The sequence below is a fragment of the Parasteatoda tepidariorum genome, chromosome 6, assembly GCF_982258835.1.
Source record: "Parasteatoda tepidariorum strain Cologne lab strain chromosome 6, Ptep-v5.0, whole genome shotgun sequence".
NCBI classification, from domain to species: Eukaryota; Metazoa; Arthropoda; class Arachnida; order Araneae; family Theridiidae; genus Parasteatoda; species Parasteatoda tepidariorum.
In genome coordinates this window covers 18,351,891-18,423,979 of record NC_141760.1, presented here as the reverse complement: position 1 = coordinate 18,423,979, position 72,089 = coordinate 18,351,891, and the positions used below count along the sequence as shown (strand labels likewise).

The window sequence follows — 72,089 nt, the reverse complement described above, 5'->3', positions numbered from 1 at the left end:
ACTTTCCTCAGTACTTAAGATTCCCCCTTCGCCATAGGAACCCTCCGTGGAAATAGAACCAGTTTCCGTACGACCTTACACTTTCAGTACTTAACATTCCCCTCCGCCCTAGGAACCATCCGTGGAAATAGAACCAGTTTCCCTACAACCTTACACTTTCCGTACTTAGCATTCTCCCTCTTCCCTAGGAACCATCCGTGGAAGTAGAACCAGTTTCCTTACGACCTTACAGTTTCCGTACTTAACATTCCCCCTCCGTCCAAGCAACCATCGCAGATAAAACTCATATTCAAAAGTAAATCCTTTGCCGTAATACGAACAAGACCATAAAATAACACTTTTCATAAGTAACATATACCTCCCTCGTCCGAGGTAACATCCGTGGAAAAAGACCAATTTATAAGTAACATTACCCGTTTGTCCGAGGAAACATCCGAGAAAACAGTCCAATTCATTAGTAACATTACCCATCTGTTCGAGGAATGATCCGTGGAATAAGACCAATTTATAAATAACAATACCTAAGAAACAATTCGAGAAAATAGTCTAATTCATAAATAACATTACCCATCTATCCGAGGAACCCTTCGAGAAAATCGAAAAATTGATAAGTAACATTACCCATCCGAGAAAGTATACAATAATATATAAGTAAATAAGATGGAAATGAAAAATTTTCAGTCAATATGAAAAAGTTTCACATTTTTTTAGAAATAAAAGTACAAAAAGATAAAATAATAATACACTACAAGTCTTAATAACTTTCATTTTAGTGCAAGTCTCATCTTACATATTACAAAACAATTCTTACATATTTTGCAAAACATTAATGTATTTCTCTAAACTCTACATTCGTATAGTTTATTAATTCTATAAATATCTGATGCAGACATAGCATCCTTTCTGTGGACTGGGACTAATACTCCACCACTTTTGTCTGTCATACTGTATTTGCCTCTCTCTTTCGCAAATGAATTGCTTCCATACAACATGATGGACTTGAAGTCAAAGGAAGATAGGAGCCTATTTTGTTGTGGAGCCAACTTCTCGAAAGCGTAATACCATTCTGTATGGTAAAAAAAAGTTCTTATATTTTTCAAAATAAATCAGTAGTTTCAATAAATGAGCGTAATTTGATTTAATAAACATGTATGTCTTGTTCTAATACAATGCATTTTTGTAATAGAAGCATTTTTTAGCAAAGGTTTTACTGAAATAAAAGTTACATATTTATTTATCAAGTATGGAAAAAATAAGAGTCATTTAAATGCAAACAATTTGCCATAATTAAATATAATTTTCCGGATATTAGTTATCCCATACGTTTTTTTTAAACCGTTGAACCACCGACCCGATTTTTTGGGCTTATGACTACTAATGTTCAACTCCGTATTTTTAAATCCTATCCAGAAGACAAGGGCACACATGGATTAAGTATTGGGAAACATTTGCTTTCGTGGAGACCTTTTTGATGGAACTACACCACATTTGCATTACACTGAAAGGAAAACAATGAAAACACTCCATGGTTATTCAAACGGCAGAGGGACTCGACTAAATACGCCCATGATCCGTCAATCACTGAAGATATTTCACGTCAGCACTTTGGTCAGTGCATGCCGAATTCGGTACGGCCAGCAATCGTTGGGATTCGAACCCGGTTCACCTCATTGAATAGCGAACGCACTATCCCTTCAACCATCACGACTCTAGTTATCTCATATAATGTATCTTATATGTTCGCAAATTTTAGTCGTGAAAATTGTTCTTTTTAAAATTTTAACCTTCATTTAAAATATTAAAAATCATGCTCGATCTTGATTTGGCATCAAAATTTCCATCAATCTCTTGATCGGATCGGGATTTAAAGCTAAACGTATTTAAATTTGTGTGGTGAGGGTGCTTAGAACAGGTGCTGTCTGAACGAGATCTATACTTGAACTGTTACCAGTCTCGCACATTAGTCAATTGATATCAGTCACACTTAAAGCGATGCAAAATCAGATCATCCAATACATATTAGTTTAAAAATCACTACCGTAATAGTTCTTCCGGCAGATGTTAAAAAAAAAACAATTTCTCTGAAGGAGATATTTGAAACAGTCAGCATTTGCATATTATCAGCTGGAACATGCTGCAGTATTTATATATAATTAAGCCTAGTTCTTCTAATTTTAGGTCTCAGCTGAAGTTCAATCTATACAAAAATCACACTATGTATATGATGTTTACACAGCAAAGTACAATACTTACGATTTTCGATATTTTGCCAGTTAATAATCAAATATTCATCCCTATCAGATCTATTGTGCTCATGTTCGAAACCGATAGCGTGCAAGAGTTCGTGCACAATTGTTCCAAACGGGTCGCAACCATATCCCAAAGATAAAAGTTGTTGCCTTCCTATTCTTCCCCAATGTGAGTAACATCTGCAATTGGAAAAAGAATTGAGTCGATGAATTTGACACATTTGAAGACCTAAGGAGACAGCAGAGACAATTTTCAGATCTATATTACATTTTGAACAAATGACGATTGGATCGTCATCTGCTGTATTTTGTGGATTACTAAGTTTTGACGAATCAATAGCCTGAAAAATTATATTTTTCCGAGAGTTATTAGATTATGAAGATGGGTCATACTGTAGAAAAACCCTTCCTTTCAGCTTGCAAAATCATTTTTTATTCAAATCAGCTTTTAAGAGCATAAACCGTTCTTTTCCCATGTTCTTCATTTGAGATATTACATTCTATTCTAATCATTCTTCGTTGAACATTTCTCATTTTGCTATTTCTCATTTCCCTAAACTTACGATGGATTAGAGTACAGTTCAGTTGCCTTGAAAAGTGATGCATGCAAATAGAAACAATTTCAATATATATATATATATATATATATATATATATATATATATATATATATATATATATATATATATATATATATATATATATATATATATATATATATATATCAGATTATAGTGTTAGTCTTGATCTAAATAATCTATTAAAACTTTTTTTAAGATTAGTTTAAATAATTTTTAATTCCGAGTGAATATTCTGCGTACAACAAAATAGCTTTACTTTTAAAATATGTCTAATAAGGATTAAATTAATAAAAAAAACTAAATTAAGAAATATCTATTTAATTGAATCAATTTTTTTTACAGTTTTAATCCTTTCCTTTATTTTGTGCTGTATTCCAACAGTAAGTAATAATTCGAAGCACCAATTACTTTTTCAGTTAACATTCTAGAAACATTGTTTTCATAATAAGCACCATCATTGTGCGCTATTCATTTTTAAAAATTCTCAGTTAGTATTCAAAAAAATTTTTTACCCACTGTCCCTAAAAATTTTGATGTGATCTTCTTGGTTGGTTCTTTCAACAAAACGTATACATGTGCTGTCTTCAATATGTTTCATGGCTCTTCGGATTTCTGATGTTAATCTAGCTGAAATACAAAATTTAAATATTTTGAATTGCAAAACAAAAATAATAAATAATTCCAAAATCAACAATTATTGAAATTTATGTAAACATTCAGTGGCTCATGAAACGTAATCATGAAACTAAATAACTCGACAGACAGATGCTTATTACTCGTAAACGTAAAATTAGCTAATTTCAAAAGTGGAATGATCATTTTACATGAGTTTTTATATGAAAGACAGTGTTATATTATTCGGGTAACCGGCCAGGTGGCCGAGCGGTTAGCGCGCCTGACCGCGAAGCCATTGGCCGCGGATTCGAATCCCGCTCTGGGCATGGCTGTTTCTCTCTCTTTGTGCTGTCCTCTGTTGTGTGTGTGTGATAGATGGATGTGGCCCACCCTATAAACGGGTTTCTGGCAGTGTTCCGTGGGCAACGTTACTCGCTTCTATGACTTTGGTTCTCAGGTGCCTGCTGGGTAACGCAAAATGAGTAACAATTCCGGTATCTTGATATGTAAAGAGTCAAATTCAATGCCTGCCATTGGAGAAAAAAAATATTATTCGGGGAAAAATTTTGGTAAAAAATAGAAATTTCGATTAATTGTTTCGTTTAAATAGCCCATAGAAAGTTTTGAGAACACAAAAAAAATAATAATAAAAAATATACAGGTGAGAATAAATATTTTACAAACTTAGTCGGAGACTGTTTTAAAAATTATTTGATGCAATTATTTTTTATTGAAAAAATTAATTATGTGATATTAATGTACTATTTTATCCTCTTTCATATAAGTGATTCATTTTATTGTATAAAATGTGCAAATAAATTTTTATAAACTATTATAAGGTCTATCCCGATTGGCTCATTTACTCCATTTGCAATCACTTTTTAATGAACGAGGGGAAAAAAAATTGATCCTCAAAACGATTAATTTACTTAACAAAACCATACCAACGTTTGTCATTGTGTTACTATTTATTACTGTACCACATTAGCCGCATGCCTCTTATTAGTAAGCAATACCTGATATTGCTTCCTAATTTAAAATACCCATTTTGTATTTAATAATTTAATTTTATACCACGACAAGGTAAAACTTGTTGAAAAATTTACTCTAAAATAACACAAAATAAATTTGTCGTTCAATCGCTTAAAATACTCAAATAAATATTTGGTACTGTGTTACTATTTATTACTGCACCACATTAGACTAATATAATTAGTCTCATTAGTAAGAAATGCTCGATATTGCTTTGTAGTTTTTAATACTCGTTTTGCATCGATTAATTTAATTTAATACAATCACGGGATAAAGCTAGCCTTAAAAATTCATTTTTTGAAACTAATTTATTTCTGGTGCTTTGGCAGTAATTGGTAAAATAATAATGGAAATGTCGATTGTCAAATTTGCAAGTCTCTTACATAATTCAGGTGATATGAAATAAGGAATAACTCCGTCCGGCCATCTCTGCGAATCACGGGGTATAGCATTTCGATCCTTAAAGAAATAAAAAAATAAGCAGGAATGGTAAAAAAATAGCAAATTATTATACAAATATTTCACTTCGTTTTAATTATAATATTGGAGTAAAACAAAATACAACCAATTGTATAATATGATATAAAGAAAAATAAAGTACTAGTTTAAAAATTCTTACTGTAATCATAATTTCATTTATGATTTTAAAGCTCATATTTTTTATAATATTGTTTGACTTCCTGTTTACACTTTTTACCTTTTAAATATTAATTCATAAATTAATCATTTATTAAATCAAATTCAAAATATGTATACATCACATGTAAAATACTAGTTAAAGCAATAATACAACACTTCAAGAAATACCGGATCAAATTACAGTAAAAAATACTGGCACCCTGAGTGACGCATCCGAAAAATTCATTCTTACTGCAAAATCTTATGCCTACTTTTAAGGGTAATATTTATTTAATTACAGTGAATAAGTGACTTTGCAATAAATACTACAACACACAAAAATTACTGTCTATCAGAATTTTTGTACTGGACGGTAAAAATGGATTTTACGTTAAAAAGTACCGGCCCCCTGAGTTCCAATACCTATGACAGTAATTTGGTCTAGAGCATTTTCACAGTGTAGTTCTTCAAAAAATTTTTTTTTGTTTATAATGGCTTACATAGCGTGTTTTATAATTTCGCACTTCATGTCCTAAATACAGGGTCTTCCGCAATTACTGCTCTTAATACATATTTTCGCAAACTAAAGGCGTGTTATTCAACGTACTTTTGCAGACAAAATTAAAATAGTCAAAGCTTGAGTGCCTTAAAGCAAGGCCTTGATTTTAAACCAATGACAGAAACTATATCACAGAAAAAATAACTAACAACAAACAGCTTATATGTAAAAGTGCTAAATTATTTCAATAAAAAAAAACAGTATTTTTAGGTTTTTATAACTAGATAAAAATCAATAAAATTTAGCAAATAATTCTCGATATTTGCTACTTTTTTTAACCTAAAAATGCAGCGGTAGTGGTGCTTTTCAAAAAATAAAAAGTTTTGTCACAAAAGCTTTTTATTTTTTTATTTTTACGAAATTTTGGTTTTTCTAGATTTGTTATTTTTTGCCATTTTCGTAATGAGATTAGAAGCCAATGGCTAAAGAAGGACAAGACAGAATAATCATGAATAATTGTTCGAAACTTAGAACAACTAAAAAAAAATGGCATATTATTTGCTAGAAATGGTTATATTTTAATTTCGTTAGTATTTCGAAGAACTACCGTAAGTAAAGAGTTGAAAGGGGGAGATTAGACATATTTTTAAAAATTTTTAAGTTGGTAACAACGTCACAATCAAAAATTAATTTAATTAATTTAATTAATTTAATTAATTATAAAAAGTAAAGGCACATTTTTAAAAATAATCTTCTAATATCATCACTAATGCATTATAATAAAAAATAGGGTAATTATGATAAGTTCAACACTTATCAAAAGTATGCTTACCTCATCAACTTCTACTCCCAACATATCTCCCTCAAACATCCCCTCATTGATCATAGGGTCATGATGGACTAAATAAAAATGAAACGTTAGAATTTTGGAAACATTTAAGTTTTAATACACATGGTTGTCTATAAGCGCCACCTCTACAAAAGTATACATTTAGACTCTTTGTAATAAGTCAAGTAAAAATTATTCACAATGAAGGTCAAGCATTATTATCTTTTAATCATTTAAGTGCAAAAGCAATCAATGGCGCAATTAGAGAGAAAGCAGAGCACTTAAAAAAATGTGAGGTCAAATACCATAATATGAATAATTTATTTTTCAATTTTGTATTTTTCATAAATGCACGGTAATAAGAACTATAATACTGAAAACCAGATTTTTCGGTAAACCGTTACCATATGAACGATAAATCTAATGAATGGTTTAAATACCGGGCATTTTGGTTTTATTAACCAGAATAATGGGGTTTTTTTTACCAGAAATGTCATCATCATGTAGTAAGGTAATTTCACCAGAATTTTTTTCACCGGGTAAGAAATAAAATTGCATTAATTGAATGTATAAATGTTTGTAATGCAAATCTTCTTTCAATTGTAAAATTCTATTTTTTTTATTTTTGCCTTTCATTTTTCTCTATAGTAAAGAATTTTTTTTATTTAAGTACATTTTTAAGCAAACCTTCATTAATTGAATGCGTATCTCTTGAATAAATAGAAAAATATGCTGATATTTACATTTAAAATCATATTATTGAATTGAAGAAAGAGCGAGTGTTTTTTAATGATTATTATGAGGCATTATTGTTTTTCCTACTTCTTATTTTAAATATTTTTACACGCCTTTATATTTAAGATAACAAAAATAAAATATAAGTATGAAATAAGAGCGTTATAAATTTTGAAGATGATAATAAACAGTGAAGATTTCCTGATAAATTTACGGTAAAAAGTACCATTATTTAAGGTGCTGGTACTTATTACCTTAAAATCCATATTTATCGGATCATATTACGGAACAAGAAATTTGACATACTGTAATTTTCACAGCAATAATTTCCATATAATAAATGATTTATTCGAATTATAATAACTATTACTGTTAAAATTACGATACAAAATTTTAAGAAAAAAAGGATATTACGGATGCTGCACGCGGTTTGCCAGTTTTTTTATCGTAACTTGACTCGGAATTTGTTACAGTGTAAAACAAAAAAACCTCTAGAATTACAAATATATTCTATTAAAATCTTTAAAATAGGGCACAAGTTTCGATGCGAAACATGAGTTCACCTCCAGTGCACAATACAGTACAGAAAAGATACCGACGATGGCCTTTTTCTGTATTCTACTTTTTCTGCTTTCGGCCATAACAATGATGCTTACGTATAGATTCTAAAGCTGTTTGTTACTTTAAGGGAATGTATCTATGAGTTTCAGCATTGTTGTTTTTTTACTGATTCTGTAAAATTTAAATAATAATGTCAAACTTCATTTGAAAAACATCCCATATTAATGAATATTTGTCAATAAATACACTTTAAAAAATTCAAGATCATTTTATGGTAAAAAATACCAGCACTCAGGAACTCAGGATGCTGGTACTTTTTACCCTAAAATTCATTGTTTTTAGAACATGTTGCGGAATAAAAAATCTGATGTACTGTAATTTTGTTAGTAATAATTTTCCTAAAATCACTGAATCAGTTGAATTAACTAAATATTACTGTAAAAATTACGATATAAAATTTTATGTTAAAGAAAGGATTTTACGGTAAAATAGGTTATACCGATGATGCACCCAAAGTGCCTGTTACTTTATGCTGTAATATGATCCGAAATTTTTGACAGTGTATAATAATACACATTAAGGGTTTAATGCTAGTGTTTTAAAAAACCTGAATGGTTTGCTCTGCTTAAAAAAGAAAAACAGTTTATATATTATTTTTGATTTACAGTAACTTAATTGGAAATATGATTAATATAGTTTAAATAAAACTCTAGGGGGAAAATAATTTTTGAAAAACCTTTGCAGTGTAATATATTATTTCGTTTTTCTCAGGTTAAATAATATTTTTCATAGTATAAATATATATTTTGATTTACCTTCGGTAGTCCAAGTCAATGAGAAAAGAGATAGAAGAAGAAGAATTAGCATATTCGATTCCAGAAAAAATAGCCTTTGCTATTAGAGGTACGTTTAACTTTTACTTATAGAATATTTTTATCACAAAATATTATCATAAATAGATTAAAAGTGCATTGGTGGGATCGTTAAATCTGGCAAGTTCAAAGATCCAGCATATTTTAATAGATTAAAAACAACGCACCATATCTTGATGAAACTACACCAAATGTACGTACAACTACACTAAACGAGAATGTAGTGCTAGTTTCAGCTCGTTAATACAATTTATGTTTGATTAAACGTAAAATAGAAGAAGTAAAATAAAATGTTTTTACAGAAAAAAAAGATAACTCCTTATAAATTAAAATATTTTCTCGTTTTGTTGATAAAAATAGTTTTAATGAAGGAATTATTGTTTAACCAAATTGCTAAAAATGCATGTTATTCAATATAAGTATTCAATAATGAATATTTCATACGATTTATGTTAACAAAAGTTATTTATAAAGTTAAAGTTATTTATAAATTTATTTATAAATATCAGATCATTTATAAATTTATAAGCATGCATACTTCTGAAGCATAATAAGGGGAAATGGGCCTACTTGATCTTTGTGGACAATCAAACATGGTGAAAACTAAGTTTCCTTTTTCGATTTTTGCAAGGAAGTGAAAAAATTAAAGGAGAAAATAATTTGGCTGATGACAAACTATGGCTTGCCATAATTGTTACTTTAAAACGTTTAATAATGAAGATTTAATTTAAACTATGTTAACCAAAGCAGCGTTGAAATAAATCAATTTATGCTTATTATGTTTGATTTTAAAAATGGGTGGTCATGCAGTGATGATTCAAAGGCTCTCCTTGGTATTGTTTCCAGATTGATTCTTTGCAAATTTCCAGACTTTTCTAGTATATAATTACAAAGTACATAGAAACATTTTAGCTTTTAATTGATCAATCGATCTAGATTATCTTAATGCGTCACGATTTAATTTTGAGATCAACCCAACAAAGGATAATAGCTACATCAAGAAAATAAGCAAAATTGTCATTATTTTTGAGTAAAACAAATCTATAATTGAGTTACATTAAAAGGAAAATCTCCCACTATGGTTCAGACAACTAATGGCTCAGACAACTTAACCCTGGTATCTCTCAATCATTAAAGACATTTGAATTCAACCCTGTGGTTAGTGCAAACTAGAATTAGATTTGGAATTGTAGAATCATCTCCCAGGTTTGAATGTATTTCGTTCTGTTATGAATCGAACACTCTAAATCCTTAAACCAGAACTTGTTTGAGAAATGCTTTAATATGGAAAATATTGACCCGACCTATATTTTAGTTTCTAAATATAGATGGATAATTTCTAAATAAAATTTTTCTAGGTTTTACTTACTTTTCTTTCAACTTTAAATTCTAAATTATTCATTTGAGTGAAAGAAAACTTGCCATAAAAGATTTCTATCTCAGTATAGCGTTCTCTTCACAACAACTTTCCCACATTTAGTGAACTGCTACTTTCATATTTTTCATTGATAAATGCTTACAATTTTGTAAAACACTATATATACTTTTAAAAAGTAACTTTTTTTGTATCAAACACTAAATGTGATAGCTTAGAAGCACCATTTCTTCGAAGTCAGAATATTTTTTATGCACAGATGTCTATTCCCACTAAGAGTTTAAAGATTCTGATTACGACTGCATATTTAAATTTAATGTTTGTTTCTTTTGTAGCTGTTTGTTTCACATTCATGAAATATGCAGATCTACATTTTATTTCTCCTCTTAGGATTTGCGTGTAAGTATATTTAAATTTTTGTTTTCGTTTCAATCAGTTTTGTCTTGCATATTAAAGTAGGAAACAAAGTAGAAAATTTTGTTGAAAAAATAATAATTATAATCATTGAAATTATCTTTTTATTCAAGTTAGTAATGAGTTATATATTCATGAAAATAGAAATATTAAGAACTATTATTAGAAGCAATATTAAACTATTAAGATCAAAAATGTTAACTTTGAATTTTAGTTTTATTCAACTAAGTTATATGTTACATATTTAAATGGAAGACACAAAGGGAAGTTACAAACAAAATTTTAAAAAAATTAATATATTTTAAAGCGTTGTTGTGATGCCATTATAGATGGTTGACCGTATAAAGCTAAGCACAGGTGGCGCTACGGTTTAAAATTTGCCGTAAGACATCCGGGTTCCTACTTCCGATTGAAGCTGGGAAAAAGCTCGCCATGCAATATTATTATATTTGTAGTGTTCACAATATTACGCATTCTTTCAATTTAACAATGAAACAAATAACAAATGTATTTGGAAGAAATCACAAGCATGCTATGATGCTACCCAAACAACCGGTGATATTTTACACAATTATAGCTAAATAAGGAATAACACTCAAAACGTGACAAACCTTACACTTTATTTATGTTGTGATATTAATTTCTTAAAATTTGTTTTTGGTTCACGACCTGTTAGAATTTATAAATTATGGAGAACTCTTATAAGTGTGAAAATTTTGCTTAAATTTGATAAAAAATCACGATCATAAAACTTCCTAAAATATAAAGCCTGTTTGCACATCGCCTCGTAAGCATAACATAAGCGGAGGGATACACCGGAAATTTCATAAATTGTTTCCTAAAATTTTATTTCGTAATTTTTAAAGTTATATAGTTAATTTTACAGTTAATAACAGTTAATTGCAGTGGTTCAGTGACTTTAAAGTAAATATTACTGCATAAAAAATTACGGTATATCCGATTTTTTGTTCTCAAAAATACTATGGTAAAAATAGATTTTACGTTAAAAAGGACGGTACTGGTACCGTGAGTGCCATTATTGTTACCGTAATTTGATTCAGATTTATTACAGTCTAGCTCTTTATTTATGTATTTGAAACTCTTCAAAATGCTGAGAAAAACTTTTAAAAAATTGTTTTATGTGGTAGAAAGTAGCCACCTCATGTAGGGTGACTTTGTGCTCCTTAATTTGTCAACTGAAATCCAATAAAACTTTATTGTAGAAAATATAAAAATTATTGTTTTTAAATACAGACAAAAATTGTGTAAAATATTTCAAGAAATTTATAATATATATTTTTTGGAGAAAAAAAAATTGAAAATTGTTGAGGTTTAATTTCGTCTTTTAAAAAAAACTTTTAGCGTTTTCATATTTTTTTTTCCAAAAAAACTTCATTTTTATCGATGTCGAAATTCTTTCTAAATCCCCTGAACCTTTTTGGACTAATTTAGACTTCTCTCTCTCTCTGATGATATCGTAGGTATTTCCCCTTCTCCCAGTTATCAAGCGCATTTTTTCCAATAATTTTTTCCAAAAAAATTTTTTTTTAAAAAGAGTACAAAAAAATACATACATACTGATTACATCCTCCCTTTTCTTATGAATGATTTTTCACTATCCCCACCTACTATTTAGTTCTGAGGATAACTTCATTTATGGACGTCCTTTAAACATAATTATTCATTTTCTTAGACCGGAAAAACCTGATTAGTAGGACATTGGAATCATGTTCGTGAGAAAGGGAGTTAGAATCCCATTGGCCGAAAAAATCTCGTATGTTAAATGATGTCGGATGCACGCTAAATCTATCAAGGTCACAAAGTCCTCCAAGTTAACATAACAAATCAATACCTTTGGGGCTTCCGAATTAGAGATTGATCGTTCTCTAAATCAAGTCAAAATTAAGATCTATGGATGAATGTATGTACAAGTGGGTCTGCCCTGTGAAACGGACCACGACGTGTGTGTGTGTCTGAAATCGTATTCTTGGCCAGATGAAGCCACTGAAAAACATGAAATGCACCCTCTGCCTTAAATTTGCTTGGTTTCCCAAGTAGTCTTGCTGGCATTGGTAAGTAACAATCTATCGATCCCCGCTGGCCGAAGACTCCCCGTGTAGTAAATAGTGACTAATGCACGCTAAATCTGTCGAGTCACAAAGTCCTCCATATTCCCATAACAAATCATACCTCTGGGGGTACTGATCCAGGAGTTTCCTTGTCTTCTGGATTGGTTCAAAATTGCAAGGCTACAGAGTTGAACATTAGTAGTCGTAAACCCAAAATTGGGTCGGCTGTTCAACGACGGTTATAAAATAGCAATCGAAGCAACAATATTAATTTTTTTTTGATAAATTCATTATATGTAAAAATAAAATTATAAAATCAAATGATGTTCGGGAAATTTTCAAACAAATTATGAGTTCACTAATTAAATATACCTGAACTGAGCATTTTCTTATTTATTTCTAATTTAGTTTCTATAAAATTAACACGAAAAACAATTATACAAATTTTTTGAATGACATTTTCCAGAAAACAAATAACTCAGTGTGAATTTCAAAACTGATTGGGTATACTTTGTGCTATGCAGACTAAAAACAGAAAAAAAAATTGAATATGACAGAAATGAAAATACAGAAACGAACAATGGGTATATGGACAATGGGTAATAAACAAGAACCTTCCTCGGTGTCTTAACACCAAATGATAGTAGAAGTTGTAATGATAGAAAGACACCAAATGATTGAAAGAGTTGACCCTACTACCCTACTGTGATATTAATACCTGGAGTACTGATCAAATTTCATGTCAATGAGATCTTGCGTAGATTGGACAAACTAAACTTTTTCTTATACGTCTACCTAAAGATATGTCCAAAACCAGAACGTTAACCAATCATCTATCGCTCTACATAGTCGGAATTCAGATCTCAGGTTTGAGTTTTCTTCTGCTTAAATCATTCAACACTACTCTTCATCTATAGAACTTAATTTCTGGGAATCATTCCATATTCTGAAAATTCTACTAATTTAGTTAGTGATCATTTTAGTATTACACCGTTTTCCAATGTTTGGAAATCTATTACAATTTAATCTTTTGCATCTTGAGGTTTCTGTCAAACCACCTTACATCTGTTTATTGTATCCCCTTTTTTATTATTTTGCTCTAACTTGCACCAATGTTCCTATGAGCTAAACTACTTTGCACGTGTTTATCTCTTTACCTTCATTACTATCATTTGGTGTTTAGACACAAAGGAAGGTTCGTGTTCATAAAACCGAAGCTACAGTATGTCCATTTCGGTATTTTCCTTTGTGCTTCATTCACGTTTTTTTCTTGCTTAGCCATTATAAATTGTTTAGAAAAAAATAATTGATACAATTATATATTTTGTATTACTTAGTGCATTTTTTTACAGAAACTTAAGAATTGTATTTGGTACTTTTACTGTTTAGCAGTAACTTATGTTACATTTTAGGGGGTGGACGCAGGCGAAACTTACTGCAAAATCCAGATTTGTTCCAAGGAGACATTGCGGGTATTGAAGACATAAACGTAAGAATCTTTTTATTTTAAATATTTAAAAAAACATTTTTTTTGTTCTATAAGATCTGCTGTGAATACAAAATAAGAACTTTATCATTTAATTTATCTCATAATCTTATATTATAAAGCTAATAACGCGCAATGTAATTAAAATAAATCGGACACATGTTTTAATTTACTGTCATAATTATGTTATAAAGAAATACACATAATGGACCAATTTTGTAATATTATAATAGACATATTGTCTGCATTAAAAGAAATCATACTTCTTTGTGAAAATAAATTAAATCCTAACTTAAAAATCAACCATTTATTAATTAAAAAACAATGAATATACATATATATATATATATATATATATAATTATTATTATTATTATTATTAACAGTTTTAAAATAATGAAACTGGAGAAAAATTACGGGACTTGCTCTATCAAATGGAGAGTTAATGTTACAAAATAGAAGTTATTCTCACTTTATCTAAGTCGTGGATTAACGTACCAGAATTTTTAACTTTGATATTCTTATAAAATGCATCTATTTATGTATCTATTAATGTAATTTAACAAAAGCTATATTATAAAACGACTTTTATAATATCTGATATATAATTACACATATTATATAATAAGAACCATTTCATAATATATATTTTGTAACATTTGATGTACAATAACTTGTATTACATAATAAGAACCATATTATAATATGGTTCTTATAATATCTTAAAATAATAACACATATTATGTAATAAGAACCATATTATAGTATGTCTATTAGTAAGCCTCCTTAAGTAACAATATATTACTAAAAATCAAATATTTCATGATATGAGAATTTCATTTTTTAGAAAATAATTGTTTGCGGGCTTTATAAATTGTCAAAATAATTAAAACATTAATTATCAAGTGTTTGCGAGTTTAAGGAACAAATGAACGGAATTAATTTTGAGGTGTGCCCAGTAGATAATTAGTAGATTGAAACAATTATATTGTAAATTGATTTTTGTTAATTAGTAGATTGAAACTATTATTGTAAAACATTTTATTGTATTGTGAAACTATGTAGAGGGATCTGATTGAAACTATTACTAACTGAATGATATTTAATGTATAAATTAATTAGATATTATTCCTATTATCTACTTTGTAGTCTAATTCTAATTATAACACTGATTACAATTATCATGACATTAACAGTCTTTTTTTTCCTTATAGGATAGAAATGCTGTTATTCTGAAATCTAGGTTGTGGAGAGGTGGTGTTGTTACTTACAAAATTGATCCAAGCCTTGGTATGTAAAACGGACGAATTTCCCATTTTCAGCACAACTACGGGGAGTCCGTAGGGCATATACTAATCTTTTTCGATGTACTCTTTTCTTATCATCTATACAATATATTGCTTTAGTTTTTTTCTTCACAGTATATTTACATATACACGTTTATACTGTGATACGCGCTGTTAATGCGTATCTTTGGCAGTATTTTTTTTAAAAAATTATGAACGGAGAGCTTTTAATTTTATAAAAAAATGTTTTATTATTTTTGATCAAATATCTTTTATAAATCAAAAAGTATTCCTGTTAAAACTAAAACATTGTTACAGTATGCAACTGATATAATCTGAAACATCCCCCAAAAAATTTCAAAGCGATATCACAGGTAGGTCTTTAGAAAAAATGCATCGAAAAAAGTCAGTTTTAGCATTATTGATATATGCCCTTCTGACACCCCTTATAGTTTTACAAAAATTGACACTGTTTTGAAAATTCTCTTTTTAATAAAAAGAATAAATTTTTTCTCGACCTTACATGGGAGTACAAAAATAAATGTCTAGAGAGTGAAAGAAAAAGATATCACCCTAAGTAACTTTTTTTCTAATAATCGGATTTTCACGAACTACGTGCCAATCTTAATGGCTCAAAGGACTGATCTCAAATATTCTAATTAGCTAATAATTAATTAGAATGAATCAGTTACGTAAACCTACTTACTCGTTACATACATACGCATTCCCAACGGCTTTGGATTGCTTACTGTCAAATTATAAAGAACTCATGGGCTTCAATCTGGAACTATCTCAATTTTGTTGGAAAATTGATCGAGAGCTTGGATTTTTACATAGTTCATCTTATCTCGGAGGCATTTTAAGGAAATCGAATACATTTTGTCGGTAATTATAAAAAATTTTATTGAAAGATAATTTCAAAATAGTTCTTAACAAAAATACATTGAAAAAAATTTTTTTTTTTTTTTTGGTTTCTGCTGCATTGATACTTTTGTATCATTGATTACATATCTGCAATCGGTTTCTCTATCTAAGCTGCTGTTCTTTTTAAATAGCATTTATAGTCTATTTTTATTGAAATGTGCAAGGTTAAAAAGGTTAGATATAACAAAGGTCTCATAAATGATTCTGCAAACTTCTAGTGTAGTTAGGACACCACATCAGGATTAAAAATGCCTAGAAACCCATGCAAGAAAACGTTATGATACGCCGCTTCGGCCACTCCTCTAGTGTGGGCGTTCCTAAGTGTGCTTCTGAACAACTCATTATAGCGAAGAATCCCTAGCAACGTATCCCTAGACGTTTTCAATCATTTTAAAGAACATTTTTGAGCAACTTTAATCCTGAGGATGTACCCTCCTAGAAGTTTGTCGCAGTATTCATGTGACACCTTATGAATCTGACGTTTTTAACCTCGTACATTTCGACAAAAAATATACTAAAAAAGCCAATTTTATAAAAAAATTTGTAGCTTTAGGTGTGAAACTAATTTCAGATTTGATTCGAAATCTCCACATCCGAATTAAGAAAAATCAAGTATTTGTAGAAATGCGACAAAAAATTTGTTCCCTAATGCTATTAATTACAAATTATTACAAGTATTACCCAATAAGTTAGCAAGTATTTCCTTACAAAATAAAATTTTTCAGATCATATTTTTAAAAAAAATAATAAATTGTGAAATTCGCTTAATTAAAAATAGCTCTATGTTAAAAAAAAATACGTTTTAATAATTCATTAGAGTTTCTTTTACTTTTTTTTATTTAATCAATGCTCAAGAAATTAAGATACACAAATTTTTTCATAATACTATTGATAAACGAATAATTTCGCGAGGAAAAATTAAATTTTGATTAACTTCAAAAATTTTGAGGGATTTCAAAGTTAGCATTAAAGGGGCCGAATTTTCGACTCGCACCTGAATATGACTATATTTTCCAAATAGTGGGGGCCCATTCCCCATATTTTAAAGGTCAAATAAGTGAATCCGCCGAAGAAATGGTATGTTTATTCTGAGAAAGTACATTTTACGTAAAATTCCGAGAAAGTACATTTTACGTAAAATTCCGTAACTTCATTAAATAGCACAGGGACAAAAAAAAATTTTGGTAAAAATTTCCATACCATAGGGTAATGACATTTCTTGTTTAAAAAAAAAGAACATAAGTATGGCAATAAAAGTCAAAATATATGGTATTTAAGCAATTCATTTGATAATTTTTCCATTCATATATTTACTGTTCACCAGAAATTCTGATTTTTGAAATTTACCTCACATTTAATAAAAAGTGCAAAATTGAAAAGACAAATTTAGCCGAAAGATGGTTTTTACGTCATGCTCAAAGGTACCATGGTAAAATGACCAAATTTTGCTTCAGTTAATTTCAACACATATTCTAAAACTGTGTTTTATTGTTAATTTTACCAAAATCATTAAAGTGATTCGGTAAAAATTACCGAACTTTTTGGTGTTCCCATAGAGCTTTTCGCTTTTATTTTTATAAGGAGATTTCATGTGGATGTGATATATAGTTTTGCTTTTATTTAATATAGAGCTTTTTTTATTTGCTTTTTCACGCTTGGTCATGATTTTTTTTAACTGCATTAATTAATTAGCATATTGTTGCCAACCCTTTTGGAACCATTAAGATTGGAACTATGAAAATCTGATCATTAGAAAAGTTACTCAGAGAAATATATTTTTATTTTTTTAGTTCGCTGCACATCCCATAACTTCAAATACTCCTTCAGTTGTAACTAGTAATTAAATACGAGATGGATATCTGATACTTTTATCTATGATTTCCACTGAAAATATGCTTATATATCATTATGAAGCTTTTTGCAGTCTGTAACCATAATTTTAGCACTCCCAATTAATGCCGGGTGCTCCAAAATGACAGACGATTTGAAGAAAAATGGAAAGAGATGAAAAATATATAATCTTTGTTGTGTTCTACTTAAAGAAAACAGACAAAAAAAATTCCTCATTGGGTTTCAAAGCTAGTTACGAAGTTCGTCAATAGGTGGCTATTCTAACTGAGAAGCATTCCTCCATGTTTTTCTATTTTTTTTTTTTTTTTCAAATAGTCGGACTTTTTTGGACATAGAATAAGAATTGTGCCTGTAATTTAATTTATTGCAGATAATATCAAAGGTGAAATTTTAAGAGCCATGAGGCACATTTCTGATCAAACATGTCTTACCTTCAGGGAAAGGAGCTTTGAAAAGGATTATATTAGGATATTTTCGGGAGAAGGGTAAGTGAAAATGTAATTGACAAGTTTTGTTGAAAATCGTTTTTATAAATAATTTGTATACATTCAGGTTTCAAAGTCTTAAAAAGCATGTCGTGCTAATAGATGAACAAGCTAACATAGCCCCCTAAAAGGCATTTTTAAAGTATTAACCAAGTACTAGAATAAGAATAAACAACATTCTTAATGTACAAAAAGAAATGACATGGCATATGTAAAATACTTTATCCTTCTAGCAGTTAATTTTGAATTCGAAGCATTCAGTGTACTATATTTCAGAACCTGTAGTGCTTACTTTGTACATAAAGCAAAATATAAATTTCGTATTATAATTAACAGTGAGTACCTAATACTATCTCAAACTTTCAAAAACTTTTCAAAAATTGGTAGTCAAATTGAGAGCTTAAACTCCAACCTACTGAAACATTATTTGAAAATTATAAGGAAATATGCTAAGAATTAAAGTTCCTGTAGCTACATTTTATATTTAAAGAGCAAGTTAAATGTAGGCAACTCTGGAGCAATTATTTAAAGATCTGATGGCATCAATTCTTTAAATTATTGTGATCAAGAGAGTTTTTAATGACAAATTTTCATGACTTTTCCACCTAATCTTTAATGAGCTCTTTCTCTTTCTTTTTCCCTCAATTGCTCTCTCTAAGTCAAAATTCAACGCACAGATATAATATTTGATATCCGCAATATCACATCGTAATCAAAAGTGGACGGTATATTCATTTCCACATAAAACAGTTCGACGTAATTACATTTTACGACGCGATTCATATGATTCATATAACAAAATGTCGGTTCATAAATTGGTAGCCGATGTTTCAAGCTGTATTCATAAGCATAAATTATTAAAATGCTAAATATAATGTTTTTTTATTTAATTTAACCTAAATTAAGTAAAAAAATTTATGTATAGAAGCATAAAATTAATATTATATACAAAAACTAAAAAAACTAATATTAATTTACAAAAAAACTTTATGTATTAAAAGTATGATAAAAAATATACCTATTGCAGGAAATAATGTAAAAAGTATAAAAATGTGTTTCGACACAAAAACCTCAAATTATTAGTAGTTTTATGATATACTAGTGGGCTGCGCCCCCTGCTCGCTAACGCTCGCCAACCCCCGAAAATTGCTACGCAATGTTATATGGTTTGCTCCGCAAACCAAGCTCGCTTCGCTCGCTACTAACTTAGGTACATTGCAAATGCACAAAATTCTAAGAATTCGAAACAATCATTCAAATCCATATAACAACTTTTTTTTCTAAAAAAAATTACATCTTTTTAGTAAGTACTGAGTCCTTAAAATAAATTTGAATTCAAATAAATGACATGTAATTCGTTAAATCTATTAGAAATGTGCTATAGTATAAAATCTTAAGACAAAATTTCTAAAACTGATATCTCTTTAAAAAGATTAAAATTTCGGCTATAATTAAGTCTATTAAAAATTGAAATAAGTGAATTACAATGGAAAAACCTGCATAAACAAATAAATTCTAGTAAAACAAATAAATTCGTGATATAAATCAAAAATTGTCAAATAAATTCGTAATACATAAATTCGTGAAAAAAAACGCTTTCGACAAAAAACCAAAATAGAGATCTATCGACAAAGACTTCTGCCTAGCTTATGCTCTCCCTGGTTATTTCAGTTTCCGTTTTTAAAAGCGCTATATGTTGAGCCATCTTAGCTAGATTTGGCATGTGACATTTTTAGCTGTAATCATTGGTCTATTTTCTAGCGTTGCCATTCGGGGAGTTGTAATGAGGCTTTTTTTTATCGCCGTGTAAGAGAAATATATATATAGATATTATAAAAACGGTATAAAATTCGAATCCCGTAAACGAGTATTAGCAGCTAAATTTTTAAACCCTAAGTTTTCTAAAAAAAATAGATTTTATTTATTTATTAAGGTTAAACTTCATAGATCAAAGTTGATTTTGAGAGTTAAATAAGGCTGTTTTCAACGGATAAAGCTTTGTTATCACTATATACACGTGCCTCCAACTATTCTAATTTTCTCAAAATTTATTAAACTTTTTCATTTTCTCTAATTGTGACGAAAAAATTATGTACTTAACTAATGTATATAGATTTTATTTTAAGTAAAGCATTTAAAATAATTTAATAAAAACCACAAGACTCCTTAAAAATATAAATTTCAATCAATAATTTTAATATTTATTTTTGAAGATGTTTAATGCTGGCTTTATTAATGCTTAATTTTCATATAAAATTTTCGGAAAATTTAAACTATGCCTGAGAATTATTAAACAGATACCTAATTTGCTATTATTATTATTATAAATTTTATCATTATTATTATTAGTATAAATATTATCATTATTATTATTAGTATAAATATTATTATTATTAGAATAAATATTATCATTATTATTATAAGTATAAATATTATCATTATTATTATTATTGCAATGTATGTATTAATTTCTGTATTAGCCCAACAGTATGTTTTTACAGTCTAGTCTATCATTAACTGGATTATATCTTGATTTAGAAAAATTATATTAAAATATAAAATTGTTAACGTTTACTGCTTCAAATTTTGAAATTTTCATTTTTCAATAATGCAGTGTAATAACTCTCTTGTTATTTATGATAATAGCATAACTGGGAATTTTATTTAAGTAAGCATATTTTTTCAGAGAAAAATTAATAATTAATACATTTTTGTTTATATGTCATCAGGTGTTATTCTTATTGGGGTCGATTTGGTGGAGTGCAACCCTTATCCTTGGAAGCAGGTTGTGAACCATTTGGAACTATTATTCATGAGCTATGTCACGCCATAGGGTTCGCTCATGAACAATCTAGATCTGATAGGGATGACTATTTGATCATTTACTGGGAAAATATAATGAAAGGTGATTTTTTTTCAATGTTAACTAAATTGTATTTGTTGAATGCTAAAATATATATTTTTTATCGATTAAGCCAATGATCCAACACCGGTTCGTAAATCAAATGATACTGGGCCTATCCTAACACTTGATCCAAGAGTGCCCTTGTCTTCTGGACTGAGTTCAAACACAACAACAAGGCTACGGAGTTGAACATAAGTAGTCATAAAGCCTAAATTGGGTCGGCTGTTGAACGACGGCTATAAAATAAATAAAAACTTTTTGGCGTGATGGATCAGAGAATAAAACGATCGTCTTCCAACGAGGTGATTCGGATTTAAATCTCAGCGATTGCAAGTAGATACGAATTCTGCATCCGGCTTACACCGACCACAGTGCTGACGTAAAATATACTCAGTGGTAATCGGATCATGAGTTAAAGTCTCCTTGTTATCGAACTTACTGTGGGATGTTTTCCTCTCTAAGAAATGCAAATGTGGGTAAGTAAGGCTAACCGTTGGAGACTTTTGTGGATTTCCTCTCCATGTAGCATAAATGCGGATTAGTCCATTAAAAAAGTCCTCTACAAAGGCAAACATTTTTCGCAATACTTGATTCAAGATTGCCCTTGACTTCTGAATTGGGTTCAAAATTATATTTCCACGGGGTTGAATATTAGTTAAATAAAAAAAAATAAAACAAAATAAAAAATAAATTAAATTAAAAAATAAAATAAAATATTAAAATGAAATAAAATAATAAAATAAAATAAATTAAAATATTAAAATAAAATTAAATATTACAATAAAATAAAATATTAAAATAAAATAAAATAAAATAATAAAATAAATAAAATAATGAAGTAAAATAAAACTTTTTGACGTGATGGTTCAGTGAACAGAGCGTTTGGATTCGAATCTCAGAGATAGTAGTCGATACGAATTCTGCATCCGCCTTGCGCCGACCACAGTTCTGACGCAAAATATCCTCAGTGGCAGACGGACAATGGGTTAAAGTCCCCTTGCCATTGAACTAGCAGAGGGATGTTTTCGCGGTTTTCCTCCCAATATAACGTAAATGCGGGTTAGTTCCATCAAAAAGTCCTCCACGAAAGCAAATTTCTCCCAATACTTGAACCAAGAGTTAACCTGTCTTCTAGATTGGGATCAAAATTACAAAAATACGGAGTTGAACATTGGTCGTCGTAAACTGAAACAAAACGGTTGTCTGTTCAACAATGGTTTCAAACTAAAAAAGTAAATAAAATTCGTTGTGTAAAGGATGGAATCCCAGCGATGGGTGGTCGATATGAATTCCGCACCTGGCTGCCACCGACCACAATGTTGACATAAGAATATCCTCAGTGGTAAACGGATCATGGTTTAGAAAATCCCTGCTACCTGACTGGCCGTGGGAGGTTTAATGATTTTCCTCTCCATTTAACGCAGATGCGGGTCGGTTCCATCAAAAAGTCCCTCATCAGGGCAAATTTGTCCCAATACTTTTCCAGGAGTTCCCTTGTTCTCTGTATTGGTTTCAAACTTACATGGCTACGGAGTTGAATATTGATTGCGGAATACCTGTAAGTGATGCTGTAGTGTGAATATTTCAATCCCGATTGATTGTTGAAACGGGAATTTTGTTTACGTTAGCAACTGTAACCATTCCGTTTCGAGTAAGCCAAGCTCATCAAGTATCAATTTTCTTAGGTGAATCATTTTTTATTTTTTCACAGCGATTTAAGTTCTCTTACTATAGGTTTCTTACTTAACACAAAGACAGGCGCGAAGTCACGTGGAACACAAACAAACTTATTATTCATCGAAGTTACCAGGTACACAAGCAAAAATATATCAAGGTTACGATAAAGGACGTAAAAAAAATTAATTAAAAAACGTAGAAGAGAAGGAATTATATTTCAACAAATCCCACGAGTGATAAGGAGCTGTATTTAATTGACCTCACGTTAATTAACATTCTTACTTGTGTGGAGAAACTTAGCTCAACTTTAACGTGCCATTTTGCTTTTAAACGATTAGCTGGCATTGTTCACATGTGTGGGTATCGTGATCTTCTTCTTCATGAAATGCAAGTACTCAATTGGATCGGTTATTTACAGCCGGTTATGAAATGAAATATAAAATGTTGTTGTGTGAAGGGTAATGGTTTGAAAGAAGAAAAAAAATTAAATCTTTGTCTATGCTTAATCGTTGAAATAATTAAGCATGAAACTTGCGTGAAACTTATTCCTGCTAATGATCATCTTGATTTAAGACACTTCGACTTAAATTACATATTAAATCATGTTATTAGATTAACGGCGCGTGAGTGAAGAAACATTGAGTTGAATTTGCCAGAAGGTTTAATGAAGTTTAATAAGTAAAAAGTAATTTGAAAGTAAATGAAAAATATTTAGAAAAATGAAGAATTTTGATTACGGCTACCGTTCTACGAATTTTGAGTTCATAATCAGCAGTATGTATTTGAACACCTGTGATGGAAAATACTTCTATAAAAATTTTATTTCCTTCTAATTGCTATTGTTGCATATGCTATTGTTATTATAATTGCTATTGTTGCGATAATGTAAATACTTCCATTAATTTTATTTTTTGTTTATTTTAAAGGAGCGGAAGATCAATTTCGCAAGCTGATGCCACATCGTGAAAGAAAAATCAATGGATTTGATTACAATTCCATTATGATCTATGGAGAGGAAGCATTTTCATACGACGATATCCAAAAAACAATGGTAGCCAAGAAAAAAGGAGTTCGCCTCACTGATCCGTTCGAAAAAAAGGGGCTCAACCCTAGTGATGTATATAGAATCAATACCTTGTATGATTGTAATAAATGATCAATAATTGTAGTATTTATGTGTCCCATATGATTGCAACAAATAAAAGTACGTAAAAAGCGTGCAGATGATCTGCAAATAAAGCTATTACAACAATCACATTGCTTCACATATTTTGAGATATTTTTTATTTTGACATGTATAACAAAATATCAAGCTACCTTAAATAAAACTGACAGTTTTCAAACAAGTTTAATGGAAAAAGGTTAAGGTTAAAAGAAAAAACTTATTTTAATAAATTCAAATTAAAGAGCATAAACTTTTCCTTCTAGAGTTTCTAGTTTTAGTTCAAAAAATTCCGGTAGAGAACGCTGCAGTAAGTAAACAACAAGAAAATAAAAGAAAATTCATTGAATATCACAAAACAATATATTTTGAGACATCCAAAATCCACTGCAATTACATTCCTTAATGTGACTTGTTGATAATTTATATATTATCTGGGAAACAATCCCTGAGGATGATTCGAAATTAAGTTTCCCTTTTTTAGCACACTATATATTGTCTAATATTATTTGTCCGTAAGAAACACTTTTCTCCTTTTTTTTAATAGTCAAAAAAAATTTCAAAGATAGCATTATTTAACTAAAAGCATCCATTTGAGCGATAATAATAATTTAAAAGCTATTAAGTGTATCAGTGCTATTAAGGTGAGGCCACACACTAAGGAGGCAAGCGATTAGTAAGAGACATAATAGGGGCAGTTGTCATATTTTAGCCTTAGCATGCGCACATCACCTCTCCGCATCCTATGCGTCGTAGTAATTCGCCTCTTATCCTTAGCGCTTGCCTCCAGAATGTGTGGCCTGCTGCCTAATATTTCCCATTTTACTACTTTCAATTTCATAAAAAAAATTATGAAGAAATAGGCAGTTTGTTTATATTTATTTATTTATTGTTTTTCATTTATTATTATCATTTATTACTTATTTATTATTATTTATTCATTTATTTTTATTTATTATTACTTGTTTGTTTTTTAATATTTATTTATTACTATTTATTTAATATCATTCATTCAGTATTTATTATCATTTATTTATCATTCACTTATAACTTATAATCATTTATTTGTTAATTACTTATTGAATACCCATTCTTCTTACGGGGTGAAAAAAGTATATAATTAATGAATTAGTCGGAACAACACTACGAAAATGTACACAAAATTGAATAATAAAGCCAAAACATAATTAATAAAGCCAAAATAATACTAATATTTTTTTGTTTACTATATTTTTTTCTCTTCCCAGTGGCTTTACCTGGTACCCGGTTCCCTTTTTCAGATTAAACATAAGAAGATTTTAGTAATTCATCTCACCAAAATTACGAATAACTACATTTAATATCATTTGGCATAATACTGCTTCTCGAGATTAACTTTTGATAGTATAAATTTGTCTACAATCAAATAATCTTAAATCCTTTTTTGACACTATTTATATTAAAACTGAGCCAATTATTATGATACCAAAAGTGCCCATCACCAAAATTGAACATCATTATCGTCAAAAATAATGTGGCGATTTTTTACACTACTCCTAAATGAATTAGTACAATTTCTTTATTAATTTTGTCTTTAAGCAAGTAGCTTATTTTTTTTATTTCAATAACCATTGATTTTAAATTATTTAGTTTCTCAGAAATATGTTTTAAAAGCATAACTAAAACAAATAAAAAAGTAAGATTTTAGACATTTTTAAGAATACTAATTTGGTGAAATAGTCCACCGATGCTACCACGTTCTCAGGTAACGAATAAAATAGCTAAATATTTACGAATCTGTAAGGAACCCTTTTTTGATTATTGAGAACTATAAACTAGCAAACATTACTGATCTTGCTTTAAGAATATTTCACAAAACTGAATCACGTGTAGTTAAATTCAAAATAATGATAGTTCTAAACCAATGAGATAGTTTTATTTTTCAAATACCCCTCCCAAATAATTTTTATGATTGGGCACTGAAATTCGCCCTTTTACCCACTCACAGTGGGACAAAATTGGAAAAATGCGGCCAAAATTAGAAATTTAACTTCAATGTTCTAAAAATTGATCACCCATAGGTTTTTGGGTCGCTCCAAAATGGCGGATGTTTGTTGAAAAAATTGTAAATAAATAAATAAAAATTATTTACTAGTAGTTTTTGAGATCTTTGATTACAAATTTGTGGTTAATAATTTTAATAAATACAGTAATAGATGTAAAATCGCAAATATTTATCAAAACAAATTTAAACTAAAATTGAATCAAAATATTTAAGATTCTTAATTACAAATTCGATTATCGATTTTAAAAAAAATAATGAATCTATTTTGATAATCCTAGTTTAACTATTCCTAGTTTAACTATTTATGATGCTGTGGGAGAGGAGGTTGTGTTGATATACTCCCTTTATATTGTTTATTATATAGGTATAAATAATAATCTCAAGTTTATTTTTATAATTTTTTAATTAATTTTATCGTTATTATAAAAATGACACGAGCTATAAAAATCGATTTATCAGCCAAATTCGCAAATATTCGCAGCTGATTTTTTTTTAGTTCTTAAGTATATATACCAAACAAATGTACACATTTTTTTTTTACCTCGGCAAGGTAAGGCTTTTTTTATAGAGCACCCTAAAGTTACAATTTCTTTGTACAGGGCAGAAATTGGGAAATGGCTCTGGTTTTAACAGTATTTATATAAAATAATGAATTCATATATATCTTAGAAATACATTTATGTATAAATCATGCATAGTTTTGATATTTTTATTTACTGTAAGGATTTATCATATCAATAAAAATTTAACTGAAAATTTTTTTTATTTTTATTTCGATTTTGTTTTTATTTATTTGCTATTTCCATTAATAAACCGAAAAAACAAAATACGCCGTCATATTCCTTGGATATTTTACTACAAAAAACCGTATTGAGATTTTTTTTCTTATAACTTCATTCTTTTAATTTTTGACGGCGAAAAAGGATTTTTGTTCCACGGTGCCACCGTTCAAATTTCTGAACCAAAGCGCAAACAATTCTGAGGATATAAGTGAAACCCACATAGTGCACAATCACCCACAAACTCTACATTTTATTCTAGATTATGAATTTATTTATTATTCCATGTTATTAGATTAATTTATTTGAAAATGATTTATTATTAATTTGCTCCAAAAAATATATTTTAAGAATTACAACAAAGTTTAAGTTTATAAAAATGACAGCATACTTTAAAATACTACGTGAAATTTTGTTAATTTATATTTTAAGATTATTTTTTAATAATTCGGAATTTAAATTTATGAGAATAAAAAATAATGATATGTTATTACTCTCTGAATTTAACAGTAAACATATTATAAGAATTTCAACAAAGTTTAAGATTATAAAAATGTCAACACAACTAAAAATGCTACACAAAATTTCGTTAGGTAATAATTAATATTTTAAGATTTTTTTTAGTAACTTAGAATTTAAATTTGAGTGATTAAAAAATAATGATATGTTATTACTGTCTGAATTTAAAAGTAAAAATATGATAAAAATTACAGCAAAGTTCAAGATTATGAAAATGTCAACACAGCTAAAAATATTTCTCGAAATTTCGTTAGGTAATAGTTTATATTTTAATTTTTTTTTAATATGTTGGAATTTTAATTTGCATGAATAAAAAATAATGATGTTATTACTGTCAAAATTTAACAGATGTAATAAAAGATATCAAGTTATTATTCTGAGCTTTGTGTAGAGTCGTAAAGATATTTTGTAAACTTTACAGGTGGTGATTTTTCTTTAGTGTATCTTATCTCAAACTTTTAAATAGTAGACTATGATTTCATAACTTACGATGCCTTTAAGTCAAGATTTCCTTGCATAATCATTTCGGCATTTGGTCTAGTTAAAAAACATGCTGATTTTTATGTTGACTTTTTCCATCGGATTAGCATGTGAGTAACATTTCACACTTCACATAGCATAGTTTTATTCCAATCAGAAAATAAACTGTATTATACCATGATACCATTTTTTTTCCAACTAAATATATTAATTTGTTTATATGCACAGTTGGACAACATGTTAAACTATATTGAGATGAAAATGTATAACATAAAAATAAGTAATTCGTTTTTAAAAAAATTTAGATCTTGTCATAGTGAAGTAAAAATAATCAAATGCAAAGGTGGTTTAATTAAAAAATATTATTTTTTTGTCCGGTAAAATTTTGCTTTATAATCAGCGTTGAACAGTAGACCTAAATCTAAGTTTATGAATATCAATGTTCCACTCTGTAGCCTTTTAATTTTGAACCCAATCCAGAAGCCAAGGGAGCTCCTAGATCAAGTATTGGGACAAACTAGCTTTCGTGAAGGACTTTTTTGATGGAACTAACTGCATTTGCGTTACATGGAGAGGAGAATAACGAAAACCTCCCATGGTGAGTCCAACGGCAAGTAAAGTACTTTGCACAACTAAATAAGATTCTTTTCGCAACACATAAATATTTACTTTATTTTCTTCATATGTAAAGAGAACAGTCGGCAAAGAATTCTGTTAGGTTAAAAAACATTTCGCTAAAACAAAACAAAAAAAAAAACGAATTCGCGATCGCAACGAACTATAGGGGGCGTTGTTGTCTGAGACTAATACCTGCGATTTCTATATGAACAGTCATTCAGTTACTCTAGAGACGTCGTTAATGTAGCACGTAGCATTGCAACGTTCCTTCATTATTGTGGCTAATTAAATTTAAAAAAGAAAAATGCTTGATATTCTTTCTTATGCAAACAAAAACAAAATGGTATCTCTTTTTATCAGAGAAGGAATATCCAAAACACATCGGAAAAATGTTTGTACATTAACAGAAAAAAATATGTATATTCTTATAAGAGTTAAAACCTAATGCCCGAGAAATAGTATTACTAAATTTAATGATATAACATGAAAAGCCCATTTAAACTTTACATTCTATAGTTTTAAGAATCATATTACTTCAAAAATTAAAATTAACGAAAAGTATACATAAGCCTCATAATTTTATGAAATTTCATTTTGTAAACAAAGTTTTTTGACAACAATTTTTATCAAAAAATGTCAAGTTTCAATAAAAATCATTATTTAGAAACTAAGAAACGTAAAATAAAGAATGCTGACGAAACAAAAAAAAAAAAAAATAATTCTTTTTTGTCGCCATTTTTAGTGCTACGAAAATTCATCTTTGGGATATGCCAGAAACAAAACAAGATGCAATTTTATTTTTTCAGGAGGGAAATATTTTACCGAAAAAACGAAAATGTACCAATTCCCACAACATAAAACTTTATCTTGGTAAACGTACGTTTTGGAAATGTTATTTCATTTGGAATCTTATTTATCAGAGTTCATATGGCGATATGATTGTTTTGAATCTATGCTAAACTCTATATCGGCTCATTTTCCACCGAAATCCGATTAACTATTTTGATTTTAAATAAAGTGTTTTATTTTATGAATTGTCGCAAAAATTTTAAGTGCAGATTGGCGGCACTTAAAAACCGCCAAATCTGTAGCGGCGGTGGCGTTAATACGTAAGTACCGAGTTTTTATTCCATACTTTTCTGAATCATATTACTTCAAACATTGGAATATACAAGAAGTATACATAAACACATAATGTTATACCATTTAATTCTTCAAAAAAAGTATTTTGAGAACAATTTTTATCAAAAAATTATAAACTAAAAAACGGAAAATAAAGAATTCTTAGGATAAAAAAACGATTTTAAGAATTCTTTACATTGAAATAAACACTTTCATATTGTTTCTTTTTTTATTATTCTTATAGTTCTTAATCAGACGTAAAAAACCATTCTGTAGAGAACCATCATCAAATGAAAAAAATATTTACAAGCAAATTTTTTATTGTAAAAATCATTGCACTTACCTGATTTATAATTCCCGGAGAATTGCAAAATGATAAGTTCCTTGTTTGAAAACTTTATTCTCAAATAATAGATACATAGTTTATCCCTTCATTGCTTTTAGATAACATACTACACAGCAAAATTTTATAATTGATATGAATTTAAATATGTAGCTAAAAACAGAATAGCTGAATTCCAGTTGAACTTATTCTTTCAAAACTAAAAAATACTTACCAAGAAAACGATTAAAATTAATTAAGAATCAGCACAAATGGCACTATTTGAAGTAACTTGGATAATTTTTTATTGTTGTTTTCCGAATTATATGGATACAGAAATATATACTATTCTATAACGAAGAAGAATATGCTATAACTATTACAATTCTGTATGTTCTGAATTCATATTTATTCACTGGAATGACGAAAGCAATGTTGACTTCACTTTAATTCGTAATGAATTGAAGACAGAAGAAATGCATTTTACCTTAATACACACATCTGTAACAGTATCCGAAATTGGAAGTCATCAGTTGCAAGTTTGTTGATAATAGAAATTAAAAATTATTGAGGAATTTTTCTTCAAATGTTTGGCGTTTTCTGTTCCTGAAAGATTTACTAATATTCTGGAGATTTTTTTCAAGTTCTTCGGCCTTTTCCTTAGGGGAATTTTGTTTCTTATTTGCTGCTAAAAAATGACATCTGATCCAGTCAATGATTTTGATGGAACTGAATGAAAACGTGATAAATTAATGTCCGATATTTACAGGCTCCCGCTAGACGGCGTACTCTAGCGTTGCGATCGCGAATTCTAAAAGAAATAAAGATAAACAACTTAAAAATAAGAATGCTGATGCCAGCCATAGAATTTTTTGTAAGATAACTCAGCAACATAAATCAAAATGACATACAACTGCAACTAGATCAAAATTATGAGACTTGAGCGCTTGACGTAACAGCAAGGGACTCTAACCCACGATCCATCTACCACTGATGATATTTTACGTCGGTAAAATATACTTGTTAGAGATTGTAATATGTTTTTATAGCTGGTGTTGGTATCACGTGACTCTGACTGCTGCTGCTGCTTTCATTTAATTTTCATTGTTTAACTTTGGTTTTTATGTTGGCAAAATTCTAAAAAATGTATTGTGTTGATTATTTAGTGTTCGAATAAGTTAGGTTTTGAAAATATCACTAAATTGAGATTGCTTTAGAATTAATAAATGTTTGTTAAGTTTTAATTTGCATCTGTTTATTCATCTGTAGAACTAGTAGTTCATTTAAATAACATTAAAAAGGCGTCCGTGAAATTTATTTGTTTGCTGAAATTCGACTTTACTATTGGCAAGATTTAACATTAAAAAAAGCAGGTATTTGTCTCAGGAATCTAGTTATAGTTCGTTCACGATGAGTTGGCCCTTGGCTCCACCTCCTTATACGAAGATTTCATTTCGGAGTGGGAGTAAGAGGAGAAACGTTTCCGCGCTTGAAAGTAAGACAACCCTTAATGCACTCCAAACACAAACAGTGAATTATTTTTCAGTCACATACTTCGCTTTATCATCTGCTAATGTACCTTTCGTAACTCTAGCTAATTAAATATATATATTACATTCGATAACAGCTGTTTTTCCAGCAAAATGTCTCGAAAAGGACAAACTATTCCCTCAAAATGGAGAAATATCAAATTTATGAGTTATTTAATCTTAAAAAAATGCACATAAAGATAGCGAAATAAATATTTTTGTCACACGATCGCCGAATAGCAACCTTGTTCAGGATTGTTAACATCCTTCTCCCAAAAATGGCGAAATAGTGTCGTCGGATACCACGTGATAAAGGCGGAGCTAAGTGCCAACTTCTGGCGAACGAACTATAATTCTTGTGTATAAATATTGAACATTTTTCAGGAATTTTATGTATGTAGCGCCACTCGGACATCATTTATTTGTGCTGAAATTTTTCTCCTATTCTGAAATTCAACAATTTCATTCCGAGGCTTTATAAATAGGTTTATTTACTTTTTGCCAAAATGGAATTGCACTTGGTAGAGAACAAGAATTATCGGTTCAGATGACATTATGCCGATGTCAATCCTATTGATTCTCAGGTTAAGTTATCATCTGAATCTGAAACGTTTTGAAACTCAACCTACACAATGACCCAATGTAATGTCAATTTTATTTATTTAATTTACTGATTTATTTTCTTATTAATTACCCATTGGCAAAATGGGTGTTGTTTCGGGTTTGATGGCGCGCGCACCTTAATTGGACATCATCACACTTTTCAACTGTGTTCAATTCAAGAGTAATAGTAAACAGTGCGCATGCGTCGTAATTGCACGCGTTGCTATAGCAACCGCTGTTGTTTGTTTATTTTTATTTTCAGTAATGGGTAACCAGTGATCGTAATGAAGCGATCACAATTTTTTTCTTTTCCGTTTACTTTTTTTTCTTATTTATTTATTTATTATTATTATTAATACTAAAAATAATATCATTATCGTAAAATATTTAATTTTAATTTCAGCAACATCTTCATCAGAACAGAACGGGATTTTAATTATAGTTTCTTGAATGCTTGCAGTTTAGGTAGTTTTATTTTCATTATATTTCAGGGGTAGGTCAAAATAATCCAATGGAAAATCCAGATCTTTTCTTTAGGGATATAGCTGGCATAGACATTGAAGTAAGAAAGTAACACTTTTGCTTTCAAAAAATAAATAATTAAGCGAATTTTTAAGTACGCAGTTTGCCAACTGAAATACATAACAATCAGCGTAACTTTCAAAAGTGAACTATATGGTTTAAAAGTGAAACCTAGGTTTAGTAAAATGTCGGAGCGCTATACGATGAAACGAACTGCCGAACTACCAGATGTAAAAGTGCGAAGTTAGCATTCTTATCTTAAAAACTTTACTGGATGGGATAAAAAAGTAAAATGCTAAGTTACAGAGCATTATTGATTTAGCTCGCCTTGAATCAGAGATATTAATGTTAAGAAAAAAATATGTTTTAAACACGCATTTGTTCATTTACACGGTGATATGAATAAATTATCTAAATCTATTATTTTGTCACTCGTAATTTAATATTCCGTTCTTAATATATTTAAGATTATAAACGAAGAACAAATTTGCGTCGAATTATATTCAAGATTATATACAATTTAGTACATATAAGTTTTTTTAAGTAACTGCATATATTTTATTGCAAGTTTTTTACCTGGCGTAGTCCAAGGAGAAGAAAGATATGAGCAAAATAGCTTGCATATTGAATAAAATGTGTGGTAATCATATAAAAATTTCTGAATTTCCTTCACTTTTATGCAAATTTTTATCGTATCGATTTATTTCGTAAAAGATTATAGAAAAAATGTGAGAAAATAGAGCCTGTTAACGATCGAAGGTTATCTTATTTCCGCTAATAACCTTATTTATCTCGATAAAAAACAACACGTTGAAATATTATGCAAATCAAATAGATTAAACAGCTACTAATGAAATAAAGGTACAAAATCATGAGTAAAAAACTATCTATTCAACTAGGTATTTTACATCCAATTTTCATAAATTAATCACAATTGAAAAATTGTCAGCTTAGTACTTTACTTCCTATTTTCATAAATTAATAACAACCGGAAAATTGTCAACTTTACATCCAAATTTCATAAATTAATAACAATTGAAAAATTGTCAACTGTACATCCAATTTTCATACACTAATAACAAATTGTCAACTAAGTATTTAATATCTAATTTCCATAAATGAATAATAATTGAAAAATTGTCAACTAGGTACTTTATTTTCAATTTTTATAAATTAATAACAATTGAAAAATTGTCAACTTTACATCTAATTTTCATACACTAATAACGAATTGTCAACTAAGTATTTAATATCCAATTTCCATAAATGAATAATAATTGAAAAATTGTCAACTTTACATCCAATTTTCATACACTAATAACAAATTGTCAACTAAGTATTTAATATCCAATTTCCATAAATGAATAATAATTGAAAAATTGTCAACTAGGTACTTTATTTTCAATTTTTATAAATTAATAACAATTGGAAAATTGTCAACTTTTCATCCAATTTTCAGATCCCCTCGAAAAATTGTCAAAAGGTAGATCCCCCTCGTAGAAAAAAAGTAAAAAAATATGAGGCACGCTGAAATGTCATTTACATATTTTAGTTTGTTTTCTTCATAAATATTAAATTTTTACTTTTTTGAGTTTTATAGATTTCGCACCGAGTGATCTTTTAAAAGAATTGTTCACGAAGAGTCTGAATATTCAAATAACTCGCTTATTTTTATTATTTTCATAACCGTCATTTAATAGCCGACCCAATTTCGGATTTACAACTAATGTTCGACTCCGTAGTCTTATAATTTTGAGCCCAACCCAGAAGACAAAGGAACTCCTGAATCAAGTATCAGGAGAAATTTTGGAGGACTTTTTGATGGAATTAACAGCATTTGCGTTACATGGAGAGGAAAACCACGAAAACCATTCACGGTTAATCCGATGACAAGGAAACTCTAACCTACGATCCGCTTACACTGAGGATATTGTACGTCAGCACTGTGGTCGGTGCGAGCCAGGACTAAAGAGAATAGAAGGGCTGGTTCACTCCTTTGAGGTATCTCTCGCCGCGCCGATCCTCCGACGTCACTCTAGTGACGTCACTTTGGCGCAAAGCTCGCACTTTTACTTCAAGAACGGAGCGTTTGGCCTTACTAGCTCTAACTAATATTGGATCATTTCTTTTTGCGAGATATTCTAAGATATTTGTTATTTTCTATAATGACTTTCCTCAGTTTTTCCAGTGAATTTACAAGGATTTAAAGCTATTATCGAAATGCCAGTTTGCGCGATTGCAACTTGAAAAAATTCTGATACAAAAACAAAAGGAAAATGTATAATTTTTCGCGTGTTCCCTAAAGTAAATGAACAACTATGTAAAGAACGGATTCCAAAATGACGCATTTAATATAAAACAACAATACGTTTATTCTTTCGTAAAGAACTTTTATAAAAATTCATTATCTAAATAGAAACCGCCTTGTTACTTCATAAAGAAAGGCAGGTGAAAAGAATTAAAAAATGGATAAAGTCAAAGAAAATTAAAATGTAAAAAAAAAGTATAAATAAAATATATAGTATATAGCTGAAATTCTCCTAATTTCATAACATATTTTTTAATGTAGTTACTCTAAATATTTATGATTTTTTTTAAAAATTATATTCTCTTCAATTTAAATCTATAAATTATACCATAGTAAATTTAAATGTCTATAAACAATTGTAAAATTTCTAATTTCATTATGAACCTATATTATTATTTTGTTTCAGTAATTAGCGTTTAAGGTTGATGTTTCCTAATAATTAAGAATGAACAAATTGCTATTAACGACATATTTTAAAATCAGGGATTCTAAATTTAACTTAACTTATCGTTATAAAAGAATATGTAGATAAAAAAAGTGTCGATATATGCCTTCATTTTTCTTAATAGTTAAAGTTAAAACTGAACTTTTTAAAATAAAGTATTTATCGTGTCATTTTCACCAACTAGCAAAACGTTTTTATAAGTTTAAAATGGTATTTTTTTTAATATAATAACCAAGAAAGTTTTTTTTTGAACTATGTTTATGAACGGAAATAATGTGTTAATTACGCAAAGTTTGAAGGCTAATAACCAGAAAAAGTCTAACTTATTTTTACAAAGAGAAAGATGCAAAGTTATCATAATATCTTTGCTTGCGATCTCCGAGATCTGTGGACACAGTGACGTCATGAGGAGGGAAATCGTAGCTTCAGCTCTAAGAGCGGATTGAACTAGCCCTTCTATTCTCTTTAGCCCTGGGTGCGAGCCGGGTGTTGAAATCCTATCGATCAATCATCGTTGGAATTTGAACTTGGTTCACTTCATAGGAAGGTGAACACCCATACCCCCTGAGCAATCGCGGCTCAAACTCGCTTGATTGAAATTTTTTTTATCCTAGCTTATAAGTTTTCCCGTTATGCCTACAATGTTTCTTTGTTATGTTTCGTTTTCATAGAGCATCAGCATAGTTTTATTTGTAAACGGTTTCTTTTATCGACGATTTTTTTGTTTTTTTCTTCTTTTTTTTACACTTTTATATATTGCAAAATTTTCCTTAATCTTTTGCTAACTTAAGTGCCTCGATTCTGTATTTTTTTTGCGTTTCTAAGTTTTTTAGGAGTTGTTAATATCTTCTTGTTAACAAAACACTTCATGTGTTACAATAGCATTTAAAATGCACAAAATAAAAACATTATATTTCGAATTACTTTAGACCTAATAATAAGACTTTTAGGCACTTAAAATGTAATTTTTTTATGATTCGAAGATGAAGGATTTAGCTATAAAACAGTTTTAAATTTAAAGAAAAGTATAAGGAGCTGTTATTATTTCAGATTTCGCAATTTCTTTTGCTGCAACCAATGCTACAGAGTCATTTATCTTTTTAACGATTATCAAATTTTTTATGTATATTACTAATGACAGAATTTTAGGAAAATTGCAAAATTCAGAATAATTTAAAGCTTAGAAGAACCATGCTATCAATTTCCCTTAATTTTAATTTTCTTAATTAAATATGTGTGTCTGTGTTAGTTAAAATAATTTAAAACATTTAGAGCAGAATAAAGTAGAAAAAAATAGTGCGTGGAGACCCTTCGCGCGGGGAAGTTAAACTTCGCAACCTGCGACGTTAAGAATCAGCAGTCGCAGAAGAATCACTAGTTCGACTCTTTTTCCTGCTCCGCTCGCTTCAGTGCTCTGTAATCACCGTAATATTGTGCTTTTTTCCCTCGTGGATCTCTTGAACCAGTGTTTATGGTTGCCTCATCGTCTCGCCCTGGAAAATGTATTTGTATTAATAATGTATGTGAATGCGTCATAATGTAATTTCAGAAGAGAAACAATCAATTGATATTCACAAGAGACGTACCTTGACATAACCTTAAATCCGTCGCATTGTCCGTGGAATTGTTTTCACTCATTTTTTACAATTGTTATCCACTAAATTTGAAAGTAAAAAATACTATCCTATTAAATTATATGTGTATCAAAACAAACTGAAAAAATATTTATAGAAAAACAGTACTTTAATGACTCTTATTATTTTTGTGCAAGTGAGAACCAAAACATTTATGGAAACAATATGGAAATGAATGAGGGAAAACTGGATCCTACCACGTGATTTCCCGGCCAATAAAAATGTAGCGTTAAACGTTTAACGCAACCTTGTTTGGAAGTCGCATAAGAAGTATAACTTAAAAAAATTTTTCGTGTGTGTTACAATTGTTGAATTGTTATTTGTTTTGTATTGTGACAAAGTATGTACATATCAAATTCATTAAAATTGGTCCAGTAGTTCTACAGGTAATCGATCGATTCTGCAAATTCACTTAATTTCTTACACGAGAGCATTTACTTCCTTTTTTTTTTAATTGAGTTATAATTTGACATACTTAAAATTGTTTTCAGAGCAATGTCTCTATTTCTGTACTTTATTAAATTTCTGTACTTTTCACCATAATCAGTGGTTTATTTGAAAAAAATTTGTATGAATTATTAAAACTATAAGCAACATTATTTCTTCACCCTAGGAATCATCTGTGGAAATGGAATCAGTTTCCGTGCGACCTTATACTTTCTGTACTTAACATCTCCCCTCCCCCGCCCTAGGAACCATCTGTGGAAATGGAATCAGTTTCCGCGCGACCTTATACTTTCCGTACTTAACATCTCCCTCCCCCCGCCCTAGGAACCGTCTGTTGAAATGGTATCAGTTTCCGTGCGACCTTATACTTTCCGTACTTAACATTCCCCCTCCGTCCGAGCAACCATCCCAGGAAAAACGCACATTCAAAAGTAAATCCTTTGCTGTAATAGGAACAAGCCCATAAAAGAAACATATTTATAAGTAACATATACCTACCTCGTCATAGGTAACATCCGTGGGAAAAGACCAATTCATAAGTAACATTACCCGTTTGTCCGAGGAACCATCCGAGAAAACAGTCCAATTCATAAGTAACATTACCCTTCTGCTCAAGGAATGATCCGTGGAATAAGACCAATTTATAAATAACAATACCTAAGAAACAATTCGAGAAAATAGGCTAATTCATAAATAACATTGCCCATTTATCCGAGGAACCCTTCGAGAAAATAGAAAAATTCTTAAGTAACATTACCCATCCGAGAAAGTATACAATAATATGTACGTAAATAAGATGGAAACGAAAAATTTTCAGTCAATATGAAAAATTTTCCAATTTTTTTAGAAATAAAAGCGCAAAAAGAAAAAATAATAATACACTACAAGCCTTAATAACTTTTATTTTAGTGCAACTCTCATCTTACATATTACAAAACAATTCTTACATATTTTGCAAAACATTAATGTATTTCTCTAAACTCTACATTCGTATAGCTTATTTATTCTATAAACATCTGATGCAGACATAGCTTTCTTGTTGTAGACTTCGACTAATTCTCTACCGCTTTTGTCTGTCATACTGTATTCGCCTCTCTTTTTCACAAAGGAATTGCTTCCATACAACATGATGGAGTTGAAGTCAAAGGAAGATAGGAGCCTATTTTGTTGTGGAGCCAGCTTCTTGAAAGCGTAATACCATTCTGTACGGTAAAAAAAAGTTTTCATATTTTTCAAAACAAATCAGTAGTTTCAATAAATGAACGTAATTTGATTCAATAAACATGTATGTCTTGTTCTAATACAATGCATTTTTGTAATAGAAGCATTTTTTAGAAAAGGTTTTACTGAAATAAAAGTTACATATTTATTTATCAAGTATGGAAAAAATAAGAGTCATTTAAATGCAAACAATTTGCCATAATTAAATATAATTTTTTGGATATTAGTTATCACATACGTTTTTTTAAACCGTTGAACCACCGACCCGATTTTTTGGGCTTATGACTACTACTGTTCAACTCCGTTTTTTTAAACCCAATCCAGAAGACAAGGGCACACATGGATTAAGTATTGGGAGACATTTGCTTTCGTGGAGACCTTTTTGATGGAACTACACCACATTTGCATTACATTGAAAGGAAAACAATGAAAACCTTCCATGGTTATTCAAACGGCAGAGGGACTCGACTAAATACACCCATGATCCGTCAATCACTGAAGATATTTCACGTCAGCACTTTGGTCAGTGCATGCCGAATTCGGTACGGCCAGCAATCGTTGGGATTCGAACCCGGTTCACCTCATTGAATAGCGAACGCATTATCCCTTGAGCCATCACGACTCTAGTTATCTCATATGATGTATCTTATATGTTCGCAAATTTTAGTCGTGAAAATTGTTTTGTTTTTTTTAATTTTAACCTTCATTTAAAATATTAAAAATCATGCTCGATCTTGATTTGGCATCAAAATTTCTATCAATCTCTTGATCGGATCGGGATTTAAAGCTAAATGTATTTAAATTTGTGTGGTGAGGGTGCTTAGAACAGGTGCTGTCTGAACGAGATCTATACTTGAACTGTTACCAGTCTCGCACATTAGTCAATTGATATCAGTCACACGTAAAGCGATGCAAAATCAGATCATCTAATACATTATAGTTTAAAAACTACTACTGTAATAGTTCTTCCGGCAGATGTTATAAAAAAAACAATTTCTCTGAAAGAGATATTTGAAACAGGCAGCATTCGCATATTATCAGCTGGAACATGCTACAGTATTTATATGGGTCATTCTCACAAAAACAATCATTTTCATGTCCCCAGTACATTTTATGTTTGTTTTACAACTTACGAAAAAAAATTTTCAGGGAAAGTGCCCTTCGGAATGCAAGCTAACAAAAGAATAAAAATAAAATTATCAATTTTTATTTTTTATTTATTTTAGGTAATAAAACACACATTGGAATTGAAGGTAACGAGGAGGCGGATCAGCAAGCCAAAAAGGCCACGAGCTTCAGCCGGGTGGGAACGATGCCCCCAGTGGAAAGAACATTCATTATTAGATACATCAAGCAAGCCACAATGAATAAATGGAAAATAGATTGGAGTGAATCAACAAAGGGCAGGCAGACACATAATTTCTTTAAAGATCCCACAATAACTCGCCTGCAGTCAAACTTCTATTTAAACCAATTCTTAACGGGCCACGGGGTTTTCGGAATATATCAACAGAAATTCTTCAATAAACGAGCAAATTGTAAATTTTGTGACCATCAAGACATTGACCATCTCATAAAATTTTGTCCCATATTCCAGACGATCCGTGGCAGAAAATGGGATCAATACACTACACATCAACTTTATGCTGATATTGACTGCAGGGGGAAAATCATCGAAATTCTTAAATATACCCTGGATGATCTGCTTGCCCCTGCGAGTACACCTGACTAATTTTATCTGGTTTTATTTTTTAAACTTTCGACTTTTAGGCTTTCTGGTTTTAAACTTCTGCGTTTAGTATTTTACTTCGGCACTTACCGTTTCCATGACTTTATTCTCCCCTTGAAATATCATCTTCATTATACACTGACTGAGCAAAACTCTTGAGATACCCACCTAATATCTGGTCGGGCCCCCTCTGGCCCTGCGGAGTGCAGCGATACGGCTTGGAAGTGAGTCTGCAAGGCTCTGGAACACGTCCGGAGGTAGTTGGCACCACACATTCTGCAGAGCGGCAGCCAATTGTGGCCTGTTCGTGGGTTGAGGATTCAATGCCCTGAGCGTGACGTCGAGGGCATCCCAGATATGTTCAATGGGGTTCATATCAGGACTTCGAGGTGGCCAATTCAGTCGTCCAATTCACTCGTCGAACAAGGCATGGGCGATATTGACGATATGTGGCGCTGCGTTGCCATCTTGATACACAGCAATGTCATCAGGATGTTGAAACATGACAAAAGGGTGGAGATGGTCTCCAAGCAGCTGAAGATACCGCTGACCAGTCAATGTGGCACCCAGAACGACCAGGTAGCCCATTCCATGCCACGAAAATGCACCCCACACCATGACTGATAGGCCACAGGCCTGGACTGTGCCCACTTGGCATGCTGGAGCCATCGATTCATGCGGTGTATGCCACACACGGTGCCCCCCATCAGCATGGAACAGTTGATAACGTGATTCGTCAGACCAGATCACGTTACGCTACTGTTGCAGTGTCCATCCGTGGTGATTGGTGACAAATGCACGCCGAATTGTCCGATGACGCTGGGTTAGCAGTGGCATACGGGTGGGGCGACGGCTCTCATACCTGAGAACACGTATGTTCCGACGGATTGTCCACTGGGACACGTCTCTATCACGGCCAGTGTTGAATTCAGCTGGGATTTGTTGCACAATTGCTCTCCTATCTCGAATTACCACTCGTCTCAGGTTTCGCCTGTCTCTGTCATTTAGGACCTGTGGACGCCCGGTATGGTATCTGTTGTGGACTGTGACACCCTCATTCACCCATTCACAGTAAACTCTCGACAAGGTTGACCTTTGGAAACCGAATTTCTGAACCACTTCCGAAATGGTATGTCACATGCGTCGGGCACCCACAACCATGTCGCGTTCGAATGCCGTCAACTCACGACGACGTTGCATTTTACTTGATCACTCACACAGCCACTTCAAGCAATGTCTAACACGCAACTGAGACCGTCACGGAGGCCACCAGGTGGCGTTGGTCACACGTGTTGTTCATCCACCAATCAGAGCCCTGCTATCCCATGAGTTTTGCTCAGTCAGTGTACATGGGACATTCGAAATGAAATCTTGCTCTTGGTCAACTTCAGCACCCTCTGTCTTACCTGGTGTCATCTTTGAGTGTTATCCTCTTAGTGAAACTTTGGTTTACCTTTGAACATTTTTAATCTTAGAGGCACTTAGCCTTGAAGGGGAGACACTTGAACTTTTAGTCGACTATTTTATTTATTCTACTAAGCTTATTTTAGCCTTATTTGTTTTTTAATATGATTTTTCATATGTTACCATTTGATGTTTTACCTGACCTCACTTTTATATGTTTTTACCTATATTTTTGACACTTTTATTGTCGGTTGATTTTATCCACTTTGATGTTTTAAGCACTTTTAATTTTTATTCTGTTCTATTTTTATTTTATTTTTTTGATTTTGGGATTTTTCCTATGTGTTTTAATCTTCTTAATTTTGTACTTTCACTTTTCTGTAGTTTGGTAGTGTTTAGTTCACGTGTAAACGGGTGAAACCCTTATCCGCAAACTCCTTCGGGGGTAGGTCGGTTACTATTGGTCTTATTTTAGGTAATTAAAATATACCAATATGTCATTCCCTCACTTGTCCCCACTGTTGATTTAAAAAAAGAAAAAATTGTTTCTGAAATTAAAAAAAAGAATTTACAAATTCGTGTTTTTTATTTCAGAATATTGAAATATAGAATTCAGAAAATCAATTTTAAATTTAATTTCCGATAAAAATATTATCACAGCACTATTTTAGACTTTGTCCCTAGTGTTTTGCATCATTCCCTCATAACAATGTTTTTATCACTTGCAATCTTCTTAGAATAAAAATATTTTAATAAAAACTTTAGCAGTTAACAACTGGCATCATAGAACAAAATTGCAGTATGTTTCCATCTTCAACTTAAAGAAGCTTTGCTGTGGAATAAATTTGAATAAATCAAACCAGGTAAAATTTTTTACGTTTGTCATTCCCTCATGTCGTTTTTTAGAGTAAAATAAAATACAACTACATCGAGAAAGTGGACAATTATATGTTGCTTTCTTGTATGAATATAATTGTATGTGATTGATTTCAGAAATTAATTAGGCCTAACTGTTATTTTTAAATTTTATTAAATTTGTCATTCCCTCACTAGTGTATAAAGTGAGGGAATGATGCTGAAGTGAGGGAATGATTCAAGATGAGTATATTCTTAAATTTTTTTTTGTTCAATCGTGCCAGCCAATTTTATTTTCCAAACCTGTAAAAACTATTAAATATAAAAAACTAAATTATAATTAATATTAGATATACTTAGTATGTTATCATTTTCAAACTTGAGGTAGCTGTAACTTCGAGAAAAACATGTATTAAAATAAAATGCCATTCCCTCACTTTTTAAATAGTGAAATTAATTAATTAATTTAAATATTAAGTATAATTTATAGGATATATTCATTTTTTATAATGCCATTACATATTTCTATTAATATAAAAAGTTTCAGAGCTTTTAATTCACTTTACTTTTTTGGGATTTTATGAACTGAAAAATGACAGTTTTCGTGAGAATGATCCATATATAATTAAGCCTAGTTCTTCTAATTTTAAGTCTTGATCCATTTACCTCAGCTGAAGTTTAATCTAAACAAAAATCACACTATGTATATGATGCTTACACAGCAAAGTATAATACTTACGATCAACGATATTTTGCCAGTTAATAATCAAATATTCATCCCTATCAGATCTATTGTGCTCATGTTCGAAACCGATAGCGTGCAAGAGTTCGTGCACAATTGTTCCAAAAGGCTCGCAACCATTTGCCAAAGATAACAGTTGTTGTCTTCCTATTCTTCCCCAATGTGAGTAACATCTGCAATTGCAAAAAAAAATTTAATCGATGAATTTGACACATTTGCAGACCTAAGAGTGTAGAACGGTATATATTACATTTGAACAAATGACGATTGTATCGCCATCTGTTCTATTTTGTGGATTACTAAGTTTTGACAAATCAATTATATTTTTCCGAGAGTTATTAGATTATGAAGATGAGCCATACTGTAGAAGAACCCTCCCTTTCAGCTTGCAAAATCATTTTTTCTTCAAATCAGCTTTTAAGAACATAAACCGTTCTTTTCTCATGTTCTTCATTTACGATATTACATTCTATTCTACTCATTCTTCGTTGAACATTTCTCATTTTGCTATTTCTCATTTCCCTTATATATATATATATATGCATTAATTGTTATGATGAACCCAATGCTATTAAATCTATTAAAACTAAAATTCTAGGGGTTAAACTTAATTTTCACAACAAACTTTTAAATTTTTTAAAGTTAGATCAAGTAAAAATTAATTCAAATCAATATTTTTCTAATTTTTTAAACTTAGTAGAAGATCTAGCTAGATATAGGTTTAAGAATAATTATAAGCACAAGGATTTACCCAAACCAGATTATTTTGTTTTAGATTTTACCAATAAAATTTTTAATAATCTTAACATAAATGCCATTATAGGTAAAAATAAAAACCTTCTTCCTATCCAACTTAATTGCAAACCAACTTTCAGATACACTAAGAGTCTAAAAAATTTAATCTGTAATTATAGGAATATAGCTACAGATAATTTCAACTATGTATGTAATTGTGATGATTTTAAAGATACTCCTTTTTTTGATAACTTCCATAAACACGTTATTACAGGGGATTTAGATATTATTGACAACGATAATATTAAAAAATTTATGTCTTTAGGTTCAAAATTTAGACCATATTTTCCAACTTCAAAAAACAAGGTTATTTCCATTTTTATTAAAAATCTCGATGATTTTATTTTAAAATTATCTTACAAACATAATTTCCCAATTGAAGGTTTCTTTGGATGGAGAGAGAATATCATTAAAGATTTTAAAATCAATATTAAAAGGGACAAATTAGTTTTTCAAAAGGATTTAATTTTTAACTCTGTTTTAAGACAAGATATTAAAAATATTCAAAATAAATTTTGTATAACCACCGTTGATAAAGCTAGTAATAATTTTGCAATTATTTGAAAATTTTTTTACAAACAACTTCTTTCCAATGAACTTAATAGCAATATTACCTACAATAAACTTAACACCAACAGTGATATTATTATTAATAAAATTAATGCTATCTATAAAAGACTTAAAATTAAACCAAATAATATTAACAATTTTCCTTTTCTTTTTGCCAATCCAAAATTCCATAAGACTCCAACCAAATTCAGGTTTATTGCAAGTGGCGTTAATAGTAACATGAAAAAAATCGGTATTTACTTTGAGAACATTCTTAAAAAAGTTTATAACAAAATTAATAAACTTACTAAAAATAATAACTATTTAAATTGGAATATTAAAAATAGCATTCAGGTTTTAAATACACTAAAAACTTTAAAAAATGTAGATTCAATTCACTGTTTTGATTTCGAAAACCTCTATACTTCCCTTCCAACTAATAAAATTCATGATGACCTTCTTCAAATTCATAGCATGTTTAATCTCAGTGATATTATTAATGAAGATAACTGGAACTTTCTAGTACATATTAACCTTAACAACAATTATATTCTTTTCAATGACCACCTTTTTCAACAAATTAATGGTATTCCCATGGGAAATAATTTTAGTACTAACATCTGCAATATTTTTCTTTTTCTACAAGAATATAGATTTGTAAAATCACATGTTAATCTTCCAATTGATTCTCTCTTTCTCAGATTCATTGATGATCTATTAGTTATTAATTTTAATGATTTCGATATTCTAGCAAAACATATTTATCCAAATGAATTAATTCTTAATAAAACAAATAATAGTAATTCTTCAGCAAATTTTTTAGATTTGACTCTTAATATTAATGCAGATAAAAATATTACCTCTAAACTTTTTGACAAAAGAAATGAATTTAAATTTCCAGTTAAAAAATGCATAGATTTCAACTCTAACTTAGCCAATAAGGTTTTTTCTAATATTATTGCCAATCAAATTCATAGATTTTACAGGAATAATTCTAACTATAACGAGTTTTTATTAGATACTGATATATATAAAAACGATTTAATTAATAGCCATTTTCCTAGTTCATTTCTTAATTTCTATTTTAAAAAAATCTTAAAAAACTTGGTACATTAATTTTTAATTTTTATTTAATTTTTCTGTTTTAAGAATAAGCTCTGATTTTTTCAAGGTAGGAACTAACTATGATAAACTATTCCTAAAGCCACTGGACGGAATAGTTTGGATGTATGACCTTTTATACTGGATTAGTTAAATATTTTTAGTTACTTTTTAATATTTGTAGCCTCTTAAAATTAATTTAATTTTAATTGTCCAGTATAATAAACAGTTTATTTATTTATTTAATTATTTTTATTTTTGTATAAGTGGAATGGGCTCTGGTTCATAAAGAACCACCCCAAATAAATGCAGGTGATACGTGTATACTTTAAAATTATGTAAGGTTGTATGAATGAAGAATAAAACCTATAAACGGTTTTCTATTCCTGTATGCAGGCTCTGATTTTTAAATAAGTCACCCTATGAAAGATGGATATGTGTATTCTGTAATATTATGAATGAAGGATGAGTCTATAAACGGCTTTCTATCCTGACAGACTGACTTTTAAATTAATTTCCCTATTAATGTTTTTTTTTTTTTTTTTTTTTTTTTTTTTTTTTTTTTTCTTTTTTAATTTCTATTTATTTATTTATTTATTTATTTTTTATTTATTTATTTTTATTTTTTAAGACTGCTAATTTATTCAATCCGTTAAACATTTTTATTATTTTTTCAATTTTATTACCTTTTTACTAATTGTTTCTCATAGATGGCAGCACTAATATTTTACCTAAACATTTTTTTCTTCTTCTTCGATCAAATGTTTTTTTAATTTTATTATATTCGATTCAAGCTATAAGCAATATTTTACATCTTCGCGATTTTTGTTAACTGTTTTATTATTGTACTTTTAAACCTAAACCGCGTTTTAATTCACGCCGGTAAGTTTGATTTCCTTTTACATTTTTCTTTTATTTCATGATTTTTTTTCAAAATAAGGTTTTTTGCGATATCGACACATATAAAGAATAATTTTTATCTTAGGATAATTATTCTTTATTCAGAAATATCGCATTATTTATGGCAATTAGATGTGTCTTGACAACGACTATTTGCCTATACCATTCTTGTTTCTCTACCATTTAGTTTTTTATTTTTATTTTATTCATGTTTTTCATGTTAATTTGTGTTTATATATATATATATATATATATATATATATATATATATATATATATATATATATATATATATATATATATATATATATATATATATATATATATATATATATATATATATATATATATATATAAATATATATATATATATATATATATATATATATATATATATATATATATATATATATATATATATATCAGATTAGACAGATTTTAGTGTTAGTCTTGATCTAATTAATCTATTAAACCTTTTATTTTTAAGATTAGTTTAAATAATTTTTAATTCCGAGTGAACATTCTGCTTACAACAAAATAGCTTTACTTTTGAAATATGTCTAATAAGGATTAAATTTATAAAAAATTAAATTAAAAAATATCTATTTAATTGAATCAATTTTTTTTACAGTTTCAATCCTTTCCTTTATTTTGTGCTGCATTCCAATAGTAAGTAATAATTCGAAGCACCAATTACTTTTTCAGTTAACATTCTAGAAGCATTGTTTTCATAATAAGTACCATCATTGTGCGCAATTCATTCCTAAAAATTCTCAGTTAATATTCAAAAATTTTTTTTACCCAGTGTGCTTAAAAATTTTGATGTGATCTTCTTGGTTGGTTCTTTCAACAAAACGTATACATGTGTTGTCTTCAATATGTTTCATGGCTCTTCGGATTTCTGATGTTAATTGAGCTGAAATACAAAATTAAAATATTTCGAATTGCGAAACAAAAATGATAAATAATTCCAAAATCAACAATTACTGAAATTTATGTAAAGATCCAGTGACTAATGAAACGTAATCATGCAACGAAATAACTCGATGGACAGATGCTAATTACTCGTAAACATAAAATTAACTAATTTTACAAGTGGAATGATCATTTTACATGAGTTTTAATATGAAAGACAGTGTTATATTATTCGAGGAAAAAATTTTGGAAGAAAATGGAAAATTTCGATCAATTGTTTCGTTCAAATAGCCATTTGCAGGTGTCAGTTCAAATAGCCAATTGGAAAACAAAAATAATCAATAATTCCAAAATCAACAATTACTGAAATTTATGTAAAGATCCAGTGACTAATGAAACGTAATCATGCAACGAAATAACTCGATGGACAGATGCTAATTACTCGTAAACATAAAATTAACTAATTTTGCAAGTGGAATGATCATTTTACATGAGTTTTAATATGAAAGACAGTGTTATATTATTCGGGGAAAAATTTTGGAAAAAAATGGAAAATTTCGATTAATTGTTTCGATCAAATAGCCATTTGCAGGTGTCAGTTCAAATAGCCAATTGGAAAACAAAAATAATCAATAATTCCAAAATCAACAATTACTGAAATTTATGTAAAGATCCAGTGACTAATGAAACGTAATCATGAAACGAAATAACTCGATGGACAGATGCTAATTACTCGTAAACATAAAATTAACTAATTTTGCAAGTGGAATGATCATTTTACATGAGTTTTAATATGAAAGACAGTGTTATATTATTCGGGGAAAAATTTTGGAAAAAAATGGAAAATTTCGATTAATTGTTTCGATCAAATAGCCATTTGCAGGTGTCAGTTCAAATAGCCAATTGGAAAACAAAAATAATCAATAATTCCAAAATCAACAATTACTGAAATTTATGTAAAGATCCAGTGACTAATGAAACGTAATCATGCAACGAAATAACTCGATGGACAGATGCTAATTACTCGTAAACATAAAATTAACTAATTTTGCAAGTGGAATGATCATTTTACATGAGTTTTAATATGAAAGACAGTGTTATATTATTCGGGGAAAAATTTTGGAAAAAAATGGAAAATTTCGATTAATTGTTTCGATCAAATAGCCATTTGCAGGTGTCAGTTCAAATAGCCAATTGGAAAACAAAAATAATCAATAATTCCAAAATCAACAATTACTGAAATTTATGTAAAGATCCAGTGACTAATGAAACGTAATCATGAAACGAAATAACTCGATGGACAGATGCTAATTACTCGTAAACATAAAATTAACTAATTTTGCAAGTGGAATGATCATTTTACATGAGTTTTAATATGAAAGACAGTGTTATATTATTCGAGGAAAAAATTTTGGAAGAAAATGGAAAATTTCGATCAATTGTTTCGTTCAAATAGCTATTTGCAGGTGTCAGTTCAAATAGCCAATTGGAAAACAAAAATAATCAACAATTCCAAAATCAACACTTACTGAAATTCATGTAAAGATCGATTAATTGTTTCGTTCAAATAGCGTATGGAAAGTTTTGAGAACACAAAAAAATAATTAAAAAATATACTGGTGAGAATAAATGTTTTACAATCTCAGTCGGCGACTGTTTTAAAAATTATTTGATGCAACTATTCTTTATTGCAAAATTAATTATGTGATATTAATGTACTATTTTATTCTCTTTCATATAAGTGATTCATTTTATTGTATAAAATGTGCAAATAATTTTTTATAAACCATTATAAGGTCTATCCCGATTGGCTCATTTACTCCATGTGCAATCACTTTTTAATGAACGAGGCAAAACAAATTGATCCTCAGAAAGTTTAATTTACTCAACAAATCCGTACCAACGTTTCTCATTGTGTTACTATTTATTCCTGTACCACATTAGCCACATATCTCTTATTGCAATCAAGCAATGCTCAATCTCAAGCAATGCTTGATATTGCTTTATAATTTTAAATACCCATTTTGTATTTAATAATTTAATTTTATACAACGACAAGGAAAAGCTTATTGTAAAATTTACTCTAAAAGAATGCAAAATAATTTCATCGTTAGTTCAAAAGCTTAAAATACTTAACAAAATAAAATATTTGGTACTGTGTTACTATTTATTATTGTACCACATTAGACTCACATTATTAGTCTTATCAGTAAGAAATGCTCGCTATTGTTTTGTAGTTTTTAATACTCATTTTGTATCGATTACTTTAATTTAATACCATCACGGGATAATGCTAGCCTTAAAAATTCGTTTTTTGTAATTAATTTATTTCTGGTGCTTCTTAAGCGTCATCTTTGGCAGTAATTGGTAAAATAATAATAGAAATATCAATTATAAAAGTCTCTTACATAATTCAGGAGATATGAAATAAGGCACAACTCCGCCCGGCCATCTCTGCGAATCACGGGGTATAGCATTTCGATCCTTAAAGAAATAAAAAATAAACAGGAATGGTAGAAAATAGCAAATTATTATACAAATATTTCAATTCGATATATTTATGACATTGGAGTAAAACAAAATCCCCCCAATTGTATATAAGTATTATGATATAAAGTATATGATATATCATATATACAACCAATATGATATAAAGAATTATATAAAGTTTTGATAAAAGTATGATATAAAGAAAAATAACGTACTAGTTTAAAAGATCTTACTGTAATCATAATTTCATTTATGATTTTAAAGCTCATATTTTTATTATATTGTTTGACTTCCTGTTTACACTATCTAGCTTTTAAATATTAATTCATAAATAGTTAAAGCAATAATACAACATTTAAGAAATACCGGATCAAATTCCAATAAAAAGTAATGGCACCTTGAGTGAAACGTCCGCAAAATTCATTTTTAATGCAAAATTTTATGCCGCAGTTTTAAGAATAATAATTATTTAATTACAGTGAATCAGTGACTTTACAATAAATATTACAACACTCAAAAATTACGGTCTATCAGAATTTTTGTACTGAACGGTAAAAATGGATTTTACGTTAAAAAGTTACGGTCCCCTGACTTCCAATACCTTTTACAGTAATTTTGTCTAGAAATTTTTACAATATAGTTTTTTAATCAAAAAAGGAAAATTTCAGTTTAGAATGGCTTATATAGCGTGTTTTATAGTTTTGCCCTTCATGTCCTAAATACAGGGTCTTCTACAATTACTACTCCTAATACATAATTTCACAAACCTCGTCAAAAATGAAGATATAGAAATTCAACACATAAAGTGCGAAATTAAAACTTAACCGTAAAAAAAATAATGACGCCTCTGAAATCTAAAAAAAAGTAGCCATAGGACTAGTGTGCATAAAATATCAAAACCTGAGTTATTGCAAGAGGAGCTGGAAGACGATTGTTAAAATTTTGTCCAAGTTTCAACCACCCATTTATTGTCTGATTTGTTTTACTTTTTATGAGTGATTAAGCATTAGTCACTTATGTTTCAAACTCTGACACAAAAACGTTAAATCAAACTAAAAGTGCAAACTCTATTAATGCTTTAAAAAGAAAGCTTAAAAAAGGTCTTTTTTTTTCTTTTGAAAGAACAGTGTTAGATTAAACTGATTTGAAAAAATAAATAAATGTAAAAAAAGCTAAATATGTACAAGTTTCAGAAAAATCCGGGATTTTTTTGTGTTTTTTACTGAAAATTCTATTGTCATAAGATGCATTTAAAGCAACCATACTATCTTCGGCAATGAGCAGGCTGATGACATAACCAAAGAAACCCTCAACTCTCCAATAGCCCAACCGGACGCTGATGCGATAGTCAGACGTAAACTTGCCTCCTAACCAACTAAGAAGAATTCTATCCTAGAGCTTGAGTGCAACCGGGTAATACCAACTACCATAGGACTATGCACAAGACACTTTAAAGGAATGAAAATATCTCCTGATGGGCAAAGAAGTTACAATACTTGTCCTGAAATCCAACTTTCTCCAGGTCATATTTTAAACTGCCCTTCTACACTGACTAAACACCACAATATCGACCCAAACCTCGCAGACAATCAACACTGTCAGCTGCTCCTTTCGCCAAGGGTCTTTGACATTGCCAGGGCTGTTTTGGACGCCTTCGGTGGTATTTGATTCCTCTGCATTACTTGGATAAGACAACAATAATAAAAAAAACATACATACCGCAATACAGACTCAAAGCCACGACTCTCCTACCACGGAGTTGGAGATTTAAAAAAAATTGTTGGTATAAAATAACATTAATACAAGTATGCAGTCAATCATAATATTATAGGAGCATTAACTATAGTTATAACTGGGATTATTAAACTGAAGCTGATGTTTGAGATTATTAAACTTAAAGCTTACTCCTAATGGAGCGCAGTTGGCTAATTACTGTAACACACTCAATCAAAATTAAAAGAAGATATACTTGAGTTTTGTCTCAAGTGACGTTTTGTTTCAAGTATCGTCTAGTCTCAAATTTCATGCATAGTACGGCTTTGAGGATAACTCCTCCAGACTGAAAGTCTGGGGCTGTCTGCTGCTATGGTAAGAAGCGAGAGCACTTTTCTAATGGGGGTGAAATGGGGGAAAGAAGGTGTTAAGTTTACTCATGACGACCTACGCTAAAATTAAGACAAAACTATTCACTCCACACCCCTATTCGAAGTGACATTTCCGCGTAACCATAGTATCCGCCACGACACGAAACGGGTGTCTGGAGTTCTCTTGAAAGCCGCACTATAGTTCCAAGTGTCATTTTGTGGTAAAGCTGAATTTGAGTTTTTGTAAGTGCACTCTATGGTCGTGTTATTCAACGGATTTTTGCGGACAAAATTTAAATAGTCAAAGCTTGAGAGTCTTAAAGCAAGGTTTTGATTTCAAACCATATGACAGAAACTATAACACAGAAAAAATAACTAACAGCTTATACGTAAAAGTGCTAAATTATTTCAATAAAATTTTTTAAGCCATATGACAGAAACTATAACACAGAAAAAATGACTAACAACAAACAGCTTATACGTAAAAGTGCTAAATTATTTCAACGAAAATCAACAATAATTTTAGGTTTTTATAACTAGATAAAAATCAATAAAATTTAGTAAATAATTCTCGATATTTGCTACTTTTTTTAACCAAAAATGCAGTGGTAGCGATACTTTTCAAAACTTAAAAAGATTTGTCACAAAAGCTTTTCATTTTCACAAAATTTTGGTTTTTCTAGATTTTTTTTTTTTTTTTTTTTTGTCATTTTCATAATGAGCTTAGAAGCTTTTCATAATGACTGAAGATGGACAAAGCATGAAAATCAATAATAATTGCTCGAAACTCGAACAACTGAAAAAAAATGGCATATTATTTGCTAGAAATGGTTATATTTTTATCTCGTTAGATTTTCGAAGAACTACCATATGTGATGAGTTAAAAGGAGGAGACCAGACACATATTTTTAAAAACTTTTAAGCTGGTAACAACGTCACAATCAAAAATCAATTTAATTAATTTAATTATTTTAATCAATTTTATTAATTTAATTAATTTAATTTAGTAACTATGAAAAGTAAAGTCACATTTTCAAACAATATTCTTCTAATATTATCACTAATGTATCATAACAAAAAATAGGGTAATTATGATAAGTCCAACACTTATCAAAAATATGCTTACCTCATCAACTTCTACTCCCAACATATCTCCCTCAAACATCCCCTCATTGATCATAGGGTCATGATGGACTAAATAAAAATGAGACGTTAGAATTATGGAAAACTTTAAGTTTTAATACACATGGTTGCCTATGAGCGCCACCTTTATAAAAGCATATAGTAAGAATTTTTGTAATAAGTCAAGTAAAAATTATTCCCAATTAAGGTCAACCATTATTATTTAATCATTTAAGAGCAAAAACAATCAATGACGCAATTAGAGAGAAAGCAGAGCACTTAAAAAAATGTGAGGTCAAAAATACCAGAATATGAATAATTTATTTTTCAATTTTGTATTTTTCATAAATGCATGATAATAAGAACTACAATACTAAAAACCAGATTTTTCGGTAAGCCGTTACCATATGAACGATAAGTCTAATGAATGGTTTAAATACCGGACATTTTGGTTTTATTAACCAGAATAATGTTTTTTTTTTTTTTTACCAGATATGTCATCATCATGTACTTATTAATAAATGTATAAATGTTTGTAATGCAAATCTTCTTTCAATTTTCAAATTTCAATTTTGTTATTTTTGCCTTTCATTTTTCTCCATTTATTTAAGTACATTTTTAATCAAACCTTTATAAATTAAATGCGTATCACTTGAATAAATAGAAAAATATGCTGATATTTACATTTAAAATTTTATTATTGAATTGATGAAAGATAAAAGTACCACCACATAAGGTGCTGGTACTTATTACTTTAAAATCGGTATTTATCGGAGCATGTTACGGAACAAAAAATCTAACATACTGTAATTTTCACAGTAATAATTTTCATAAAATAACGCATTTATTCGAATTAAATAACTATTACTGTGAAAATTACGATATAAAATTTTAAGATAAAAAAGGATTTTACGGATGCTGCACGCGGGTTGCCAGTGCTTTTATCGTAACTTCACTCGAAAATTTTTACAGTGTAAAACAAAACAACCACTTTAATTACAAATATATTCTATCAAAATTCTTTAAATAGGCTACAAGTTTCTATGCAAATTCGTCTCCACTCTCCAGTGCACAATACAGTACAGAAAAAAAGTCGGCGCTGGCTTTTTTCTGTATTCTACTTTTTCTGCATTCGGCTATAACTGATTCTGTAAAATTTAAATAATTATGTCAAACTTCATTTGAAAAGCATTCCATATTATTGAATATTTGTCACTAAATTCACTTTAAAAAAAAATTCAGATCATTTTATGATAAAATATACCAGTACTGAGGTACTCTAGATGCTGGTACTTTTTACCTTAAAATCCATTGTTTTTAGAACATGTTGCGGAGTAAAAAATCTGATGTACTGTAATTTTGCTAGTAATAATTTCCGTAAAATCAGTGAATCACTTGAATGAATTAACTATTGTAAAAATTACGATACAAAATTTTATGTTAAAGAAAGGATTTTACGGTAAAATAGGTTATACAGATGATGCACCCAAAGGGCCGTTACTTTATGCTGTAATATGATCCAAATTTTTGACAGTGTATAATAATACACATTAAGGGTTTTATGCTAGTGTCCTATAAACATGAAGGGTCGTTTGCTGCGCTAAATGATAATTAAAGAAGAATAGCAGTACATATATAATATTTTGATTTACCTTCGGTAGTCCAAGCCAATGAGAAAAGAGATAGAAAAATAATAATTTTCATATTCGATTCCAGAAAAAATAGTATGGCTATTAGACGAACGTTTAACTTTTACTTATAGAATACTTTTATCACGAAATATTATCAAAAAAAGATTAAAAGTGAATTGGTGGGATCGTTAAAGCTGTCAAGATCAAAGATCCTGCGTATTTTAATAGATTAAAAACACCGTACCATATATTGATGAAACTACACCAAATGTACGTACAACTACACTAAACGAGAATGTAGTGCTAGTTTCAGCTAATTAATACAATTTATATTTGATTTAACATTAAATAGAAGAATTGAAATAAAATATTTTTACCGAGAAAAAAGAAAACTCCTTATAAAATAAAATATTTTCTCGTTTTGCTGATAAAAATAGATTCAATGAAAGAATTATTGTTTAACAAAATTTATAAAAATGCATGTTATTCAATATAAATATTCAATTATGAAGACTTCATACAAACTATGTTAACAAAAGTTATTTATAAAGTTAAACTTATTTATAAATTTATTTATAAATACCTGATTATTTATAAATTTATAAAAATGCATACTTCTGAAGTATAGTAAGAGGAAATGGGCCTACCTGTTCTTTGTGGACAAATCAAACATGGTGAAAACTATGTTTCCTTTTTCGATTTTTGCAAGGAAATGAAAAAATTAAAGGAGAAAATAATTTGGCTGATAACAAACTATGGTTTGTTATAATTGTTACATTAAAATGTTCAATAATGAAGATTTCATTTAAACAGTGTCTTGGGATATTCATCCACTGTTAGATGCACCAGGATAATTTTTTTTAAAAACTTTTTTCCGCACATGCACTGTATAAAGCAACTACTCAATTACTCTTATCTGGCGCAGTTTTTATTATTATTTTTTTATTTTTAAAGCAATAATTTCGTTATCAGTTTAAAATTGATTCAAACGCTTTGTTTACTTTTATTTAAATATTTAAGCTATAGCAAAAGTGGCACTAGACCTAGTATATATTTCGGACATTTACCAAAGGTCTAGTCATACTAGGTCTGGTTAGGTGTCATTGCCCGGTATACCCTACACTGATGTTTTTTTAAAGTTCAGTGCCACTGCCCGGTATACATTTGCCCGGTATACAGTTAACCATGCATACTTAGTCATTACATATTTCCTAGATTTTCAATTTTCTTTATTTCATAAATGTAATCGTTTTCAATCCTTCAAAACTTTCTATAAATAAATAAATCAGTTAATTTATTTTTATTTAGTTTTATAAAGAGCGAACGCAAATATTACTATTCTCAATAAAGGTAACGTATAACTTTTATTTTCAATACAAATATAACTAATCATTATTCAATGTCACAACAGAGCATCAAAATCGATTTTTAACCTTTCTTTCTTCAAACTCATTAGATATACGCATAACATTATTACAGACGTATACGAACATTAGCATATACGTCATTAAGTTTACTTTAATTTCCACTGAACTTTTTTGGCCTTGAATCTTCAGCCAAGATGACTTAAAACTTAATATTTAAGAGCGAGCGGACCAGAAGTATGATGGTCAAAGAGCTGACCTCATCTCAGAAACGTCCTGGGTACGAGTCCCTGACAAGGCATGGATGTTTCCTTCCTTCTCTTCTTTGTGCTACCTGTCCTTCTTACTGCAGTCCACCTAATAGGGTGTCCCTGAAAAAGTGGTCACTAAATCTGCCCTTCTGATAACCGATTGATGAATGTCAATATGAGTGGGTATAAGGGGAAGAATTTAATATCGAGAGGTTGGCTTTATTTTTGGCTGTATTATTTTTCGCTAATTCGCCAAATTTTGGATCTCTTCCCATGCTCCTAAGCGTTGGTTAGCAAGAACGCATTCACTGTTAATTTGAAATTGTTGGGTGTTACTTGGGACTGAGAGGTTTTGGAAGTCTAGGACCCCTATCCTCAGTCCGACCATTAAAAGTGTTGAACAAATGGGTGCTTGAAAAAACTGTCTGATAATCTACTAACACAATTTGTTTGAAGTTATAAACGTGGCCGTGTTTGTTTAGTTTAAAACTTATGCCTAATAAAGAAAGACGACTTTATTTCTTTGATCTCAACAATTGTTGTTGTTCTCAACAATTTCTCTATTTTAGATTAGAGGCAATGTACAGAATTACACTATAATTATCCTCTATGATAATTACCTTCAAATTTATTTTTTATTTAAATCAGATCTATGATACGTATTCAAAGAAATAACACAGCGCAAAATTGTTAAAAAAAACTGAAAATTATTTCACTTTGGTATTTTATCGAATAATAATTGACCATAATAAGAGTGGAAAATTGAAAGCATTGAAATGATTATTATATTTCGATGATCATTATTCAATGGTTATTACAGAAATAATTATTGCACTTTGAAGTGTCATTATCATTTTTTTAAACAGTTCCATTTTATTTATCAAAGTCTATTACACAGTGGAAAAAATTTTATATAAAAAAAATATTTTGAATACTATTACACTCATAAAGTTATTTTCAAATACTATTTATTTTTTAAAAGAAGAGCGGACGAAAAATAAAACAAATTGAGGAAAAGAATATTGTAAATTATTATTCTTTTAAGAGTTACTTCCATTATTGTGCACATTTTTTTGTACCGAAAATCTATTTAAAAAGTGATTAATGAAGATAATTTTATCAGTTTTTAAGACTCATTATCTAAATTTTAAAGAGCACAAAATGCTCGTTCGTTCTTCATTATAGACGTCCTTTAAACATAATTATTCATTTTCTTAGACCGGGAAAGCCTGGTTTATAGGAAATTGGAATCTTGTTCGTGAGAAAGGGAGTTAGAATCCCATTGGCCGAATAAATCTTGTATGCTAAATGATGCTTGGTGCACGTTAAATCTGTCAGGGTCACAAAGTCCTCTAAGTAAGCATAACAAATCAACACCTTTGGGGGTACTGAATTGGAGATTGATCATTCCCTAAATCAAGTCAAAATTACGATCTGTGGATGAATGAATGTATGTACAAGTGGGTCTGCCCTGTGAAACGGGCCACGACGTGCGTATGGGTGTCTGAAATCGTATTTTTGGCAATAGATGACGCCACTGAAAAACACCAAATGCACTTTCTGCCATAAAATTTCCTTGGTTTCCCAAGTAATCTTGCTAGCATTGACAAGTAGCAATTGAAACAACAACATTCATTTTTATTTAATAAATGCTATAAAAATAAAAACTATAAAATCAAATGATGTTCGGGAAATTTTCAAAAAATTATGAGTTCACCAATTAATTATGGCTTAACTGAAAATTTTCTCATATATTTCTAATTTAATTCCTTGAAATTGACATGAAAAACAATTAGATAAATCTGGTGAATGACATTTTCTAGAAAACAAATAACCCAGTGTGAATTTGTGAATTTCAAAAATGATTGCGTACACTTTGTGTTATGTAGACTTAAAAAAAATGTGAATGTGACAGAAATGAAAATACAGAAACGGACAATGGGTATATGGGCAATGGGTATATGGACAATGGGTAATAAACAAAAACCATCCTCCGTGTCTTAACACGAATTGATAGTAGAAGTAAACAGTTGACCCTACTACCCTACTGTGATATTAATAGCTGGAATATTTATTAAATTTCTTGTCTATGGGGTCTTCCGTATATTGGACAAACTAAACTTATTCTCAAGCGTCTACCTAAAGATATGTCCAAAATCGGGACATTAACCTATTTTCTATCGCTCTCCATAGCTTGAATTCACGTTACCGGTTTGAGTTTTCTTCAACTTAAATCATTCAAAACTGCTCTTTATCTATCGAATTTAATTTCTGGGAATCATTCCATATTCTGAAAATTCTAATAATTTAGTTGGTGATCATTTTAGTATTCCACAGTTTCCAAATGTTTGGAGATCAATTCTGATCTAATCCTTTGCCCCTGGAGATTTCCGTCAAACCATCTCATATCTGTTTATTATGGCCCTTCTTTTATTATTTTGTTCAAACTTGCACCCATGTCTCTATGGGCTGAACTACTTTGCACGTGTTTATCTCTTTACTTCATTGCTAGTGTTTAGACACATAGGAATGTTCCTGTTTAAGGAACCGAAACTACAGTATGTCCATTTCGGTAATTTCCCTTGTGCTTCTTTTACGTTTTTTACTTGCTTTAGCCATAGTAAATTGTTTCGAAAAAATTAATTGATACAATGTTGTATTTTGTATTACTTAATGCAATTTTTAACAAAAACTAAAGAATTATATTTGGTACTTTTATTGTTTAGCAGTAACTTTCGTTACATTTCAGGGGGAGGACGCCGACGAAACTTACTGCAAAATCCAGATTTGTTCCAAGGAGACATTGCAGGTATTGAAGACATAAATGTAAGAAACTTTCTATTTTAAATATTTGAAAAACATTTTTTTGCTCTATAGGATCTGCTATGAATACAAAATAAGACTTTTATCATTTAATTTATCCCATAATCTTATATTATAAAATTAATAATGCACAATATAATTATAATAAATCGTACACATGTCTTAATTTACTGTCATAATTATGTAATTAAGTAATATACATAATGGATCAATTTTGTAATATTATAATAGAAATATTGTCTGCATTAAAATAAATTATACTTCTTTGTAAAAATAAATTATATCCTAACTTAAAAATGAACAATTTATAAATTGAAATATACGACATTTATAATATCTGATATATAATTACACATACTATACAATGAGAGCCATTTTATAATATATATCTTGTAATATTTCATGTATAATAACTCATATTACATAATAAGAACCATATTATAATATGGTTCTTATAATATCTGAAAATAATAACAAATTTTAAATAATAAGAACCATATTATAGTATGTTTATTGGTAAACCTCGTTAAGCAGCAATATATTACAAAAAATCAACTTTTTCATAATAGGAGAATTTTATTTTTTAGAAAATAATTGCTTGCGGAATTTATAAATTGTCAAAATAATTAACGCATTAATTTACAAGTGTTTGCGAGTTTTTAAGGAACAAATGAACTGAATTAATTTTGAGGTGCGCCCAGTAGGTAATTAGCAGATTGAAACAATTAAACTGTAAATTGATTTTTGTTAATTAGTCGATTGAAACTATAATTCTAAAAAATTTTATTGTATTGTGAAACTATGTAGAGGGATCTGATTGAAACTATTACTAACTGAATGATACTTAACGTATAAATTAGTTAGATATTATTCCTATTATCTACTTTGTAGTCTAATTCTAATTATAACACTGATTACAATTATCATGACATTAACAGTCTTTTTTTTTCTTTATAGGATAGAAATGCTGTTATTCTGAAATCTAGGTTGTGGAGAGATGGTGTTGTTACGTACAAAATTGATCCAAGCCTTGGTATGTAAAACGGACGAATTTCCCATTTTCAGCACAACTACGGGGAGTCCGTAGAGCATATACTAATAATATGCCAAAACTAATCTTTTCCGATGTACTCTTTTCTTATAATCTAAATAAGATATTGCTTTAGTTTTTTTGTTCACAGTATATTTATATATACATGTTTATACTGTTATAACTGTTAATGCGTATCTTTGGCAGTATTTTTTTAAAAAAAATTATGAACTGAAAACCTTTAATTTCTTAAAAAGTTTTATTATTTTTGATCAAATATCTTTTATAAATCAAAAAGTATTCCCGCTAAAGCTAAAACATTGTTACAGTATGCAACTGATATAATCTGAAATATCCCCAAAAAAATTTCAAAGCGATATCATTGGTAGTTTCTTAGAAAAAAATTCAGAATAAAAAGTAATATTTTAAAAAACCACGTTTTAGTAGTGGAGAATAATAATTAAGAAAAAAATTGAAAAACGAAAAACGTGGGGCGCATGAAATACATAACAGTATTGTTATATTAGTGTGTGTATGTGTGCTCTTGAGAATATGTGTATGTATATCTATAATTGTAATTGTATCTGAATGTGGATGTGGAATATGTTTGTGTATATGCATATGTATGTGGATGTATACGTGACTGTGCATGTGTATGAGTAAGAAAATGTGTATATGTATGTGTATATGTACTGTTATGTATTTTATGCGCCCCACGTTTTTCGTTTTTCAATTTTTTTCTTAATTATTATTCTCCACTACTAAAACGTGGTTTTTAAAAATATTACTTTTTATTCTGAATTTTTTTATTTTAAACTATGATTTTTTAAATTTTTAATTTTTATTTTATATTTTTAAAAAATTATTACTTTTTAATTATTATTCTTCACTACAAAAAACGTGGTTTTTAAAAATATATATTTTTATATAGATTATTTTTCTTAGTCAAGAATAGTCAAGACTACTACAAGACCACTACTAAAGTAATAGAACTTTTATTTTAAATTAGGGATACAAAAATATTTATAGAAAAACAATACCTTTACGACTTTCAATAGTTTTATGCTGATGACAACCAAAACAATCTGGAAATGAATGAGGAAAAACTGGATCCTACCACGTGATTTTTCACCCAATAAAAATACTCCGACAACAAAAATCTTTTCACCTGACACGTAATAATTTGAAATAATGGAATCGACAACAAAAGACAATCTCGAAAATAATTTTTTTTTAAAATTTTAATTTTATTTTACTTTGTATGTCTTTTTTCTCTTCATTTTCATGCATTGTCATCCAATTCTGAACTGTGTGCTAAATTTGAAATTTGCAGCTAGTCGGGAAGTTAGTTTAAAATCGATTACAAAATTCCACCCGGACAGACATACACGAAGGCAAGTTTATATAAACGTGGTAAAAATGCATTGAAAAAAGTCAGTTTCAACCATATTAATATATGCCATTCTGACACCCCTTATAAGTTTACAAAAATTGACGCTATTTCGAAATTTCTCTTTTTAATAGAAGAATAAATTTCTTCCCGACCTCACATGCCAGTATAAAAATAAATGTTGCGGGAGTAAAGATATCACCCTAAGTAACTTTTTTTCTAATGATCGTATTTTCACGAAACTAAGTGCCAATCTTAATGGTCAAAGGACTGATCTCAAATATTCCAACTAACTACTAATTAATTCGAATTAATCAAGCGCGTGAACCTACTTACTCGTTACAAACATACGCATTCTCTACGGCTTTGGATTGTTTACTATCAAATTATAGAGAACTCATGGGCTTTAATCTAGAACTATCTCAATTTTGTTGGAAAATTGACAGAGTGTTGGACTTTTACATAATTTGCTTTATCTCTGTAACATTTTAAGCAAATCTAAAACATTTTATCCATAATTATAAAACATTTTATTGAAAGATAATGTGAAGCTTGTTTTTAACAATAATACACTGGGAAACGATTTTTTTGTTTTGTTTTCTGTTGTATTGATACTCTTGTATCGTGGATTCCATATCTGCAATCAGTTTCTCTATCTAAGCTGCAATTTTTTTTTAAATAGCATTTTTAGTCTATTTTGTATTGAAATGTACAAGGTTGAAAACGTTAGATGTAACAAAGGTCTTATAATTGATTCGACAAACTTTTAGTGTAGGACACCACATCAGGATTAAAAATACCGGAACCCATGCCTGGAAACATTATGATATGCCGCTAGGAGCAGTCCTCTGTTATGAGCTTTCCTTCGTGTGCTTCTGAACAATTCTTCATAGCGATGCATCCCTAGTCACGTATCCCTAGACATTTTCGACCATTTTAAAGAGCACTTTTGAGCAATTTTAATCCTGAGGATGTACCCTCCTAGAAGTTTGTCGCAGCATTCATACGACACCTTGTAAATCTGACGTTTTTAAAACAGTGAACATATTCTAATACAGTGTTTTATTGTTAATTTTACCAAAATTACTAAAGTGATGCTGTAAAAATTACCGAGCTTTTTGATGCTCCCATACAGTTTTTTGCTTTTATTTTTATAGAGAACTTTTATATGGATGTGATATATAATCTTGCTTTTATTTTATGTGGGTGACCACTTGGATCAGTCTGAGTAGGGACCGAGGGTGTGCGGTATGGGTCCTCGTTAAACTGTTCTACCGTAAAGTGCTCGACTTCGTGTGCAGGTCGTCGGGCTACCGAAGCGGGGGTGCCATCCCCCCTGCAGAGGATCAAAATTGCGATGACATGTCTTCGGATCATCCTCAGGGATGTTTCCCAGACCGTCGCCAATAGCCCATTGTGCAGCTGTAGTGCGACGTAAATGAACAACAACAACAGCTTTTATTTTTTATAGAGCTTTTTTTATTTGCTTTTTCATGCTTGGGCATGCTGGTTTTCTTAACTGCATCAATTAATTAGCATATTGTTGTCTACCCTTTTGGAACCATTAAGATTGGTTCTTAGTTTATGAAAATCCGATCATTATAGAAAAGTTATTCAGAGTGATATATTTTTATTTTCTTAGTTTACTGTACATAACATAACATCAAATACTCCTACAGTTGTAACTAGTAATTAAGTACCAGATAGATATCTGATGCTTTTATCTATGATTTCCACTAAAACTATGCTTATTTATCATTATAAAGCTTTTTGCAGTCTGTATCTATAACTTTATCACTCCAAATTAATGCCGGGTGCTCTAAATTGACCAACGATTTGAAGAAAAATGGAAAGAGATGAAAAATATGTAATCTTTGCTGCGTTCTACTTAAAGAAAATGGAGAAAAAAAATTTCTCTTTGGGTTTCAAAGCTAGTTGCAAAGTTCGTCAATAGGCTATTCTAACTGAGAAACATTCCTCCATGTTTTTCTATTTTTCTTTAATTTGTTTTTCAAATAGTCGGACTTTTTTGGACATAGAATAAGAATTGTGCCTGTAATTTAATTTATTGCAGATAAAATCAAAGGTGAAATTTTAAGAGCCATGAGGCACATTTCTGATCAAACATGTCTTACCTTCAGGGAAAGGAGCTTTGAAAAGGATTATATTCGGATATTTTCGGGAGAAGGGTAAGTGAAAATGTAATTGCAAAGTTTTGTTGAAAATCGTTTTTATAAATAATTTGTATACATTCAAATTTAAATGTATACATTCAAATTTCCATCAGTTCCTTAAATTATTGTAATCAAGAGAGTTTTAAATGACATATTTTCATCACTTTTTCAAGTAATTTTTAATGAGCTCTCTCTCTCTCTCTTTCTTTTTCCCACAATTACTCTCTCTAAGTCAAAATTCAACACACAGATATCTATATATATATTTCTCTTACACGGCGATAAAAAAAAGCCTCATTACAACTCCCCGAATGGCAACGCTAGAAAATAGACCAATGATTACAGCTAAAAATGTCACATGCCAAATCTAGCTAAGATGGCTCAACATATAGCGCTCTTAAAAACGGAAACTGAAATAACCAGGGAGAGCATAAGCTAGGCAGAAGTCTTTGTCGATAGATCTCGATTTTGGTTTTTTGTCGAAAGCGTTTTTTTTCACGAATTTATGTATTAAGAATTTATTTGACAATTTTTGATTTATATCACGAATTTATTTGTTTTACTAGAATTTATTCGTTTATGCAGGTTTTTCCATTGCAATTCACTTATTTAAATTTTTAATAGACTATGTAAATTGCAGCAAACAAATAAATTTCACGGACGCCTTTTTAATGTTATTCAAATGAACTACTAGTTCTACAGATGAATAAACAGATACAAATTAAAACTTAATAAACATTTATTAATTCTAAAGCAATCTCAATTTAGTGATATTTTCAAAACCTAACTAATTCGAACACTAAATAATCAACACAAAACATTTTAAGAAGGTTGCCAACATAAAAACCAAAGTTAAAGAATAAAAATTAAATGAAAGCAGCAGCAGTCAGAGTCACGTGACACCAACTATAAAAACATATTACAATCTCTAACATACTCCCACCTTGCAAAGTTAGGCTTATTGAACTTTGCAACCAAAATTTTACGAAAGTTGGAACTTTAAACTACTAGAGCTAAAAATAAAAAGAATGCTCATAAGTCCAACCGAACAGGAACTTTGATGATTCTTCCCGACTTAGTTTTAGGAAAATAATTCACCTCTAAAGCTTCATTGTTTTCTACAAAATCGTCAGTCCTTCTAGCAGCTTTTAAGACCTCAATATCAGTTTTGGTAGACACTTCTAATGGGTAAAGCCTTTGAAATGGACGGATCCTTTCCCCCTTACTGGTCCTCAGTTTTGCAACTCTAGGAATACCATCTTTACCAGGAAAAATTTCTAAAATAACTCCAAGTGGCCAATCGATGCGACGGACATTGTCATGTCCTATTAACACAACATCACCAACGTCTAAAACGTTATTTCTTCTTACCCCTTTGTGGACTAAAAGAGCAAGGTATTCATTTCTGAATCTTTGTCTGAGATTTTCACGTAGCTTCTGTAAATACTTTATTCGTTTTATGAGGCAAGATCGGTCTACATTATCTAGATCTGGTGTTTCGCTGTTACCGCCACCGTGAATAAACATTTCGGGTGTCAACGGTACTAATTCATTTGGATTATCTTGTATGTAAGTGAGTGGCCTTGAATTTATTACTGACTCACAGTCACACAATATCGTGTAGAGTTCTTCGTAATCGATGGTATATTTCCCTAGAACTGGACGTAGCAGTTCTTTGAGCATTCTGACCATTCGCTCCCACCACCCACCCCACCATGCTGCGGTAGGTGGAATAAATTTCCAATTGATTCTCTGAGCGGTTGAGTATGCGGCTATTTTGTCCCAATCTAATGCTTTCAATGCTCTGTTGGCTCCCACAAAATTTGTGCCGTTGTCGGAATAAAGGATTGAAATCCTGCCTCGTCTGGCAATGAATCGTCTGAGGGCTTGGATATAAGCATCTGTGGTGAGTGATTGTACCAGTTCAAAATGGACCGCTCGGTAAACGGCGCACGTAAATAAAACGATCCAAGCTTTTCCTTTTGACTTCAAGTAGAGTTCCTTTTGACTTCAAGTACCTAAGTTAGTAGCGAGCGAAGCGAGCTTGGTTTGCGGAGCAAACCATATAACATTGCGTAGCAATTTTCGGGGGTTGGCGAGCGTTAGCGAGCAGGGGGCGCAGCCCACTAGTAATATTTATTATCTGCAATATCACATCCTTAATGAAAAATGGATGGTATATATTAATTTCTACATAAAACAGTTCCACGTAATTACATTTTACGACGCTATGCATATGATTCATGTGACAAAATATCCGTTCATAAATTGGTAGCCGGTGTTTCAAGCTGTATTCCACAAGCATAAATTATTAAAATGCTAAGTATAATATTTTTTTAATTTAATTTAACCTAAATTAAGTAAAAAATGATATATATAAAAAACATAAAATTAATATTATATACCGTAAACCGGGGCGAGTCTACCCATTTTTTCAGTTTGTCAACTTTCAAGTGGTCAAACTTTTGTAAATATTAAAGAAAAGAGGCTTTTAATAGGTGTTTCGGAATCGCTATTTATCCCTCTTTAAAGCTGTGAAATCGATTTTAAAAAATATTAACAGTTGCGCTGTTACTGTATATTTTTATAGAACTGCTGACAAATCTCTCGTATGGGGCGAGTCTACCCATTCTACTAAAATGAATGCTAACATTGTAAATAATCAAATTTTACTATTAAATTGTTATTTTAGTTACTATATAGGATATTTATGAAGTAAAATTCGTAACTTTATTATATATTCCATTTTTTTATTCATGAAATAACACAAATTGAGTATTTGATCGATTATCACATTTTGATCACAGTTTTGTTTTTATAATCATTAACATTATAAAATAACATTTTTTTCTGATTATTGTTGATAAAAATGAATTAAAATTAATATAAATTTACTTCTTGAATTGTTATTTGTTTGGCTTTTATCCTTTGGATAGCTTTTTCCATCTCAGGTGACATTTTTTGTAACATTTAAATCCATTTGTTTTGCGAATATAATTTCGAACCATCTGTAATAATAAATAATAATTTATTTAACTTGCATTAAATAAAAAAAGTCAATTTTGTAATATAAAAATTGAAAAAATAGTTAAAATAAGCATATTTTATATTTACATTTATATTTAACCTATAAATTTTCTTATTAATGATAAATTTATCAATGCAGAATTACAATAATATACTCAAATTCATTTAAAATGACTTAATTTTAATATAAACAAAGTTCTAAATTATATTATTATGCTTTATTAAAACTAAATACGAATGGGTAGACTCACCCCGCGAATTCTGGCTTTTTGTTCACAACAGCAAAACTTACATTCTTTTTTTTTTCATATAAAATTAATGTAATCTTAGTCTTAGATAAGTTTATCACTTAACCAAAGTGAAAATAGTAATAATAATAATATGCTTACGGAGCACCAACTAAACGTTTGCTGATTTTCAATACAAATCTCTCAAAAGACGTTTGAACAGGTCGGTTAAAAAGATACCAAATAAATAAAAACGGATCAAACTACTACAGCGCCATCTTCCTTAGAGTCTGAACTAAGTCCTCTGTCGGTAAAATTTTTTTTATTTGCAATTTAAAATAGTGAAAATTAGATAAAACTAAAATGGGTAGACTCGCCCCTGGATGGGTAGAATCGCCCCGGTTTCAGGTACAAAAATATAAAACTAATATTAATTCATAAAAAAATATTATAAAATATACCTATTGAAAGAAATAATGCAAAAAGTATAAAAGTATGTTTAGAGACAAAAACTCCAAATTATTAGTAGTTTTATGATATCTATATATATATTTCTCTTACACGGCACCAAAAAAAAGCCTCATTACAACTCCCCGAATGGCAACGTTAGACAATCGACCAATGATTGCTGCTAAAAATGTCACATGGTAAATCTATATGAGGTGGCTCAGCATATAGCGCTTTTAAAAACGGAAACAATAACCAGAGTGAGCATTATCAGGTTGTTCAATTCAGATTCATGCCCTAAAAACATGATAATATTTAATTTGAACTCAATTAGGAATTAATTAATTAATTGAAGTGAGAATGCTTTAAAAGGCCGCTGTTGGATTGATATTTTTCTACTGGGAGCTACCTTAACGTCTAAAAAACGTCTATGTGTTTGTATTGAATGCATTGAATTTTTTGATTTATGAATGAATTTATTATACACATTTAGTTGAATTTAGGTGAGTAACTGCAATATTTGATAATTTATTTTGCTAATATGTTTCTTATTTAGCTAATGTTTTGATTTTTGCACCATGTACAATCTAAATAGCTAATATACTTTTATAATAGCCAATAAGAACATTGATAGAATTCTTCTACATAAGTACAATACTATGTCTTTGATGATAAAATACTATGTCTTTGATGATAATGTACTATGTGTTTGTGCTAGAACATTGTGTTCATTGGCGAGCGAGCGCAGCGAACCATGGTTCACGGCGTGAACAGCATAGGATTGCGTAGCAATTCTTGGGGGTTGGCGAGCGTTAGCGAGCAGGGGGCGAATTCTCCTAGTATATTATAAAAACGGTAAAAATAGAAGTAAGTTTTCCGCAAAAAAATAGTTTATTTTTATTTTTTAAGGTTAAACTTCATAGATCAAAGTTGATTTTGAGAGTTAAATAAGGCTGTCTTCAACTGATAACGCTTTCTTATCACTATATGCCCTTGCTTCCAACTATTCTAATTTTCTCAAAATGTATTAAATTTTTTCAATTTCTCCAAATGTGACGGAATAATTATGTACTTAACAAATGTATGCAGATTTAATTTTAAATAAAGCATAAGAAATAATTTAATAAAAACCATAAAACTCCTTAAAAATACAAATTTCAATCAATTATTTTAATTATTTTGAAAGACATTTAATGCTGGGGCTTAATTATAATGTATAATTTCCGGAAAATTTAAACTATGCCTGAGAATTATTAAACATATACTTAATTTACTATTATTATTATAAATATTATGATTATTATTATTAGTATAAATGTGTTCCGCAGTGGACTGAACACTATTAGACGCGGTTCCCAGCACATCACGGAAGTCAAGCATCACTATCTGCGATCAGCGTGCGGACCACTGGATCAATCTGCGTAGGGACTGAGGGTGTGCGGTATGGGTCCTCGTTAAACTGTTCTACCGTAAAGTGATCGACTTCGTGTGCAGGTCGTCTGACTACTGAAGCGAGGGTGCCATCCCCTCTGCAGAGGATCAAAATTGTGATGGCATATCTTCGGATCATCCTCAGGGATGTTTCCCAGACCGTCGCCAATAGCCCATTGTGCTGCTCTATTGCGACGTAAATGAACTACAACAACATTAGTATAAATGTTATCATTATTATTATTATTGCAATGTATGTATTAATTTCTGTATGAGGCCCAACAGTATGTTTTTACACTCTATCATTAACTGGATTATATCTATATATAGAAAAATTATGTTAAAATATAAAATTGTTAACATTTACTGCTTCAAATTTTCATTTTTCAATAATGCAGTGTAATGACTCTGTTGTTATTTCTGATGATAGCATACCTAGGAATTTTATTTAAGTACACATATTTTTTCAGAGAAAAATTAATAATTAATACATTTTTGTTTATATGTCATCAGGTGTTATTCTTATTGGGGTCGATTTGGTGGAGTGCAACCCTTATCCTTGGAAGCAGGTTGTGAACCATTTGGAACTATTATTCACGAGCTATGCCACGCCATAGGGTTCGCTCATGAACAATCTAGATCTGATAGGGATGACTATTTAATCATTTACTGGGAAAATATAATGAAAGGTGAATATTTTTCAATGTTAACTAATCAGATGTTACTGGGCCTATCCTCATACATGATACAAGAGTGCCCTTGTCTTCTGGATTGAGTTCAAAATTACAAGGCTACGGAGTTGAGCTTTAGTAGTCGTAATGTCTAAATTGGGTTGGCTGTTCAACGACGGCTATAAAATAAAATAATAAAATATATAAAACATTTTGACGAGATGACTCAGAGAATAGTCGTTCGTCTTCCAATGAGGTGATTCGGATTCGAATCTCAGAGGTATCAGATCGATACGAATTCTGCATCCGGCTAGCACCGACCTCAGTGCTGACGTAAAATATCCTCAGTGGTAGAGGGATCGATCATGGGTTAAAGTCCCCTTGCCATCGAACTAACTGTGGGACGTTTTCGTGGTTCTTTTCTCCATGTAACGCAAATGCTGGTTAGTTCCATCTAAAAGTCCTCCACGATGGCAATTTCTCCCAATACTTGACCCAAGAGTTAACCTGGGATCAAAATTACAAAAATACGGAGTTGAACATTGGTCGTCGTAAACTGAAACAAAACGGTTGTCTGTTCAACAATGGTTTCAAACTAAAAAAATAAATAAAAGTTGTTGTGTAAGGGATGGAATCCCAGCGATGAGTGGTCGAAATGAATTCCGCACCTGGCTGCCACCGACCACAATGTCGACATTAAAATATCCACAGTGGTAAACGGATCATTCATGGTTTAATAAATCCCTGCTACCTGACTAGCCACGGGAGGTTTAATGATTTTCCTCTCCATTTAACGCAAATGCGGGTCGGTTCCATCAAAAAGTCCCTCATCAGGGCAAATTCTTATCCTTGCTAATGATCATCATGATTTAAGACACTTCGACTTGCATTGCATATTAAATCATATTATTAAATAAACGAAGCGTGAGGGAAGAAACATTGAGTTAAACTTGCCAGAAGGTTTAATGAAGCTTAATAAGAAAAAAGAAAAATTTGAAAGTAAATGAAAAAATATTTAGGAAAATGAAGAATTTTGATTACGGCTACCCTTCTACGAATTATAAGTTCATAATCACCTGTAAGTATTTGAACACCTGTGATGTGTGAAAAGATTTCTATGAAAACTTTATTTGCTTCTAATTGCTATATTTGCACTCCTCAAGTTGTAAAGACGATAATGATACTTCCATTAATTTTATTTTTTGTTTATTTTAAAGGAGCGGAAGATTAATTTCGAAAGCTGATGCCGCATCGTGAAAGAAAAATCAATGGATTTGATTACAATTCCATTATGATTTATGGAGAGGAGGCATTTTCATACGACGATATCCAAAAAACAATGGTAGCCAAGAAAAAAGGAGTTCGCCTCACTGATCCGTTCGAAAAAAAGGGGCTCAATCCTAGTGATGTATATAGAATCAATTTCTTGTATGATTGTTATAAATGATCAATAATTGTAGTATTTATGTGTCCCATATGATTGCAACAAATAAAAGCGTACAGATGATCTACAAATAAAGCAAGTAGATTAATCACATTGCTTCACATATTATGAGATATTTTTATTTTTTATTTTGACATGTATAACAAAATATCAGGCTATCTTAAATAAAACTGACAATTTAAAAAAAATTTAACAGAAAAAGGTTAAGATTAAATGGGGAAAAAAACTTCTTGAAGAAAATTAAGGTTAAAGAGTATAAACTTTTTCTCTCAGGTTTTCTAGTTTTAGTTCAAAAAAAGCACCGGTAGAGAACGCTGCATTAAGTAAACAGGAAAATAAAAGATAATTAATTGATAACTACATAACAATATATTTTGAAACATTCACCATCCACTGCAATTACATTCCTTAATGTGACTTGTTGATAATTTATATATGCAAGTAGACTTACCGAGTGTACTATACAGGATGTCCCGTAAAGACCACCCTTATTATGTATTTTTTTTAAATTTTTATCAAAACTAAAAAGTGTACACATTGGGGTTTACAAATTGACATGTCAGCGAAGAAAAACAATAAGGCTATTGAAATCTAGCAAATCACAGTATAGAGCAGAGAATGAAATAAACATCAAAACAGGTTTAATGGGGGGGGGGGGAGTTGGACCACCTATCTC

The 72,089-nt window shown here is 29.9% G+C and overlaps 4 protein-coding genes across 4 annotated transcripts; 2 read left to right on the top strand and 2 right to left on the bottom strand.

The window, feature by feature from the left end:
• Positions 1–752: 752 nt before the first annotated feature.
• On the bottom strand, positions 753–8,689 carry LOC107441045 (astacin-like metalloprotease toxin 5). Its single transcript, XM_016054179.3, has 6 exons — positions 8,535–8,689; positions 6,427–6,494; positions 4,861–4,936; positions 3,343–3,457; positions 2,254–2,429; positions 753–1,066 (listed from the first exon to the last, which is right to left on the bottom strand). Exons 1-6 carry the CDS (start codon positions 8,584–8,586, stop codon positions 840–842), a joined length of 714 nt encoding a protein of 237 aa, XP_015909665.1. The 5' UTR covers positions 8,587–8,689; the 3' UTR covers positions 753–839.
• A 1,606-nt stretch (positions 8,690–10,295) lies between these two features.
• On the top strand, positions 10,296–24,317 carry LOC107441046 (astacin-like metalloprotease toxin 5). The gene is made up of 6 exons (XM_016054180.4): positions 10,296–10,365; positions 13,862–13,938; positions 15,149–15,224; positions 18,366–18,480; positions 21,210–21,385; positions 23,989–24,317. The coding sequence occupies exons 1-6, from the start codon at positions 10,326–10,328 to the stop codon at positions 24,216–24,218; spliced, it is 714 nt and encodes a 237-aa protein (XP_015909666.1). The 5' UTR covers positions 10,296–10,325; the 3' UTR covers positions 24,219–24,317.
• A 14,161-nt stretch (positions 24,318–38,478) lies between these two features.
• LOC139425175 (astacin-like metalloprotease toxin 5) lies at positions 38,479–55,273 on the bottom strand. The gene is made up of 6 exons (XM_087165490.1): positions 55,156–55,273; positions 53,508–53,575; positions 50,216–50,291; positions 47,694–47,808; positions 43,545–43,720; positions 38,479–38,798 (listed from the first exon to the last, which is right to left on the bottom strand). Exons 1-6 carry the CDS (start codon positions 55,205–55,207, stop codon positions 38,572–38,574), a joined length of 714 nt encoding a protein of 237 aa, XP_087021616.1. The 5' UTR covers positions 55,208–55,273; the 3' UTR covers positions 38,479–38,571.
• A 3,414-nt stretch (positions 55,274–58,687) lies between these two features.
• On the top strand, positions 58,688–71,345 carry LOC122271528 (astacin-like metalloprotease toxin 5). Its single transcript, XM_043053142.3, has 6 exons — positions 58,688–58,721; positions 59,499–59,575; positions 60,530–60,605; positions 64,067–64,181; positions 69,812–69,987; positions 71,187–71,345. Exons 1-6 carry the CDS (start codon positions 58,688–58,690, stop codon positions 71,198–71,200), a joined length of 492 nt encoding a protein of 163 aa, XP_042909076.1. The 3' UTR covers positions 71,201–71,345.
• Positions 71,346–72,089: the final 744 nt, after the last annotated feature.

Excerpts from the sequence above, each read along its gene's own strand:
- LOC139425175 (XM_087165490.1), bottom strand. The coding sequence starts at position 55,207 with ATGAAAATTATTATTTTTCTATCTCTTTTCTCATTGGCTTGGACTACC. Across the intron at positions 50,292-53,507 it reads TGGGAGTAGAAGTTGATGAG|GATCGAAATGCTATACCCCG; the intron begins GTAAGCATATTT and ends TATTTCTTTAAG. Across the intron at positions 47,809-50,215 it reads TTTCATATCTCCTGAATTAT|CTCAATTAACATCAGAAATC; the intron begins GTAAGAGACTTT and ends TTTGTATTTCAG.
- LOC107441046 (XM_016054180.4), top strand. The coding sequence starts at position 10,326 with ATGCAGATCTACATTTTATTTCTCCTCTTAGGATTTGCGT. Across the intron at positions 13,939-15,148 it reads CGGGTATTGAAGACATAAAC|GATAGAAATGCTGTTATTCT; the intron begins GTAAGAATCTTT and ends TTTTCCTTATAG. Across the intron at positions 21,386-23,988 it reads CTGGGAAAATATAATGAAAG|GAGCGGAAGATCAATTTCGC; the intron begins GTGATTTTTTTT and ends TTTATTTTAAAG.
- LOC107441045 (XM_016054179.3), bottom strand. The coding sequence starts at position 8,586 with ATGCTAATTCTTCTTCTTCTATCTCTTTTCTCATTGACTTGGACTACC. Across the intron at positions 4,937-6,426 it reads TGGGAGTAGAAGTTGATGAG|GATCGAAATGCTATACCCCG; the intron begins GTAAGCATACTT and ends TATTTCTTTAAG. Across the intron at positions 2,430-3,342 it reads AAAATTTTTAGGGACAGTGG|ATGTTACTCACATTGGGGAA; the intron begins GTAAAAAATTTT and ends TTCCAATTGCAG.
- LOC122271528 (XM_043053142.3), top strand. The coding sequence starts at position 58,688 with ATGGGTATATGGGCAATGGGTATATGGACAATGG. Across the intron at positions 60,606-64,066 it reads CAAAATTGATCCAAGCCTTG|ATAAAATCAAAGGTGAAATT; the intron begins GTATGTAAAACG and ends AATTTATTGCAG. Across the intron at positions 64,182-69,811 it reads CGGATATTTTCGGGAGAAGG|GTGTTATTCTTATTGGGGTC; the intron begins GTAAGTGAAAAT and ends ATATGTCATCAG.